The sequence below is a fragment of the Arachis hypogaea genome, chromosome 20, assembly GCF_003086295.3.
Source record: "Arachis hypogaea cultivar Tifrunner chromosome 20, arahy.Tifrunner.gnm2.J5K5, whole genome shotgun sequence".
Taxonomy (NCBI): Eukaryota; Viridiplantae; Streptophyta; class Magnoliopsida; order Fabales; family Fabaceae; genus Arachis; species Arachis hypogaea.
The window spans coordinates 118,216,550-118,288,638 of record NC_092055.1 but is presented as its reverse complement, the minus strand read 5'-3'; the positions used below and the strand labels follow the sequence as shown (position 1 = coordinate 118,288,638).

At 33.5% G+C, this 72,089-nt stretch overlaps 3 protein-coding genes and 1 long non-coding RNA gene across 5 annotated transcripts; 2 read left to right on the top strand and 2 right to left on the bottom strand.

The window, feature by feature from the left end:
* Positions 1 to 32,118: 32,118 nt before the first annotated feature.
* Positions 32,119 to 35,959, bottom strand: LOC112783377 (probable protein phosphatase 2C 59). 2 transcript variants are annotated; one of them, XM_025826309.3, is made up of 9 exons: positions 35,473 to 35,959; positions 35,049 to 35,213; positions 34,418 to 34,545; positions 34,177 to 34,275; positions 33,925 to 34,083; positions 33,728 to 33,814; positions 33,555 to 33,646; positions 33,039 to 33,113; positions 32,119 to 32,604 (listed from the first exon to the last, which is right to left on the bottom strand). In XM_025826309.3, the coding sequence occupies exons 2-9, from the start codon at positions 35,129 to 35,131 to the stop codon at positions 32,410 to 32,412; spliced, it is 918 nt and encodes a 305-aa protein (XP_025682094.1). In that variant the 5' UTR covers positions 35,132 to 35,213; positions 35,473 to 35,959; the 3' UTR covers positions 32,119 to 32,409. The 2 variants fall into 2 exon arrangements, with proteins under 2 accessions (XP_025682094.1, XP_072085411.1); XM_072229310.1 differs by having other exon boundaries at positions 35,626 to 35,950.
* Positions 35,960 to 40,092: 4,133 nt separating this feature from the next.
* On the bottom strand, positions 40,093 to 46,814 carry LOC112783508 (uncharacterized). The gene is made up of 14 exons (XM_025826480.3): positions 46,296 to 46,814; positions 45,991 to 46,117; positions 45,625 to 45,871; positions 44,728 to 44,769; positions 44,135 to 44,206; positions 43,859 to 43,994; positions 43,589 to 43,746; positions 42,902 to 42,986; positions 42,633 to 42,802; positions 42,242 to 42,403; positions 41,832 to 41,990; positions 41,384 to 41,644; positions 40,934 to 41,203; positions 40,093 to 40,594 (listed from the first exon to the last, which is right to left on the bottom strand). Exons 1-14 carry the CDS (start codon positions 46,366 to 46,368, stop codon positions 40,343 to 40,345), a joined length of 2,214 nt encoding a protein of 737 aa, XP_025682265.1. The 5' UTR covers positions 46,369 to 46,814; the 3' UTR covers positions 40,093 to 40,342.
* A 47-nt stretch (positions 46,815 to 46,861) lies between these two features.
* Positions 46,862 to 47,898, top strand: LOC112785272 (uncharacterized). The gene is made up of 2 exons (XR_003194209.3): positions 46,862 to 47,400; positions 47,502 to 47,898. It is a non-coding gene; the product is annotated as an uncharacterized lncRNA (long non-coding RNA).
* Positions 47,899 to 55,411: 7,513 nt separating this feature from the next.
* Positions 55,412 to 56,623, top strand: LOC112783774 (protein ENHANCED DISEASE RESISTANCE 2-like). The gene has a single exon (XM_025826841.2). It carries the CDS (start codon positions 55,607 to 55,609, stop codon positions 56,477 to 56,479), a length of 873 nt encoding a protein of 290 aa, XP_025682626.1. The 5' UTR covers positions 55,412 to 55,606; the 3' UTR covers positions 56,480 to 56,623.
* The last annotated feature ends 15,466 nt before the right edge of the window (positions 56,624 to 72,089 follow it).

Here is a 72,089-nt window from a genome sequence, read left to right as displayed (position 1 = left end):
TGAGGAGCTGCTCGGGGTATTGCCTCTTGCGAACTGTATCGACAAGTTCACAGTGAAGTGCACATGGTTTGAGGAGACATTTAGTGAGCTTCCACAGGAGGCAGATGAGGAGACGGTTAGGAGATATGCCCGTGCGTACATCATGATGCTCCTATCAAGCAGCTGTTTGCGGGCTCCACATCATCATCATCATCATCATCATCATCATCATCATGCAATGCATCCTCAACCCCATCAGGTGCTCCAACCTCTCTGAAAACCGGAACAAACGGAGGAGAACTGGGCGCCGTGAAAGCACCCTCTCCCAATGGTCCAGCCTCACCAACTAATGCATCACAACTGCAATTTAGATTAACGGCAAAGGATGGTGAAGCCACTAAATCTGGCTCGGGTGCAATCACCGGCACTATTGACGAGGATCCAACAGGCATGGCACTAGAGTTGGCTAGATGTCCTGTGGAGTGCAGATTCCTATTTGAACCTCCAGAACTAGATGCCACATCTACAAGCTTCGCCAACAACTCCGGAGTCCTCACCTCAGGAAACTGACGGCGACAATGAAACAGCACCTGCATATCTTCGTCACTGCTAATAACGAATGAATCATACTTTACATCATCGCGTAACACGGAAATCAAAATTCTATAGATAACTTCTCCACCTGTTTCACGCCATGTAGTCCTAGTCTCCGGAATATAGTATTCTTAAACTCAGCGAAACTGGTCGAAGGTTTGAGAAAAATACTCAGCGGGTCCTTGTCAGTGAACTTAATTCCTGATCGCGTTTTCTTCTTAATTGACCCTCTATAGTGCACAAGAGCTACAAAACTCTCATCACTAGCCATTGTGAATCTCACTCTTCTACGAAATTTCGTGTATGAGCTCGTTTTTATATACCTCATTGCTTTGTAAATCGAAACATTTAGTGTCGATTTACCCTAACGTTGGTGCATGTGTAAATCGAATTTAATTGATTTGATTTACGTTCATTTATAAATCGAATCTATTACATTCGATTTAAGTTCATCTGTAAATCGAGCCCATTTGTTTCGATTTAGTAGGTGAACGTCAAATCGAATTGATTTTATTCGATTTTAGTTAAACTACATTTTTTACCTAAATCGAATCAATTGGATTCGATTTACTACGTGTTATGCTAAATCGAATTCACTCAATTCGATTTATATAAAAATGTGGTTTGGAACTTTGACGTTGTATTTTTTGGTTTGAGACATCAGGACATATTGGAATTCATTGGGTTTAATCAAGTCATTTGCCCTTAGTATTATATAGACCATAAAATTTTATCATTATTGTCCACTTTATCAAAATTCTTTTTTCTATGCATATATAGTTACCTTATAAATGTCTTGGAAGTGAAATTTTAAACAATATTTTTTTTTAAATTCTAAAAATTATTATACACGACTTCTCTTGAATACTCAAAGAGGATGCAAATACTTCATGCTACTTATAAGGACGTATATTTCGTTCTTGAATTGTTATAAGTCTATAGCCATCAATATCACATGTCAGGAAGTTATTTTATTATTCTAATAACTTTCAATAATATCTCAATAACAAAATAGATCTAGGATAGTTGTTAGCATGATAGAAATTTTTTTAATAGTTGTACTCGGTAACAACTTGAGACATATTTTCTATTATTTCACAAGACTCAAAACAAGATATTATGCATTAAATTGTGTATTTCTATTATCTTTAGAAATTTTTAAGTGTTTAAACTAACCAAAAAAAAAAGAATAAAACTCTCTCTAAGTACAAATAGAACTGCTTTAACTAAAGAAAAAACACAATATAAGTTGGTAAGTTTCCAAAGATAACAACCTTAGTCATATTACTTTATTTTCAAGATTAAATATGATACTATATATGAAATAATTATATTTAAGTTAGATATCAGTAATGACATTTTTATATATAATATATTAATATATGTTGTCATAATTAGAGATGATAAAAAAAACCTGTAAAAACGGATACCTACAGCAATTATTCACGATGGGAGTATAGTTAAATAGGGACTCACAAAATTTCTGTGGAAACGAACGTCCCATAAATAAATGGAGAAGAAGACATGCAATGGGTGGATATACCCGCTCCATGAGATCCGTAATTTTTTTTAATCAAAATATCCTCACATATATATAAAAGTTATAAGTGGTCATGTTAGATATTTAATGTTTGTATTGGACAATATTAAACTGTGTTTGAAATTTTAGATTGTGTTACCTTATGTGTTATGTGTTTTATGTTAATTCTTTTAAAAAAAATAAGACAATGTCCATGAATATCCGCAGCAAGAACAATTAAACGAAGACCTGTAACAGAAAAGGGATGAGAGAGGGCATTTTTTAAATAGGGATGGGGTAGGAGAGGGGTACCTGCCCTACGAATACATATTTTTTCTTGCCATGATAACAAAAAAAGTTCAAGCAAACTTTATCTCATGTTAAATTGTACTTACTCCAATCAATTTTAACATAAGAATAAGAGAATGTGAAAATTTTACTCATGAATACAAATATTGTTTAAAGAAAAATCTTTGAAACAATAAGATCCTAATATAAATATTTCAATTTAACACAAAACTATGTATTATTATCGATGGGTAATTTTTTGTTAACATAAAACCTAAAAGACAAAGAAAGAATAAAAAAGAAAAGAATAAAAAAAAAAAATCTAAAAAAGCTCCATCTCCAGCAAACGCAACCAAAAAGGTATTAGAAGAATCCACTCGACCGACTCTATAACTTCCAAAACTCCATATTTAGCTAGTCAATTTGGTGGCTTATTTGCCTCTCTTTGAATCAAGCTAAATCTAACACCCTAATCTACTCTAATTTTAACTCACACTCTTTTGATTAAATCTAAATTCGCATAAGATCAGGTACTTTTTAATTATTCACCAGATAAAAAAATTTCAATCATTAGAATTTATCTTCCACACAACTTAAGTAGCTTGTTGATTACTTGCCAAAATCAAATCACACTATATAACTCATAATTTTGTTCGAAGAGGATTATTTTTAGGGGTTTTCCAAAACTCTCGCATAGCCAATTTTTAGGATGCATGGTCTCAGGTGAAACAAGTGAATGATTACTAATTATTTTTAATAATTTTAATATTAAAATTAAATTAACCATTGAATTTAATGAATTTCATAAATTTTTTACTGTAATAACTACTATATGTGTTTTTATTTAAAATATTTAAAATCTTTTTTATATATTTGGATATATTATCCTATGCAAGACACATGTATATATATATTAGTATATATTAAAAATAAGTAATAATATATGTAATAATATAAAAATATATGATGATTAATTTTTATTTACACGTAATATTTGTATAATATATAAGGAAAAAGTCAAATCAGTTCGCCCAATTAACTGATTTTTTAGTTTTTTTTAATTGATTTATTATCCACATATTTTTACTCTAAATTGAACCTACGTAATAATTAGCTCTCGATTAATTCAATTAGCCCAACTAGCCGTATGAATTTGGCGATCCAACTATGACATAAAAACCCCAATCATCAGCCTGCTACTTCATTCCAAGTCGTATAAATTTCCTTAAAATAATTTCAATCCCCTTTAAGAAACGGTATACAAAAAGATATGCATGGTAGGGGACTAGGGGTGGAAATTGTGCTTTCGAAGTTAGTTTAGAATATAACATGAAGCCGATTAATCTTTTATCAATTGACTTGAAGAAACATATATAAAATTATAAAATTATATTCTCTCACCACTACTATACGTTTAAATAATAATTGGAAGGCCTGACTTGGTAAGTCTTCACTTTCTTGGCCAATACATGACTTGATAGGCAAGGCATGAAAACTATATGATATACATTATATAATTATGCTATTTCTTCTTACAAGTAAAACCATAAATTATTGATATCAAGAAATAGAAAAAAGAATCGATGTTCTACTCTCTACATATAGAATCTCACTAGCTACAACTAACACATATATCTCTCAAAGCAACTACTTTCCACTTTAAAATCTTTATATATATATAGAAGTTTAATTTTCCTCTTGTTTTGTGATTTTCTCTTTACTTTGGTTTGCATCAATGTTGTGTTCATTATATTCTGTAATGAATAGCAGTAATCAACGTTGTTGTATTAGAGGACGATGAAGATAACACTTTGGTTCACTCTCGTGCATAAGGGCTTAAACTATATACTGCCTTGTCGACAAAATGTTTTCTGAGTCCATTTCTAAATTAGTAACTTCATTTTATGCATATCTCTGGACTGTCAAGGTTGAAAAACAGGCTTGTGTAGCAAGTGCAAATTTGGAAAGCAATAGCACAACTAATTTTTTAAAAATAGGAAACATCCTCATCTGCGTTTTCTTCTCCTTGAACAACATTTTCCCTCTTTCCCCGTTATGATATGCACTTTTCTTTTTCCTCCTTCTATTTTGTTGCTGCATTTTTTGTTTCCCTTCTTCTTCTTTACTTCTTTTGAAACCCATTTAATTTCTTTTTGTTAAGAAAATTTGTATGAATCGTAGAATTATTCCAAGAACCATATACTAGCAATTTCCAAGATGGATAAAAGAAGCAGTGATAAACTACTATTTTATAGTTTATTTTGTATTGAATTGAGTGAATTTTATCCATTATTCTCACATTTTTGTATATAATTCGCATGTTTTACATTTTTCTTTTTAATTTTGTGCTATGATTGAAAACATGCTTTTTTGGCCTTAAATTCGCTAATTTTAATCTTCTCTTATTACCATTCGATGCCGTGATATGTTTGTTAAGTGTTTTCAGGTTTTAGGGCAGAAATGGCTTAGAGGATGGAAATGAAGCATACAAAAATGGAAGGAACACAAGAAATTAAGGATTTCAGAATCTGGTAGCAACGCGCACGCATGGGCGACGCGTAGGCGTGACCGGTGCAACATACATACGACGCGCACACGTGGATGACGCGTATGCCTGACCAGGAATTTGTTCAGCGACGCGTACGCCTGGCTGATGGCTACGCATGACGAGCGTCACATGCTGCATTAAATAGAATTCGCTGGGACCGATTTCTGGGCTGCTTTTGACCCAATTTCAGGTCCGAAAATACATATTAGAGGCCGCAGAGTGAAGCTAGGGGAGGGGAATCATTCACTTCTCATTCATTCACAAATTTAGGTTTTAGATGTAGGTTTTCTAGAGAGAGAGGCTCTCTCCTCTCTCTATCCTCTCTCTAGGTTTTAGGGTTTTTAGTCTTATTCCTTCTCAAATTCAGATTTCTACTTTACTTTAATTTAGTTTCTCTTCTACTTTTATTTGTTCTAGTAATTTGGTTTATCTATTTCTCTCGTTGATTTCTTTATGTTGCCAGTTTAGTTTATGAATTCTTCTTGTTTCCTTTAATCTATATTAATGCAATTTATGTTTCCATGTTTATGATTGCTTTCTTTATTTTGTTGTATGTTATTGTTTTCTCTTGCAATTGTTAGTCCTAGATTTTGCTATGTCTTGTTAGTTTTCTATATTTTTATTTTATGCCTTCCAAGTGTTTGATAAAATGCTTGGTTAGATTTTAAATTATATTTTTATGTTATTGACTTGGATTGATTAATTAGAGACTCTTGAGTTATCAAAAGTCTTTTGTTGATTGGTGATTGAAGATTGCTGGTTAGCTTGAACTTCACCAAAGCTAGTCTCTCACTATGAGTTGACTAGGACTTGTGAACTCAAGTTAGTTGTATGCACTTAACCTTTCTCCATTGGTTAGAGGTTAACTAAGTGAAGGAAATTCACATTTACCATCACAATTGATGATGATAATAAGGATAGGACTTCTAATTCTCAATCCTTGCTAAGAGCTTTCTTAGTTATTAGTTTATTTTTCTCGCAATCTATATTTTCTTGTTCCTCATTTCAAAAACCAAAAAATATACAATCTCATAACCAATAATAAACATACTTTCCTGCAATTTCTTGAGAGACGACCCGAGGTTTAAATACTTTGGTTAATTTTATTGGATTTGCTTAAGTGACAAACAATTTAAATATTGACCGAGGATAATTTGTTGGTTTAGAACTATACTTGCAACGCGATATTTTTGTGAAAATCTATACCGACATTTTTTCTCCGTCAAGTTTTTGGCGCTGTTGCCGGAGAATTGCAAATGTGTGCCTTATTACTGGTTATTGTGAATATTGTGAATATGTTTGCCTTTTCGTTTCTTTGTTAGTTGTTTCTAGTTTTAGTTCTTTGTTTACTTATTTCTTATTAGTTTTTGTTTTTATTTTCTCTTTTTACTATGAATTCTCACCCCTTTGGCTATGAGTTTGGTTCAAATTATATTGTAGGAAATAGAAGCTACAATGAGAACATGCATCAAGGTTGGGACAATCAAAGGTGGGAGGAGCCTCAAGCTTATGGACAACCTCCATGGCAACAACCCTCTTCAATGTACTACGAGCAAGAGTCATTCCATGATGCACACCAAGAGAATGGATATGGTGGACCTCCTTGTGACTACCAACAACCACCACCATATGCTTATGAACCCCCTCTTTAACATAGCTTTGAACCACTATACTCACAAGCCCCCTACAATCAAACACTTCCATATGACCCTAACCCATATCCTCTGTACCAATCACCTTATGAGCCATATGAGCCATACTTAGAACCACCCAAATTCCAACATAATTACTCCCAAGAACTACCACCTCAATATACACCACCTCCAATGTATGCAAATTTTCAACAACAAGATGAATTTTCCTTTCCACCACAACCCTCCATAGGGAAATATCCATATCCATCAATCCAAGAGCAATATGATTCTAATTATGTTAGCCAAGTGGAACAAGAGCCACGGGATCATTTTAAGGAAGCAATGGATCGACTTCAAACAACCATCCATCAAATGGGGCGAGAGGAAAGGCGAAAAGCACACGAAACTCTCATAGCTAGCAAATCTCAACTTGAGAACAAGGGACTGGAGTGTGTTGTACAACAAGTGAAAAATATGGAGAGTGTTGAACCGCCACATCCTTATCATGATGAACCACCCTCCTATTATGAACCCCTTCTCCCAACCGATGAACCCTCATATCCACTCCAGTCTCCAATGGATGACACCCTCGGTGTTTTTCTTTAAGGGCAAGGAGAGATGCAGCGGACGGCACTAGAGTTCATAGCTACCTTGACCGAGGTAGTAGATAATTTAGTTTCATTGCTCTTCAACACTCAAAGTACCCCCCATGGCTACATGTGGAGAATCTAATGAAGAACGTAGTATGAGGGAGAGACTAGGAACTCTGGTGGAAAGTGAGAAATATAAATTTGTATTAGAACAATTGGAGGAAGCCGTAATTGTTGAAGAGGAAGAAATGGTCGAAGACTTAGAAGATATTGAACCTCCGTAGGAATCTAGAGTTGTAGAGTATTTCTCCAAGAAGCTTGAAATTAATGTTGAGAAGGATAGAGCACAACCTCCAAGGCATGTTCTCTATGAAGAGTTGGACGGGATAGATCAAGAGACAAGTTCCCTTGGTGGTGATGATCCTGAATCAAGCCATCCTAGTAATGAATTTGCATCTGCAAGTGAACCCCTTGAGTTTGAAGAACCTTCTCCCGATGAAATTGAAAGCAACATTGAGGTAGATTTCTCTCAACCTCATATTTATGATTTAAGTGACGGAGAAGAGTTGGATGAACTCGGTAAGGAAGAGTTTGAAAGTGAATAATCCTTTCAAAAGGTAGAAGTTCTTCGGCAAGGTTGGATGGGAGTTGAATATGCTTTGTCAAGATCATTGGAGACTTCTCTACCTAGGTTTCCATCTACTCCCTCATTTGACTGGGTAAAACTTATTTCTATTAGCTTTACTGTCCCACTTGAGTATGGTATTCTTGAAACAGATGGCTAACTTAGGAGGCTTTGTGGAATGAAGCGTAAGAGAAGGATGTTTAGTGGTTGGAGTTGCAAATCAAGACTCATTGATGAATCCATATTTGACGATGTATTTTGGTTTGATTTGAGTGGATTTCATCATATAAACCCACATTTATTCATCCAAATAGTATACTTTTGTGTTCTCTCTCTAATTTGAGCCTAATTGTGAAAATATGCTATTTTGTGCTTATTTTAATCACTTTTATCCCAATTTTATTCCATTTGATGTCTTGATGGTTTTGATGAGTGATTTCAGGTATAATAGGTTGGAATGGCTTGATAAGAGTGGAAGGAAGCATGTACAAAGGAAGAAAACATAAAGAAAACAAAAGAGAAGCACATATTGGAGAAGCACACATTAAGACAAATTATATACAAAGAGAAGGGTGAAACAATGTTACCATGGTGGGGTGTCTCCCACCTAGCACTTTAGTTTAATGTCCTTAAGTTGGACTTATGGAGAGCTCTAACCAAGGAGGCTTGCACTTATATTCATCTTGGAGCTTCCAAAAATACTTGAATCTCCAAAATTTCTAATTGATTGCACCAAACTTGGATGGAGTGTCCAACAATCTATGAGCTCCCAACAAGAAAAACAAAAAGCAAACAAGAGAAACATATTCACAATATCAACATATTCACATATTCACATATTAACATATTCACATAAACTAAAAGCAAGCAACATATGTACAATAAATAAAAAATAAGCTATTCACACTATTCACATATGCACAATAATCACTAACATAACACCATTGTAATTTTCTGGCAACGGCGCCAAAAATTTGATAATGAGAATTTATTGTTGATCTAGATTTTCACAAAATAGAATCTCTTCGTTGCAAGTATAGCCTAAATCAATAATTAATTCCCAATCAAATTTTAATTCAAAAGAGATGTCACAATTCAAAACACAATATATATTAACCGAGAGTATTTAACTCCCGAGTCGTCTTCTCTAGGAGTTGCAATGAAATGTAATATTATTGGCTATGAGAGAAAATGGGGATTGGATGACAAGATATGCAAGAAATGTAAATAGCAAGAAATTAAATGAACATGCAAGGAATTAAAAGTCAAAGCAATAAAGTGTAAGGGAAGGAAACTTAAAATGCAAGAAACCTCTTGACAAGTGATTGAGATCTAAGGTTACCTATTCTGGCCATTGACTACAAACACATGATGATTATGAAGAGTTAATCCTACTTAGTTAACCCTACATCGAGGATAAGTCAAATAGGCATAGTTGATTTCAATCCCTAAGTCCTAAGTTAACACTATTGGGTCACTTAGAGTCAAGGGAAACCAAATCAACTAACTACTCTAATATATCAAACAAGAATGGACATTAATAACTCAAGGATCGCCAAAGTTACTAATTCCAAGCCAAGAATAAAGAAAAACTAAGTAAAAACTAAGCCAAGCATTTTATCAAACACTTGGTGTACATGAAAATAAAATTAAATTAAATTGCATAAAAATAAAAGCTAACTACCAAAAGAAAGAAAATGATAATAACAACTAAAGGCAGCATTAAATGAACATGAAATATAAATTGTATTAATGGTAAATTAAAATAACAAAGTGTGTGCTTAAACATAAAAGTGACAAAAATGAGAAATTAATAAGATAAACTAAAGAAATTAAGATAAGAGAGCAAAGAAATGTAGAAAAAACTAGATAAAAACAAGAATTAAAAGTAGAAATTACAAGAAAATTAAACTAAGAAACCCTAATTCTAGAGAGAATGGAGAGCTTCTCTCTCTAGAAAACAACCTACATAATGCTAAACTAACCCTAATTTCTCCCCCCCCCCTTTCACATGGAGTGGGACCTTCTTTGATATAGGAAGAATCAGCTTCAGAAAGTCCAAAAATGGGCTCTGGAGGCCCAGAAATCGCCCCCGGCGATTTTCATTAACTGAGTCACGTGCTGGGACGTGTGCGTACGCACAGGTGTGTATGTATGTACACATGCTGATTTTCTTCTTGTGCGTACGCACAGGATGTCATGCGCACGCACACATGGCTATGTGGTTCTTGTGCGTACGCATAAAGGGTTGTGTGCATGCACACTCCAATGTGTGCTTCTCCTTTGTTTTCTTCATGTTTTCTCCCTTTGTACATGTTTTCTTCCACTCTTATCAAGCCATTCCAACCTATTATACCTGAACTCACTCATCAAAATCATAAAGACATCGAATGGGATAAAAGTGGGATAAAAGTGATTAAAATAAGCACAAAATAGCATGTTTTCACAATTAGGCTCAAATTAGGGAGAGAACACAAAAGTATACTATTTGGATGAATAAATGTGAGTTTATATGATGAAATCCACTCAAATCAAACCAAAATACATCGTCAAATATGGATTCATCACTCATCAAGGTTGAGATTTTAAGAGCTAGATGAAAGGGTTGGACTAGTGATCAATTGGTTGGATCTAAGAGAAGAGTTTAGTACTTCATTGAGAATTCGGATTGCTTGCCACCCGGTTGGAACAATGATGATCAATTTAAAGACGGGTGTAGAAACAAGATTTGGGATCCCGGCATACAAGAGGATCAACTTTGGAAGCTCAAAGCTTGTGAAGAACTTCATCAAGGCTTGGTGAAGTCACTTGAAAATGTTGGAGCTTATTGGAAGTCCAAGCATTGGTGGAAGTTTCAAGATGAGTTCAAGCACAAGCCACCATGACAAGGAGCTCACCAAATATCCAACTTAAGGACTCTAACTAAAAGTGCTAGGTGGGAGACACCCCACCATGGTAAATTCTTTCTATTTTCTCTTTTATTTATATCGGTAATAAATTTAATTTTCAATTTTAGTTAGATTTATTTAGTTTAGGTTGTGGTTTTATTTGTTTAATAATGTTTGGCATTACTGTGATAGCTTGTTAGTTTCTTTAAAAAAACAAAACAAAAAAACAAAAAGAAGCTCACGCATTCGCGTGGCCGACGCGCACATGTCATAATGAATTTTGCTCTCTGGTATAAAAATCCGAGAGTTGTGCTGGAACCATACGGATGCGGTGCTAGGTGCACAACCTAACCCACACGTGCGCGTTGCTGACGCATAGGCGTCACTTGATCCTTTGGCCATCACGCGTAGGCATGGACTACGCGTACGCGTCGACGCCAAAATTTTGATAGTCTAGTACTACAACCCGAGAGTTGAGCTGGAACTGTGCTGACATCGTGCGTTTGGCACGACGAGTAGTCACACGTACGCGTGACCGACGCTCACGCGTCATTTTTTATTTTGGGCTACCCACGCGTACACGTGGACGACGCATATGCGTGGACGACGTATACGCGTCAGCTGTATTTTTCTATTTTCATGCCCACGCGTGACTCATGCGCGCGCGTTGACTGCGTAACTTCTTTTTCTTCTCCTTTCTTCTTATTTCTCTCCTTTCTTATTATTTCCTCTTCCTTTCTTATTTTCTTCTTCTTCATTTCTTTAACTTGTCATCCTTATCCTCTTTCATTCTCTTTTACTTATTGCATTGGCATTTTTCATTCATTTCATTTTAACTTTATGCATGTTTTTATTTTTTTTCTAAGTTTTCTATTTTTCCATTGGTGTTACATTTTCTTACCCACCTGTTGAATATTTTTTCCCTTGTTTTGGTACTTAGTGCCTTGTTTTATATTGTTGGATGATATTATTTAGAGGTCAATGCTACTATTTTATGATACTTGTATTCCTTTTGCATTGATATGAACTTATATTGCCCTTCATGACCTACTCTCTCTCCCTCATTGTTGCAATTCTTGTACTATTTTCATTCGACTATATTGTTTTCTCACTTGCATGTTGTAGCTACCATGTAGTTGAGAACCTCTTTATTATTTGGCATTAGTCCACTCATATTTTATTTGTTTGCATATCTTTGTTTGTGGGTTATTTTTCTTCCTTTTCCTCTTCTTTCAAGATGGCCACCAAGAAGAAAAACGGAAAACTTCTAAATGGGGCAGACAAACAAGTTCCTGTGCACCATCTTTTGAGAAAAAGCATTAGTTGTAGCCACTCGTCTACTTGCATATCTTTGCATGCATTGAGGATGGTGCAATCTTTAAGTGTGGGGAGGTCGATACCAACTTCCACGGGTAACAATTCCTTTTCCCAACACCAATTCTTACTCTTCTTTGTTAGTTAGTTGTTGCATTGCATAATAGATTGCATGTGTAGTTAGTTGCTTGCATGTATGTACTACTTGGTTGAAGTCAGTGGCGGAACTTAAAACAAAATTTTGGGGGCCACATAGAAGATAATTGTCAAAATTTTTTTTGATATAGACCCCATTTAAGATAAGCTCGTCTAATCTCATCTCTCTAGTTTGGGTGATATTGCCAAATTTAAAGCCGTTTTTTAGGGTCTCGTTCCAAAAAATTAAGGTCAAACTCATCAGATATAATTTTTTAAACTTTTGAAGGTTGTATCTCACTTTTTTCGTGATTCATTAAAGTAGAAGAACTACAAGTGTTAATATTATAAAAATTATATGTTCTCCTTCTTAAATATTAGCATTCCTCTTAAAAAATACATCAATTCTTTGATTTTTTATTATTATTTTATATAAAATTTGAATATATATCCTGTAGAATATGTAAAGAAGAAGCTAGAAGGACAAATATTAAAATTTATAATATTTATTAAAAATTTTTTATCAATTTATACAAATACAATAATATTAATACTTATTGAATATTTTATTATTTTTTATCATATAAAAAATTAAATTAAATAAATAGTAAAATATAAAATAATATTAAATTAAATAAATAAAAAATATTTATTTTTTTATATTTGAACTTAAAAGTAAAAAGAGTGTTTCTTATTGAACTTATTGGGTACTTTAAGTCATAATAAAGTATTTAAACTAATTGAATTATTTTTTATCTTTTGAAAAAGTACTACTAATTTTTTTATAAAAACAAAAGAAAAACAATGAATGACCTTAATTTAAATCCTTGGTTAGCTTAGACTAGTGAAAGTGTTCATGATTTAAGTGTGGAGAAGTTGGGTTTGGCAATATTTGGTTTGGGAATTGAGTATGTTAGACTTTTCTTGTGAAAATGTGAAAAGAATGTTAAAGACATGTTCATGCATTCAATACCTTAATCGTATGCATTGAGAAAAACAAAAGAAAAAGAAAAACCAAAAATAAAAGAAAATAATAATAATAATAATAATAAAAAAAAAGAAAAAAAGGGACAAAATGCCCCAAAGTAAATGGTGGTAGCAATGCATGTGAGTTGTACTCAAAATTGGGATGCATGAATATGTGGTAAACATAGTTAATGGGTAGTTAGATTTTGTATGTTGATTACATGGATTGTCTTAAGTTAGGTGGGAAGTTTAGGTTAATCAAGGATTCATATTTTTGTCCACTTGACAAAATACAATCCTACCCTGACCCTAACCCCATTACAACCTTTAAAAGACCTCTTGATATGTGTATTCGCGCATTAAATTTTTGTTGATTGGTAGAAGAAGAGCAAGCCTTAGAAAGCAAGGTTAGTAGAGAATTGAGAGAATCAAACCTTAAACACTTGAGTTATTAGAGTGTATACACTTCCGGTGAGGGTTCGATGTTCGATTCTTTGTTCCTGGCTTTCACGAGCTTTCTTCTTGCACGTCTACTTGTACTTTATTTTGGAATTTGAATTAGTGGAATTCAGTTCATATTTGTTCTTGAAAGATTTACTTTTAACCAAGTAGGTAGAAGCATTTTGCATTAAGTTGCATTCATATAGATAGGTTGCATTTAACAAGTCCTACCATCCCTCTTCACACTTTTAGTTCTCTTGAGTTTAGCATGAGGACATGCTAATGTTTAAGTGTGGGGAGATTAATAAATCACTATTTTATGGTTTATTTTGTATTGAATTGAGTGGATTTTATCCGTTATTCTCACACTTATGCATATAATTCGCATGTTTTACATTTTCCTTCCTAATTTTGTGCTATGATTGAAAACATGCTTCTTTGGCCTTAAATTCGCTAATTTTAATCTTCTCTTATTACCATTCGATGTCGTGATATGTTTGTTAAGTGTTTTCAGGTTTTATAGGGCAGAAATGGCTTAGAGGATAGAAAGGAAGCATGCAAAAATGGAAGGGACACAAGAAATTAAGGATTTCAGAATCTGGTAGTGACGCACACGCATGGGCGACGCGTACACGTGACCGGTGCAACATACATATGACGGGCATGCGTGGATGACGCGTACGCGTGACCAGGAATTCGTTCAGTGACGCGTACGCATGGCTGACGCGACGCGTGACGAGCGTCACGTGCTGCATTAAATAGAATTCGCTGGCAATTTTTGGGCTGCTTTTGTCCCAGTTTCAGGCTCGAAAATATAGATTAGTGGCTGCAGAGTGAAGCTAGGGGAGGGAAATCATTCACTTCTCATTCATTCACAAATTTAGGTTTTAGATGTAAGTTTTCTAGAGAGAGAGAGAGAGGCTCTTTCTTCTCTCTAGGTTTTAGGATTTTTAGTCTTGTTCCTTCTCAAATTCAAATTTCTACTTTACTTTAATTTAATTTCTCTTCTACTTTTATTTGTTCTAGTAATTTGGTTTATCTATTTCTCTCGTTGATTTCTTTATGTTGCCAATTTAGTTTATGAATTCTTCTTGTTTCCTTTAATCCATATTAATGCAATTTATGTTTCCATGTTCATGATTGCTTTCTTTATTTTGTTGTTATTGTTTCCTCTTGCAATTGTTAGTCTTAGATTTTGCTATGTCTTATTAGTTTTCTATGTTTTTATTTTATACCTTCCAAGTGTTTGATAAAATGATTGGTTGGATTTTAAATTAGATTTTTATGTTCTTGACTTGGATTGATTAATTAGAGACTCTTGAGTTATCAAAAGTCTTTTGTTGATTGGTGATTGAAGATTTTCGGTTAGTTTGAACTTCACCAAAGCTAGTCTCTCACTATGAGTTGACTAGGACTTGTGAACTCAAGTTAATTGTATGCACTTGACCTTCCTCCATTGGTTAGAGGTTAACTAAGTGAAGGCAATTCACATTTACCATCACAATTGATGATGATAATAAGGATAGGACTTCTAGTTCTCAATCCTTGCTAAGAGCTTTCTTAATTATTAGTTTATTTTTTTCGCAATCTATATTTTCTTGTTCCTCATTTCAAAAACCAAAAAATATACAATCTCATAACCAATAATAAGCATACTTCCCTCAATTCTTTGAGAGACGACCCGAGGTTTAAATACTTTGGTTAATTTTATTGGATTTGCGTAAGTGACAAACAATTTAAACATTGACCGAGAATAATTTATTAGTTTAGAACTATACTTGCAACGCGATATTTTTGTAAAAATCTATACCGACATTTTTTCTCCGTCAACCAGCAAGTTAAGAGAGACACAGAAGTGTAGAAAAGATGTGGAATGAAATGCCACAAGTTATTAGAAAAGTGGTAGAAGAGACTTTTAGAGCGACTAGAGGTATTAAGGCAACCGAGCAAGAGATATAGAATCGTCGTGGTGGACGCAATTCGAGATGTAGACGGATTAGGCCGGGTTTAATTTGATTCGGACTCCACTCAAATATTTGACTACAACTATTTTAAAAATTTGAAGCCGGCTTAAAATTAACTCAAAAACAATAGGGTTAAACTAGACCAATCTAATTAATATATACAATTTTATAAATTTTATATAGTAAATTAATGGTATAATTATTCTATTAGTTTTTATAAGTTTATTAAATTTGTAATTAGATTTTTATACATTTTTCTTTTAATTGGGTCTCTATACTACTTTTAATTTTATAATTAGGCCCTTTCTATATCAAAAATGTTAAAATTAATGAAATATTTCTCTAAAAAAATATGTGGTCAAAGATCTAATTATGTTCTTAATTGTGGACACATTCAATTTTTAGAAAAATATTCCGTTGATTCTAACATTTTTTAAATTGACAGTGACTTAAGTACAAAATTAAAAATAATGTAAAGACCTAATTGAAATTAAAAAAAGTATAGAAATTTAACTATAAATTTAGTGAAATTATAGAGACCAATAAAGTATATTAAACCTAAATTAATAAAATCTTATATTCAAAGATTAAATTTAATAAATATTATACTAAAATAAATTATTTTAAAGTAAAAATAACATGATTTTTGGATAGGAATATTGGATCAGGCCTACCCAAAGCATGACTCAAAAATTCACACCGGGTAAAAATTACAAATCCAAGCACGACAAAATTTATTTTGGATCCTGCCATCCTGGTCAGACTTACTTGAACACTACGATGCAAGTGTACAATAAAAGATAAAAATAAAGGATAAATCTTTTAAATAGTAGTCTTTTATGTAGGGATGCACACGGATCATATCCAATATCTGTAATTTTTAAGTTTAGATTCGATCCGATCCGATCTGCATATTTGTGAATCGGATCGGATTTTAGATATATCTGCAAAACATATAAATAATTTAAAAGCTTATTTTAATTAAAAAAAGATCAATAAAATACTATCTTTCTACTCTTTTAAACATATTTACTCTTAAATATTATTAAACATATTTTTCTTAAATAATAAAAATAAAATAATACACATATATGATAATTATTAGTTGAAATAAAATATAAAAATAATATTTACTTATTTATTTATTTATTTTTGTGGATCCGCACAGATATGCGGATATTTACATAAAATCCGCAATCCGATGCTATTAGTGTGCGGATCAGATCCGATAGTCTTGCGGATCAGATCGATATCCACAATTTTCGGATCGGATTCGAATAAATACCGTGAATATGCAGATCGAATCCGATCCATGAACCACCCTATTTTTATGTCGTAAGATGAAGAACTGAAAGAAATATAAAACGACTAAGATGAGGCCAAAAGTAGGGGTAAGGGAAGTAAAAGCAAGAGTTGATAGGAATTTTTATTAGTCTTTTAGTATGAAAAAAGGAAAAAGATGCATTTACAAAAATAATAAAGTCGTGAAGAAAAAAGGCCAGAGGATTTTATAAAATTAAGTACATTAAAGACAAAAATGGTAAAATTTTGTATATGCAGTAATCTAATTATAAATTGTCTATATATATATTTTTGATGCACTTCTTTGGTCGGTACTCATAAAAGGAGTAGTTTTACTAAAAAAAAAAATCTTAAACAAATAATTTGGGTTTGGAATCGTCAAAAACTCACTTTGCAGAAAAACTAATAAGCTACATAAAAATATAAAATAATAAATATCTAATTTATTGATTTGGAAGAGGCGTTTGACAAAGAATTAAAATAGGTATTTTAAAAGATTTTAAAAAAGAAAAGAGTAAGTACAAATATTCATAAAATTAAAAACATATATTATAGATTACAATTAGTGTGAGAACCCAATGCGGAATATGAGAGAAAGAATTAAAGAATAAATTACTATTTGTACCTATGAAAGATGATAACGCTGACATATATACCTATGATAAATCGAAATTGATTTTGTACCCACAAAAAATACTCTCCGTGTGACAAAACCCTGTTTTGGTTATGTACTTGTTTCGTTACTATCCGGACCTATGTGGCACCCAAAGATCCTCATGCACTCCTGCCAAAGATCTGAAGGACTTACCGCACTCAATCCCCCCCCCCTTCTTCTCCTCTTCTTCTTCTTTCACCACTGCCTCTTCCACCAACTCAACCAAAGACTCCAACAACTCTATCGTCCATAAGAAGCTTTAGAAGCTCTCACAAAACGTTTCTAAAGCCATTGCGTCACTCAAAAACACTATCAACATTCAAGACTCCAATACTACAAGGAATCCACTTTTTTCTTCTTCTTCTTCTACAAATTCTTCAATGATTGAAGGGTCACGGAACGTTGTATGGGGCTGTGTTGTTTGAAACCTGACTCAGCTATATCCTGGAAGCCAGTTATCAGAGAAGCTCATGTCCAATATTTAGAAGCACTATGATTCACTGCCACTGAGGTTTGAATTGGAATTCAATGCTAAAGTTTCAATCTTTTTACGAATTCTGAAAATCCTATTTTTTTATCTGAATCATACCCCTTATGTCTGCATTTTTCACAACTTAAAAACTTTAAGTGAAGTAAAATAAGAAATGAGAGTTTTTCAATATTTTTCTTCCTTAATATTTTACACTTTCTTTTTCTAGATTTTGTTTATTTCAATGTTATAAACTCTCAACTTTTTTTTTATTTCCTTCTTCTAGAGTCTGAGAACTTCAAGTGACTAAAAATAAAAGGATGATTTTAATATTTAGTTTTTTTTAGGAGGAGGAAGGGGAGGTATTGCTCGATTTAATGTTACTATGTTAAAACCTTCAGAATTTCACTTTTTCAGAATGTGAGAATATAAAGTAATCAAAGATGAATTTTTCTGCCTTCATTACACTTTATCTTTTGTTGATGATTTATTTTGTTGTTTTCATAGCTATGCACAAGCTGATTTTGCTATAAAGGATGTGTTTCTTCACATCAAGCTGATGGAACAAACATCAGTCAGTGACTACCCTGCTATCCTGATTCAAGAGGAGAGTGATGATGATGGTGGTGGTGGTGGTAATGTTGTTAAAGAGTATGTGTTGAAGTTCACTTTTGCTTGCAATTTTTCGATCTAGGTAGATATGGTTTAGATAGGGTTTTGGAGGGGTTGGGGTACCACATAAGTTCGAATAATAACGAAGCAAGTGGATATTCGTGGGTATAAAATTAGTTTCGATTTATCATAGGTACATATGTCATCGTTTTCATCTTTCTTAAGTACAAATGGTAGTTTATTTTTTTTATTATTATATGATTACACCAAGGATCGGCTCAAATTCTATGTCCATACCTTTCCAAAAGTATTTCCTAAACATATTTGATAATAGATACTATAGTACATACTTTTTGTTGATGATATCGTTCTCCAAAAACTAGCAAAAAATCTAAATTAAAAGTTAAAATTTATAAAGGCAAATTTTAGAGGTATATAATTTGCACGTGAGTCACACTAAACATTTAAGGATAAAATTTATCACATTGTCATTAGACTAATTATACTGTATAAAAAGGAGTGTTGGACAACTTATGGTGAACATGAACTTACGTCTAGTGTGGCCAAAATGAGGGGTTCAGTGATGAGCAATCATGCAAGTATTGACTGAAAAAGCAATGAGGATACGAAAGGGAAACTTGCTTGAAGAAATGATAGAATATTATTGTTTGGAAAGGTTTGAATTTGTGATGAGAAAATTAGTGGAACATTCCGTGTGAATGGTGGATTTGATGAATGCTAAACGAGTGATTAATGAGACAAAAGAAAACCCAAACAGACTTGGAAACTCTCTTCTGTGCATGCTAGCGTTTCCATTGAGCCAACAATACCTTTATCATATATAATGCTAATAATAATATAAGAAAATTTTTAAATGTACTTATGGGTTATTCGTTTTTTGGTCGATTTTGATAAATAGTGTCAAAATAAATTTGTATTAAGATTTTAAGTATCAAGGAGTAAATACATTTTTTTTTAGTCACAAAAAAAAATATAATTTTTTTTATAAAAAGAGTGAGCTCGATTTAAAAATAACTTAATTATGATGTGAAAGCAATATATATCAAAATTACTAGTGGCAGACTTATAAAAAATAACATAAAAGAATAAATAATTAAATCAAGAAGACAATAAAAATATAAAATATTGATCAAAGCAAAATAATAACAAAATTCAAAGAAGATAAAAAAAATCAAATAAACAAAAAGAAAGCAAATTAAAAGTCGACTTTTAAGAATTACATGCATTTACACTCTATTTTTCTGTGGCGTTGCTGGACTGAAAATTTTTGAGTTTACATGATGATCTAGTATTGTTAGTTGAAGTCTCCAAATTCTTATGAGTATATTATCCCCAAACTTCCTCTTTTTTTCAACCAAAACCTTGCCTTAACCATGAAAAATCTTGTTTCTTAAGTTTAATTTTGACACCTACATTTATTTTGGTCTTCAAGTCTATGTTTTCTTCAGTTTGCTCCTTAAATTTAACACTTATATTCTTTATTCATCCTAAACATTGAATAGCAAGTCTTGATGTTTAAGAAAAAGAAATAACTATCTTTTGATATCAACTATGTTTGTACTATCTTTCTTTAACTTCATCTTACCTGTATTTTCTTCTGTAGTCGAAATTGTTGACAATCGATAAATTCTTATGTCAAAGAAAATTTATTTTCTGTGCCAACAACCTGAAACATTGATGTAGTCGAAATTGTTGACAATCGATAAATTCTTATGTCAAAGAAAATTTATTTTCTGTGCCAACAACCTGGAACATTGATATTTCAATAATTTTAATTGTTGATTTTAATTAATATATATTATATATTTTTTATAATTAAGATCATCAACGATTAAAATTACTAAAACACACACCAGTATTTTAGATATACTTAAAATTCTTCCAATAATATATATAGCATAAAAGTCTTGGTGTTGTAGCAATGTTTTGAATATATTAATTATTAAAGATTATCATCTTCTTGTTTTTGTTTTTCTTTTTTCAATATCCAAAAGTTATTAATAGCTAATAATTATATATATATATACAATAAAATTTATATATCATTTATTTAAATTTAAATGTCGTGAAATATTATGTTTATTTTTTAATAATATTATATTTATTTAATTTATGATTTAAATTTAATTTTATTATAATTCTACATATTTATTTAATTAATTATTTATTATTGAATTTAACGGTTCAATCAGACATCATTAATAATCTGTCGATTAGACTAATAACTCAATAATTTTACTGAATTGATTATCAATTAGGTTTTGATAATATAGTTTGATTCATGTAATTGACCTAACTTTTAGAATAATACTTTATTGTTGACTTATTGTTATTACTTTCATAAATTATTTTTGTTGATTTTAAAAAATCTATTATTTATTTCAAGAATGGATTTCTTTTAAAATTTTGGTTGAAAATTAGGTAATGTTTGCAAGAGATGAGACACAAACAAAGACTAAGATATTGAGACTAAAATAAATTCCAGTATTAAAGTATACAAAACTGAGTTATGTCTCAATATCTTGTTTGATTTGAGATAAAAATAGAGACTAAAATATTTAAAATTACTAAAATGTCCTTGTTAATTAAAAAATAAAAAACCTTAAACCCACTCACCCAGCCCTTCCCCCCTCCCTCCCCCCTCCCCCTCTCTCTCTCTCCGGACGTTCGCTTTTTCTCACTCGTTCTGCCGTCACCGCCAAGTTTTGCGGTCACTCTCGCTCGCTCTGCTGTCACTGTCGAGCTCTTCCGTCACTCTCACTCGTTCTTCCGTCACCGTCGAACTCTTTTGTCACTGTCGCCTTGACTGTCTGCGAGGTAGAATTGAGAGGGAAGAAGTTGTGCAATGAGTGAGATGGCTCTGACGGCATAGCTGAGTGAATTAGCGCACTGCCTTTTTTTGCTGAATTGGTTCTCCAAATGGTCGTCGCCATTTTCAAGCTTCGAATTTCTCTCTGGAACAGCAATCCCTTCTTGTAGTGTTTATCAATGGCTGGATGGACTTATACAGCCCTAGTTAAACCCCTTCATTCTTTCTTTTTTTTTTTTTTTAGCTTCCTTCCGTTATTGTTGAATCTAATTGATGAGATTGTTGTTATTGCTGTCGGCATTGTTGTTGTTGATGGCGGAGTTGTGGTGGCAGAGTGAAAAGTGGGGTTGTGTTAGATGGTGAAGTGAGGGGTGAGGTGAATGATAAATTTGGAATATAAAATTTTGAACGAGGGTATCTAAACAAAAAAAAGTTATTAAAGTTTCATCTCTATTTCTAAAAATTGTTGTCTCCTGTATTTTTATTTTTTTGAGGTACTAAAATGTTGAAATTTTAAAGACGAAAACTGAAATTTTAGTATCAATTTCTGAAACAACAAACATGATATTGAGTTTAAATCTCCAATCTTCATTTTAGTACCTCAAATCATACGCTATCTTAACTATGTGTATATTTTTTTCGCCTACTATATCAAATGCATCATGTGGCCAAGTTATATATATATTTGCCTTTGTAAACCACGCTAAAATGGCAGATTAGTCAATGAAACTTTGTTTCGAACTAGAATTACATGTAATTCGAATCAATGTGATTCGAATTACTAACACACGCAGACACACTATAATTCGAATCAACATGATTCGAATTATACCAACAGTAATTCGAATCACACTCACACACGCTGCACATAGTAATTCGAATTGGCCAAATTCAAATTATTCATTATTTAATTCTGCCCATTCTTTTATTAAAAAATTAATAATTGATTAAAAAATTAATAATTTAAAAATTAAAAAAATATATATATTATTTCATGCATTAAAAAAAAGCTAACAAAATATTTAATTATGAGACTTCTTTAAAATATTAATGAGTTATCAATTCGAATTTCATACAATACTCTTTTGCCCATTTTTAATAGCTCATGAATATTTTTTTAATAAAATTTTTTAATAAATTTATTTAAATTATACCACAAAAAAATATTTTATTTTATACAAAATAATTTTAAAAAATGGCTTAAAAGATGTTAGGAGTACTATAAAAATTTATAATGTCCTAATGACTTAGGACATTAAAGAAATACTCTACATAATCAATAATAATTTAAAAGTTAAAATAAATATAGTTATAACCAGTATTTACCTAAATTACTAGAATATTACAAACTTTTATAGTACTCCTAACATTTTTGAAGCCATTTTTTTAAAAAATTATTTTGCATAGAATAAAGGGCATTTTAAACCATTTTAAGCCATTTTAAGCTATTTTCTATGCAAAATAATTTTAAAAAATGGCTTCAAAAATGTTAGGAGTACTATAAAAGTTTGTAATATTCTAGTAATTTAGGTAAATACTGGTTATAACTATATTTTTTCATTTCTAAATTATTATTGACTATGTAGAGTATTTCTTTAATGTCTTAAGTCATTAGGACATTACAAAGTTTTATAGTACTCTTAACATCTTTTAAGCCATTTTTTTAAATTATTTCATATAGAATAAAATATTTTTTTGTGGTATAATTTAAATAAATTTATTAAAAAAAATTTCATAAGCTATTAAAAATGGGCAAAAGAGTATTGTATGAAATTCGAATTGATAGCTCATTAATATTTTAAAATAATTTCGTAATTAAATATTTTGTTAACTTTTTTTTAATGCATAAAATAAAATATATATTTTTTAATTTTTAAAATATTAATTTTTTTAATAAAAGAAGGGACAGAATTAAATAATGAGTAATTCAAATCTGCCCAATTCGAATTATTATGTGCAACGTGTGTGAGTGTAAAATCACCTTGATTCGAATTACTATCAGGTTGATTCGAATAATAGTGTGTCTGCGTGTATACATTGGTGGATTCATGAATCAATTTTTCATTTGACTTATTTGTATAAAATTCTGTTCTTCTTAACTTATTATAGTGTTTTACCCACACTTTTATCTTCCTTCATATTAACTCGAGAATTAGTGACTTGGGTTAATTAATACCTCTTTAGCTCTCCTCTTCACTTGATGTTTTTCTTTTTTTTTTTTTTTGGTCAAGCCTCTTCACTTGATGTTATGTCTTGGTAGGGATATCCTAACTGACAAAAAAACAAAGAGGTGATAGAAGCTAAGGTCTAAAGAGAAAAAAAAAAGAGTCAAGAGTAGTTTAATGAAACTTTTCAAAAGAAATGTCTTCTACGGGTGTCAAACGCCCTGATCTAGCCTGTTTAGGTTGGCTCGTTTACACTCATGGGTTAAATGGTTCTATTTTTTTTTGGGTTTATATTGGGACTCTATGGCCCAAAAGGCAAAACAAAAAACTAATAATTTACAATGACTCGGGCACGATGGCCCCTCTGGTATCATCATCAATGATCAATCTCTCCATAGCAGGGGGATTGTCGATGAAATGGAACCTGAGTGGCATTTCGTACCCTTCCTTGCCAGTCCGCAGCGCAATTTCCCTCCACTGAATAAATAAAAATATGGATTAATAGTGAAATTAGTTTTTAAAAAAATATAATATTATTTTTTAAATTTATTTTTAAAAAATTTTATTAATTAAATTAATTATTTAAAAATTACAAATTAATTATATTTATCTTTTAATAATTTTATTAATAATATACATAATACCTAACATATTTAATTAAAGATTCATCAAATATATTTATGAAAAAAATCTATTAATTTAGTTGTTAAGTTATATTAGAAATATAATTTATGTAATTAAAAAAAAGTGACTAAATTAATAAATTTTTATAAATATATCTAATTAGTAATTAGACATGTCAAATATTATGTATGTTGTCAGTTAACGTTTTATATCATCAATTGTTGATAAAAATTGTTACTGGGTCACTTAAAGATAAATATGATTAATTTATAATATTTGAACAACTAATTTGATTGAAAAAATCTTTTAGTAACGAATTTAAAAAATACTCAATCTTTTAAAGATTAATTTGACTATTAACCTCTAGATAATTAGATATATATAGGACTTCCAAAATAGAGGTTCAACCCATTTAAACAACTATTTGACAATTAAGTCCAACTAAGTTGGCCCAAAGCTAACAAAAATCACACTCAGCATGTACACATGCGTGCTTCATTAATGCAAACATATCATTCTTCTTCTTTTTCACGTTCGTTTTTCTTTTTCGCGTTCTTCCTCCTTTTTCTTTGCGTGTTTTTTCTTCATCGTCGTTCTTTTATTGCTGTTGTTGTTACTGCATTTTTTCTTTTCCTCTTTTTCTTTCTAGTAATTTTGCAGCATTGATTTTTCTTTTTTTTTTTTTTTATTTTGTTCCTCCTAAGAGAATGAAACAACAAGAATTATGAGAAAATAAAATAAGAAGAAAAAGAAGATGAAGAAAAAGAAGGAGAAGAAGAAGAAGCAGTAGAAGATGAAGAGGAGGAAGAGAAAGAGTTTTGAATTATGCAAAACTTATCAGAATAAAAATTTATCGAATTTCTTTAACAATAACACATAAATTCCTTAGTTTTTACACATAAATTTTGCTACAAAAGCACAAAAATGTCTTCTTTAATGCTGCATTTGTTTTTCTTTTTTTTTTCTTATTTTTTTTTAGTTGAATGAATGTAAGTTCATCTTCTTAGTAATTTTGTAACATTATGTATTTTTTTTTCTTTATTTGATTTTTTTTGTTTTTATTTTTGTTAATAGAGTAAAATAAGAAGAAACTTGAGAAGGTAAAACAAGAAGGAAAAGATAAATAAGAAAAAAAAGATGATGATGAGGAAAAAGAAGAAGAAGAAGCAGCAGAAGATGAAGATGAGGAAGAGGAAGAGTTTTGAATTATGCAAAACTTATCAGAATAAAATACACCGAAATTTCTTAACAATAACACATAAATTTCTTAGTTTTTATGCCGAAATTTTGTTACAAATGTACAAAAATATTTTCTTTAATGCTGTATTTTTTCTTTTTTTTTCTTATTTCTTTTTTTTTTTTTAGTTGAATAAATGTAGGTTCATCTTCTTCCTAATAATTTTGCAACATTATGTATTTCTTCTTCTTTTTTGTTTATTTTTTATTTCTATTCTATTTAAGAGAGTAAAATAAGAAGAAACTTGAGATGGTAAAACAAAAAAGAAAAGATGAATAAGAAAAAAAAAGAAGAGGATGATGACGATGAAAAAGAAGAAGAAGAAGAAGCAGTAGAAGATGGAAAGTAGGAAGATGAAGGGTTCTAAATTATGTAGAATTTATCAGAATAAAAATACACCAAAATTTCTTATTAATAACACATAACTTTTTTAGTTTTTACACCGAAATTTTGTTACAAATGCACAAAAATATTTTCTTTAATGCTGTATTTTTTCTTCTTTTTTTCTTCTTTTTTTAGTTGAATGAATGTAGGTTCATCCTATTCCTAATAATTTTTCAGCATTATGTGTTTCTTCGTCTTCTTTATTTGATTTTTTTTATTCTTGTTAAGAGAGTAAAACAAAATGAATATTGAAAAGGTAAAACAAGAAGAAAAAGATGAATAAAAAAAAAGATGATGATGATGATGATAAAAAAGAAGAAGAAGAAGAAGAGGGAGAAGATGAAAAGTCAGGAGATGAAGAGGGAGAAGATGAAGAGTTTTGAATTATACAAAACTTATCAAAATACAAATATACTGAAATTTTTTAACAATAATACATAAATGTTTTAGTTTGTACACCAAAATTTTGTTACAAAAGTATAAAAATTTCTTTTTTTAATACATGATGATGATGATGATGATGAGAAAAAAGAAAAAGAAGGAGATCGAAAAAATTCAAATGAGAAAAGAAAAAGGAGAAGAAAATACAAGTGGTGGCAGTAACGATGATGATAATAAAAGAGAAATATGAGAAAAAGAGAGGAAATAAAGAAGACGATGACGAAGAGAATAACACAGAGAAGAAAGAGAAGGCAACATATATATATATATATATATATATATATATATATATATATATATATATATATATATATTCGTGTGATAAGTCAAAAATTTGTTAAAAGTAGTGGCGCATGAAAATAAATTAAATTATAATAACTTAGTTGGACTTGATTGATTAAATGGCTTAGATGTTAAGTTTTATTGTTAAACAAAATTTTTCGGACTAAATGGACGAACTTGTTCACTCTTTTGTAATTAAAAAAAAAATCAATTTTTAGATGAAAATATCAACTTTGGAAGAATTTTGTTCGTTTTAATAGATCATTAAATTAAAACTTCAAATGGAGCTTTGGTGGATATGGCGAGTAAGGAATAATGACATCTTTAATCCCCATGAAACTTGGCCTCCGAAAAAAGTGATTTGTCTGGCATTAACTTTAGAAAAGGAGCTTAGAAATATTTTTGAATTACAAGGTATATCCCTTCCCTCTACTCTAAATGGTTTTTGGAATCCCCCATCTATTGGTACTTTTAAAATTAATTGTGATGCTAGTTATTTTGGTTCGGGTGATAGTGTTGGTTTTGCTTGTGTTATTAGAGATTGTAATGGGAGCTGGCAAAGGGGGTGTTTGGGAATGATTGAGAGTAATAGTATTCTTCAAGAAGAATTGTTTGCTATTTGGAGATGATATCTCTTAGCTTGGGATGTGGGTCAACGAGATGTTATTTGTGAAACGGATTGTGTGGAAACATTTAATCATGTTACTCAAGATGATTTTGGGTTTATTGATCCAATGGTGCTCAAAATAAGAGATATCATGCATTAGAATTGGCGGGTTGACTTTCGTTTGATTATGAGAGATGCAAATACGGTGGCAGATACTATGGCAAAGATGGCGATGAAGTTACAACTTTTGCATGTGGAGCTTATTTCACCTTGGGAGGAGTTTAAGAATAATCTTGAACGGGACTGTCCCTCTATTTAGGCAGTTCCTTGTTTTGTTTGTTTTGTTTTTCTTTATTTAATTTATTTCGGTCACCAAAGAAAAAATTAAAACTTCAAATATTTTGATTGAATTAAAATATTTTTAAAATCATTTAAAAAATATCATGGGGAAAAGTGTAAACTAACCAATCATATCAACTGGACCCATTTATTTTGCAAGTCAGTCTATTTTGATGAATATACTTTTACAGGAAAAAGCCCAGTTATTTAAAATAAACAAATCAATCCACAAACAACTCATTTTAAGATCCCTATTATTTTCTGAGTGGCGTTCAGAATACCGAGGAACAAATTCAAGTCTCCCAAATAGTGTTGAAGAACTCACTTATACCAGTTGATGACCTCATTTTTGTAAAATCAAGAGGCCTATACAGGATTTGTTAAGCTTGTCTCACTAGTTAGTTTTCTATGTAGTTCTTTGTATGAATTCTGCAATTTGAAGTTGCAAACTCGTGCTACAGTTCAGTAGTATCGTGTATTATGTAGAAGTTACATTAAGCAGCCACCAACGCGTGACCAAATTTCATTCTTTTTTTTCATTTTGTTTTGATAAATCAATTAATAGAATAAAATTAAAAAATACTAAAAAATCATCAGAATTTATTATTTTTAAACATCAACCTAATTTTTTTTAATTTAATAATTCAACAATATATTTTAACTTTATTTTTAAACAATAACTTATTAATAATTAAATACAATCAGAATACTTTTAAACATTCATAACTTATTAATAACTAAATACATAAATTCTAATGATCCTCCTAAAATTTTTTATGAAAATAATAAGCAAGTAAGCAACCTCTGATCCCCAGTTTCATGTTCGCTCTTCCGGTTCTGCCCTTCTCCAGGGTTCAGTTGACGTGGCTTCGTTTAGACCACAAGCAGTATTTCAATCAACTTATGAATGGCTACTATTTTTTTTTTTTGAATTAAAAAATACTCAACACAACAAATTGGAACAAAGAGATTCATGAGTACAAGTAAATCTGAAAAACAAACATTACTAACTGCAAGAGTGATATCAATTCCTCGTCATCTTCGTCATTGCCATCAACAACCAAAGGGAGCATCACCAAGCCTTCATCAGAGAGCGTAAATGACTTGTTGATGATTTCCACCACTCCTAAGCCATGATTATCAAAAATTCGATCATTCCTTTCTAGCCAAATTGTCCAAATTATAGCAAAAAAATTCAACCAACCACCTCTTTCTCTCTTTCTTTCTCTGTGCAGCATGCGTCCAACTCTCAAAGTGTTGTTTCAGTGTACCCGGCATGGTCCATGACCTTTCAAGGGCGAAAAGTCATGCGCTCCACACCTGTCAAGTGAGCTCACATCCAATAAACAAATGAAAAACAGACTCAACAGACTTACAGCATAACACACACATATTATCAAGCTGACCAATAACACCTATTCTGAATAGTCTTTCTTTAGTATTCACCCTCTTAATCAACACAAACCAAGTAAACAGTTCGACCCTTTGCGGGACGAAACCCTTCCAAACAGCACTAGTAAAGCTATAGCTAGTTATTTCTTCCAGGATGACCACTTGCTGCATCACCTTTACAAAGGAGTTAGTGAAAAAAGTACCAGTTCTATTAAATTTCCAAATGATCCTATCCTCTCTCTCAGTTGTTAGCTTCACTGACAGTAAGATCTCATGGAGTTGGTTCAAGAGTTTCAGTTCCCATTGAAATAGCTGCCTCCTCCACTGGAAGCTCCATATCCACTCTAGCCCATCCCAAAATCCGCAATCCCCTATAACAGATCCTTTCAGGGTTGAGACCGAGAACAGTCTTGGAAACATATCCTTCAAAACCCCACCAGGTAGCCAGACATCTTCCCAAAAGCGGGTTGTTCTGCCATTCTCTATGTCCATTGAGAGTCCTCTGATAATCTTTTCCCTTATTTGTGGTTCCCTTATTTGAAGCTGGCAAATATCCCTCCAAGGACCCCCTCTTGAAGGCACAGACTAACCCCGCAGCATCTCAGATGGATTCATGCTATGACAAGAACACACTACTTTCTTTCATAAGGGGCAGTCCTCTTTCGAAAACCGCCACCACTATTTAAACAGAAGGGCTGTATTCCGAAGCACTGTATCTCCCACTTCCAATCCACCCGCCTTTTTAGGAGCCATCACCACCTCCCATCTTACTAGTGGCAAACCGGTTCTCCCGTCCTTTGTACTCCACAAGAACCGTCGTTGTAAGGCGATCAACTTCTCCGCTACTGCCTTTGACAACTTGTACAAGCTTAGATAGTATATAGGCAGGCTGTTCAGAACAGATTTAATGAGAACTAGCGAGTAAACTACCATTTGTACCCACGAAAGTTGAAAACGCTGACATATCTACCCATAGAAAAAAGAAATTACCATTTGTACCCATAAAAAATTGTTTTTACAGGCAAAATTATCCAAACCCTAAAAAATTATCTAAAATCTCTAAATTACCCTTCTCTCCACACTATCATCTCCTTCCTCCCTCCTCTCTCTCTCAATGTTCACAGCCACCCAATCCCACCATCAACCACAAACCACCGTCTCACCCTCGTCATCCTCCCTCCTCTCTCTCTCAATGTTCACAGCCACCCAATCCCAGCATCAACCACAAACCACCGTCTCACCCTCCTCATCATCGTTCACCCTTCTCCGCTAGCAACGTCGCGGACCTCCGCCAGCCCAGGAGCACCGCGCCAACTTCTCCTCACCACCATCACCATCGGCCTCAAACCAAAGCCTACCGCGTCAGAGACCCTTGTCAGTGACCACCCCTCCTTCTCTCCTTCCCTGTCTTGGTCTTGCCGACTAGAGGACCTTCGCACCCACCCCGCCCCTGCTTCGCCGCCGCTAGCAACTCTAGAGCCGCAGTGCCCCCTTCTTCTTTTTTCACCGCCGATCACCCTCACCTACCGAGGCTACCTTCTCCTCATCACCGAACCAGTGCCCCTGACGGGCCACCGCGCTAGCCGCCGCCACCGCGGTCCCCTTTGCGAACCAAAATCGCGGTGAGCTCTTTCTCTCTCTTTCTGTCTCTTTCACCATTTTTCTTTTCTCCCATAAAAAGTGAATCCAAATACATGAGATTTCTGTGTTTGATTGTTCAGATTTGATCCTCTCTCCTCACTCTCTTCTCACCTTGGATCTGTGTTCTTTTTTGCCCTATTTCTATTAGCTTTCTCCATGACACCCTTTTCAATGTTTTGTTCCCTCAAACAGCTTCAGATTCAGCTGAAACCAAGATCCAATTTTGACTCTCACCCATCGTCATCCATTTCAAATTCCTCTCTGGGTTGATTTTGATTCCTCCAAAGGTAAAGATTATGGTGATGAAGAAGTGGCAATGAGGTGGTTTGTGGCAGAGAAATGGAGGTTAAATCGGAGAGTGTTCATGTGATGCGAAGAGAGAGATGGGGGATGATGGTAGCAGTGGTAATGATAAGGGTATTTTGGAATTTTCAGATAATTTTTTAGTGTTTGGGTATTTTTGTTGTGCGAAACTCATGTTTTATGGGTACAAATGGTAATTTCTTTTTTCTATGGGTAGATATGTCAGCGTTTTCAACTTTCGTAGGTACAAATGGTAGTTTACTCAGAACTAGCTTACCCGCTTTATTAAGGGTCTTGACTTTCCATAGACTCGGCTTTTCTTCCACCTTATCAATCACTGGTTTCCATGTCTTCACTAACCTCGGATTCGCTTCTAAGGATATGCCAAGATATCGAACAGGGAGGGAGACCTCCTTAACCCCGCAAACGACACATCTTCCGCGCCCAATGTTGTTTACAATTAACCGGAATGAAATTGAACTTCTCAAAATTAATGCTCAACCTAGACATCAGCTCGAAACAGCATAAAAGACGCTTGTAATTCCGTACGGTCTCTTCCTCCAGAGGGTAGAATAGTATAATGTCGTCCGCAAACTGTAAGTTCAATAATTCAATGTGATCTCGTCCAACTAAAAGCGGAGATATGCACCCATTCCTCACCGCCTCCCCAATCATCCTATAAAGAACATCAACAACGAGTACAAATAGAAAGGAACAAAGGATCTCCTTATCGCAAACCCCTTTCCATTTTGAAAGGCTTAGTTAGGGCTCCATTAATAAGAACTAACATAGACCCAAAACAAACACACTCCATTTTGAAAGGCTTAGTTGGATGACTACTATCATCGTGGTAATTACTAATTCAATCCCGCTACATTACCAACAATATTTTTGCCAACTCTTATTTATAATTGTATTTAATGAAAGTGTTTTTATGAATGTGTCTAATAAAAACATCTTTTTTATTACCGTGTCTAATAAAAATATTTTTATAAATGTATTTTCTACATATATCTCTTTGTACATGTGTTTAAAATATAATAATTAATTATTATTGATAATAAGTTAGTAAATAATCTATTAATACCCTATACTTTTTCTTACTAATTACAGTGACACTATAATTTTAATATTTAAAAATATTACAAAAATCAAAATTATATTTTTTTTGGCTGCATTTTTACCATATTTCTCACTTCTATTCTTCACATAAAAATATCGTCAGATATTACAAAATCGTTCAGAGTTATATACAGCCACCAACCACAGCATGCAACTCTTAATTTTTCAAAAAAAAAAAAACACTTGTACAGTTAATTAAGTAGTCAGAAGGAGAGGTAACAAAAAAAAAAAAAAAATGAAAAGATCTGTTTTTCCCATATAATATAATATTACATTTTTGTAACAAGCCATCGCTAACACTAAGAAAATAAATGGACTAAAAGAACCATGGTTACATTACATGCATAAATTGCAATTAGCACTACATTCCATGGTCACTCTTTTCTTTTAACTAGCTACATATAGTAAGAGAGACTGAGACAGAGAGAAGCATAAGGAATTTGAAGCTGTTTCCTATTCTTGCATGGTACACTGATACAGGGTGACATATATTTCATATATGCATGATAGAGAGGGAGCTTACAGAGACGGGGTAACAGAATTGGCAGAGGTGGTGGTATCATTAGAAGAGGCAGAAGCACCACCTTGGTCCATCAAGAAACGAACAACAACACAAGTGATATTGTCAGCACTTCCTCTCTGAATTGCTTCTTTCAACAATTTCTTTGCTGCCTCCTCTGCATCCTCTATTGGTTTCACCATAGCCACAGCTTCCTGAACAAACAAAACAAGAATGTAATAAGACTTTTGATGCATTTGAGTTCACTTATTTTTGCAACCAATGTTCCTTGTTTCTTTATATTTGTCACTATGAAAACTTGGTATTCCAGTTTTATCTAAATACACTGGTCTAGTTACACGAAGGGGAGCCTTGGAGCAACGATTGAGTTTTTCTCCGTGTCACCTCAAGGTTACGTGTTTAAGCATTAGAATCGATCACTGATGTAATTATTATTACACCCTTTGCATATGGCTCTTTCCTAGATCCTGCATTAATGCGGGATGTTTCACATTGGTGTAGTTATGTATTAAAGTTTCAGTGACATTAACATGAACAGAAAAAGCATTTCGTTAGTTGTTAACTTGCTATGAGAGAAATGAGCTATTCTTATCAAAGAGAAGCGAAAGAGATAGTGATCATTGCAAACCTCATTTGAGACAACATCCCATAGGCCATCACTTGCCAATATAAGAAACTCGAGCGAGCTGTCGACCTTTTCTTCCTGCAAGATCATTAAGTCCATTTCAACCAAAATAAAGATTATTATTCAGAATTCACAATATCTCTTTTCCCTTAGATACATTACCAACGTACCCATGATTGATTATTTGTTAGTAGCATACTAATCTCAGAGAAAACCCTAAATCTTAAACACTAAAGAAAACAAAGTTGTGTCACCCCACACACAATGTGCAAACAATAAAAACTTTATGCATACTTATAGTCATGGAAGTCTGACACGTTGCTTTCGACAAATAAATTCACACACTCAGTAATGGTGAAAAGTATATAGATGCTACACATGCTAGTAATATCTATCTTCAACTCACTTTTAAAAGAAATTGAAACGCGAATGAGACTAACAGAACTATAAAGGAAATTAAAGATAGATTGGCCAAATGAACTATCCAATAATGGATCACTGAGTACATCGGACCCAAACCTTGATTTCTGGATCAGCAACAACATACTGCTTCAGGAGCCTATCTCCAAATGCACGAGAAACGGCGAGAACACCACCAACTCTCCAAGTTCCTGTAAATATGACATTAAGTAACATTAGTGAGAAATGATATGAAATATTTTAAAGTAAATTAAGAAAAGTAACTATAATACCAGCCCACATAACAAAGCCCCCTGCATCTTCAATCCTTTGTCTCTCATCAGTTTGGTCTGGCTTGTGATCTCGAGAAACAGCAATGGCTAGTGGAAACCACAATTATAATGGAATTATTAAGTATCACGCATCAATTTTATAAGTTTGATTATTAAGTAATCCAGTGCATGTAAGAAATACAATATAGAAGCCTTACCATTACCACCCCTGCATATAACAGCTCTGGAGTCCCCAACATTTGCAACAAGCAAACGGTCACCAACTAGAATTGCAGTAGAAGCAGTTGAACCAGCATCTCTGTTATGAGTATTTTCGGATTTCAGAAATTCTGAGTCGGTATGGTTGTACGCATCAGCTGCGAAAAAGAGAAGTTTGGGGCGAAGAAATCATGGTTAATCTCAGGATTTTAGCAAACACAGAACATCAGACATCATGATGGATAGGATACCTATCGCAGATTTAGTGTCGGATATGAATTTTGGATGACTGATCAAATTACTAAACAGGTTTTTCTTGACATACTCAGCAGCACGAACACCACCATGACCTGAAGAAAAGAGTTATAAACAATAAACTTGCTGCTACTTACTTTCATGTGTTTGAGTTTATAAAGTATAGAACCAATCATTGATTATATAAAGCCAATGTTAGGTTCTGAGGTACAACCAGAAGAAGGATGAAAAATATACCATCAAAAACTCCGAAAAGGCCAACGATTTCACCATCCACACCATCAACTCTTGTTTCATAAAAGTCTTCCATTGAAGACCTCTTTCCGGCGCAGCTAGCATATCCATAACTGAATTTGCCATTATGACTGTAGACACCAACCATACCAAATCATGTCACAAATCACAATCATCTCATGCATCCTTGTTATTCACCATCTTTTTAAAGGCAATTACAAACTCTAACATTTCCTTTCATGTCAATGAAATTGAAGCTTTACTAATGAATGAATACACATGGATCATATATAATATTAATAATAATAAGAATAGTATTAAACACAAAATCTGATTAATTTGTTAAGCAAGAATACACATCCTCAGGCCCAGCTGAGAACAGACATGACAAAATATTCAAGTTAACAGAAAGGCAATCTTTATAATTTAGCCAATAAAGATCAATAACAAAGAATACAAATCAATATTTTGGGGAAGAACATATAAGATGGATATTTTGTGGCAAATGAACACATTATAATCCCAATAAACATGCTTCATGAGTATTAAAAAAAAAAAAACAAAAAAGAGAGATATATTTGACCATATGATAAATCTGTAGAAAGATAGATATGCAAATGAGAAAGAAGTTAACCTGAGACCACCTCCACTGGCAGGTGCATCATCTGCAGCATGAACTTGGCTTGAAGAGGACACACCTGAATTGAGATACCCCATATTGCAACTTGAATATTCAGGGAACCCAAATAGGAGGAGTAGGAGAATATGAAGAAATAATAACCCTATTGAGTATTCTTTCCTGCAAATTGTTCCAAGTGATCATAATTCATAAAAACATTAGTGAGGTCATTTTGAGAACCAGCACAAAGGGAACACACACTTCATTCAATTACTTTAAATTTTAAAGAGAGTTGACAAAATTTTGCAACAACATAAAAAGCTAAAAGCTTTGTACATAGATCTTGTTGATGGTTGCAAAGCACAAAGATAATGTGATCCAAGGTTGGAAAAGATTAGAATTCGGAAGAAATTGCTGAAGAAAGAGAATGAATGAATACCTTAGGAAGGGAAGAGAAGAGAAGGAAGAGAAATGTCATGACAAAGAGAGAGAAAGTGGTTTTCTGTTTGATTTTAGCTCAAACAAACCCATTGTCTTGTTGTTCAACAATTGAGACATTCAAACATAGTATATCATAATCATATAAATCAACCTTATTATTGATCTTCTTCAAAGTTGGTTGCACATTTTTTTCCAAAGATTAGAAAATAAAAATCTTGGGGTTAACGGGTATCAAACCAAGAATGAAAAGTCTGTTGGAAATAGAAAATGAATTGACTATATATGTTAATTAAGGATTGATTAATTAAAATAATAATAATATGGTTTTGGTGATGGATTGATTTGGAGGTGAAAGGGCGTTTAGGTGAATAATGAAAAGATAGTGATGAGAAATAATATGATAAAAATAGTTGGGGGCGTTGCGTTGCATACGCGTCAGCGGAAGAAGGGCGAAGGCTTTCGGTGGGGACCGAGTCAATGACAAAATACCACTATTTCCGATAAATAAGTTTCCTAATCATACGCCACTGATGACACGTGTCATCTATGTGCTTTGCATGCACAATACCTCTTACCCTCATCTTTATCGCAATGCCCATCTTACGAAAATAAATTCTTTCAATTTCCTTTCTAATTAAAGGAGTAAAATATAATTTTTTATTTTTTAATATTTTTGTTTTCATATTTTTCCTTAATTTTAATTATGAAATTAATAATAAAAATCACATTTTATATTTTTAAGTGAAAGAAATTTAAGAGAATCGATTTCTCAATTTTACTTACACTAATATTGCTTTACACGAATTAAGTTGAGTTGATTTAATAGTTAATTTAATAGTTTATTTAAATAAATATTGAGAGTTCGAATTTCATCTTATGCATTCAGTTATTCATTACCCAATGATAAACTCTTAAAATAAACATGAAAATATAATGAGAAATCAAATATTGCCTTACACCGTAAAATTGACTTTTTATACTCTATAAATTTATTAATTTAACTGTTAAATTATATCTTATTATTTTAATAGTCAAGTCTATTAAATGCTCAACAAATTCACTTTTTATATCCTATAAATATTATTAATTCAACTATTATCATATGAATAATTCTCGATGTACAAGCGTTTTACCTATATAAGTAATATAAGTCTATATATTTTATTTTATGTCAGATCACTCAGATGTGCCTCTTCTAGTACCTCGATTTCATGCACCTCTTAGTTTAATAGATTTTTTAATCAATACACGTATGTTCTCTTCGTGCCGTTATTTTTCTCTTTAATTTTTTCGTTAGTAGTTTATAATTTTATAGATGAATAATGTTTCATCGTTGATGGTTTGAATTGAATGTAATGTAAAAATTCTGCATTGAAGAAAATATTTTTCTGTATTTACAGTAAATTTGGGTATAACACGAAGATATTTGGGTGTATTATTTAAAATTTTTTTATGTATATGTGCTGATAAATTCTGCATAATTCAAACCTCTTCTTATCCCTCCTCTTCATCTTCTGCTGTTTCTTTTTCCCTTTTTCATCATCATCATCATCATTTTTTTTCTTATTTTATCTTCTCAAGTTTCTTCTTGTTTTACTCTTTTAACAAGAATAAAAACAAAAAAATCAAACAAAGAAGAAAAAGAAACACATAATAGTACAAAATTACTTGGAAGAGAATGGACTTACATTTGCTCAACTAAAAGAAAGAAAGAAATAAGAAAAAAAAGAAGAAAAAATGCAACATTATATTTTTCTGTATTTGCAGTAAATGTGAGTATAACACAAAGATATTTGAGTGTAGCACGAAAATATTTGCGTGTATTTTTTTTTCCATCATTATCACCATCTTCTTCTTCTTTTTTTCTTATTCCTCTTTTTCTGTTTGTTTTACCTTCTCAAAATTCTTCTTGTTTTATTCTCTCACCAACACTACCTCCTCCTCCTCCTCCTCCTTTTCTTTCTCATTATTTTTTCATTGGAATTTATTCTCCTCCTTCCTTTTCCTCCTTCTCCTCCATCATTAGTTATCTCGTTGTTGAAGATAATGAATAATTCAAGTTCAGATTGTCAATTGAATCAAAACGAAATTGATTATTTTGAATCTAATCAAATGGCTAAGGTGTGGTTCGATTCTAGTTAATATTTTCGACTTTTCGTTAGTAGTTTATGATTCTGTATGTGAATATTGTTGTTTTTGTTTGTGAAAATTGTTGTTCGTCGTTGATGGTTTGAATTGAATGTAATGTAAAAGTTCTACATTAAAGAAAATATTTTTCTGGGTGTAACACGAAGATATTTGGGTGTATTGTTTAAGAATTTTTGGTGTATGCGTACTGATAAATTCGGTATAATTCAAAACTGTTCTTCTCCCTCCTCTTCATTTTCTGCTGCTGCTTCTTCTTTTTCATCATCATCTTTTTTTTTTTCTTATTCATCTTTTTTTTTTCTTTTTTTTTTTCTCAAGTTTCTTCTTGTTTTACTCTTTTAACAAGAATAAAAGCAAAAAAAATCAAACGAAGAATAAGAAGAAGAAACACATAATGGTAAAAAATTACTTGGAAGAGGATGAACTTACATTTGTTCAACTAAAAAAAAAAAAAAATAAGGAAAAAAAAAGAATACAAAATACAGCATTAGAGAAAACACTTTTCTGTATTTGTAGCAAATTTTGGTGTAACACGAAGATATTTGGATGTATTGTTTAAGAATTTTCGGTGTATCTGTGCCGATAAGTACTGCATAATTCAAAACTCTTCCTCTTCTTCCTTCTCATCTTCTGCTCCTTCTTCTTCTTCATCTTCTTATTTCATATTCTCACAATTTTTTTTGGGAGAAAAAAATCAAACAAAAAAAATATACATAATGTTGCAAAATCAATAGAAAGAGAAAGAGGGAAAAAAAATGCAGCAACAACAGTAATAAAAAAAACGACGATGAAGATGAAACACGTGAAGAAAAAGGAGGAAAAACACAAAGAAAAAGGAAAAGAAGAAGAGGAGGAGGAGGAATGCCAAGCGTGCCGTTGAGTAGCACACGTGTTGACACGCTGATATGGGTGAGCGTCCTTTTTGTTGGGTTTAGTCCAACTTGTATAACTTGTAAACTAAAATAAGTTGTATGTGTAACACTTCTTATTATTATATATCATAGAGTTATGCTAGAGAACCAACTAGGGTCCTACCAACTTTTGCCAATTCTCTAATAAACTGGATATCGAAACCCGTCTTAACAAAGGTAAGTTGATATATATAGATGTTTCTTTTGCTAAGCATTATGATGTTTTTTTTTTATACTAAATAAATATTTTTTAATGTATTTTTTAAATTTTTTGTATTACAAATATAGAAAGAGAAAGTTTTTATAATTTTTAATTAGGTTTACTTAATCAGTTTCTAATTATTTAAATTTTGAATTTAAAAAATTTAAAATTAATTATTAATAATTATAATTAATTAAATTATTTAATTCTTGGCTGATTACACATTTTTTTTTACCAAAGATATGAAGCCTCGAACCCACAACCTCTTAGATGAGTATAGGGAGATTATGCCATTGGATGACTGATTACACACTTGGTTACCTATACTTTTTCCTATATCATATTAAAATTAATAATCAAATATATTAAATGCTCAATAAATTCATATTTCAGGTCAAGAAAGAATAAAAAGGAAAAACTGTATACTCCCTTTTCCCATATCAACTTCAGCACAAAACTTTATAATATATAAATCAATTTTGTATAATATATTAAAAGTATATATAATAATACATATATAATAACTAATTAATGATTAATTTTTAATGTACTATAATATTTTTTATTTCCAAAACACCCCGAAAGCAGCACATATTTTACCTTCTATTTACTTATGTATTCAGATACCATTAACTTGTAAATAAAAAAAAAATCAATTTCAATTTTTTTTAGTGAGTTTGATAAATTTGTTTTAATAAAAATAAAAATTCTAGAAAAAAACACATTTTTTACCTTCTAAGATATTTTTTTACTTAAAAGAATATTTTAACATAATGGATAAATAAAAAATATAATACCACATTTAATTAATAATAAAAAATAATTTTAAATGAAGTATTAAAATATCAAATTACTTTTATGTTAAAAAATTCATAAATTTACCCTCCTTCTTTTTTTCGATGTTCAGGTTGACCAAGTTCTTCTCCCTGTTTACATTAGTGTTTATCAAATCGATTAATCGAGTATCTTCCGGGGTGTGGACAATTAGTTCCAGAGTACGACAGTCTTAATATACTTTTGTAGTAAGAAGACTAAAAAGGTCAACGAATTTGGTTTAGATTATCCACAGAATCACGCAGCCACCATACGCTGGAATCTGAGAGTTGAACGGATACCGTATCAATTGGGGTTTGCGCTATACAAGCCTACAACATCAGCTCATAAAGTCCACATTTTCCATCCTATTGCACCAACTCATTTAATAATTAATAAGTAGAAAATACTAAATAACTAACATTTTTGGTGAATAAGTAAATATAAAAATTAACTGATGTTGAATTAGATACAAAATAAATAAAAAATATGGGTCATCCGTCATCTTAATAAAAAGTACTCTCCACAAGAAGGGGGGAAAAACTCAGAAAGTTGCATGCAATCTATTTCACATGTATTTTTTCCACTAATAAACTAAAAAATGTATGTACATTGATTAAAAAATTGTAAAATATATCAAATAAATATCAAATTATCCTCTTTTATGGGCTGACAAAAAGTAGAAGAGAAAACCGTAAAATTTGGGAGGTATGTGCTATAGTCAGAAAGAAATCATCTTCATACCAAAGAAAAAGAATGCCTAGAAGACACGTGGAATTTCTAGCGCAGGAAAGTCAAGGGTGTGTAGTATATCTACCTGAATTTGACCATCTGTGAACAAGCCTTGATAAATATAGCCAAGAAGCTACTTGCAATTTCTGGCTGGAATGTGTAGCCAACGCTGAAATAATGTCTATAACAAATTTATGGACCTCAGGTTTCAGTGCCATCCTCATTAGCATCGCTGTCCACTCCTCAGGTGCCAGCTTCACCACCTCACGAAAGTATTGAAATCCCTTTCCGATCCTTCCTAGCATAGCCCGCTCCTGCAAATATACACAACAATAAGGAGGGGTTGATGGCTTGTTTCGTATCTTGATGTATTTCTTTATTTTATGTTTGTTTGGTTTGTAATTTGCTTAAATTTATGTTTTGTTTTGTTTGTATCATGGTGAACCTTGTAGTTCAACTCTGACTCTCATGATGTTTGAGAGTTTTCTGAAATGATAAAAACAAAAAGAACGAAAAACTTCAACATGTACCAGTGTTGGACAGCCAACATGATCCAGTGGTGAAATGGAAGTTTCAATCGAGAAGACCAGGACAAGGATATTAAAAGAATGATTTTGCCACAAATAAACGGGCTGATGAACGTTAGAGAATACCTCGAATAAGAAGATATTCTGTTCTTGAGGGTTCTCATTTAACACACAATCAATCACTTCATCTTGCAGAAATGCATCAGCTGCTTCAACTATATCCCGAAGAAGGAAAAGACGCACTCTCAGACCCTTGTCTGATAATATGAATAATAAAAGATCTTCAGTGGAATCAACCACAGCATGCATATCAAATAATTTCCAAACGGGACTAAAATGCTTCTCAGAACTTGGATCTCCATTTAAATCAGAAGCCTGTTCAGATATTGCTGCTATCTGAAACAATAATCCATATTAATATAGTCCACAATTTAAAACCGAGCAGTGTTCAAACTTCAGTGCCGAAATAAGCCTTATCCAGAAATTAATTACATGATACAAAATTATTGAATGAGACCATCAAGATAATAACAATTACTTTAAGAAGCAAAGTGGAAGAGTAGAGAGAGAATATACCAGGCGCTCTAGCCGGCTCCACCTTATGGATCCATTATTACGAATAAGCAGCTGCCTCAAAATTTTTCTCATATCAGGACTTGGGTCAGCTATAAGTCTCCCAATGACAAAAGGATATGCACTCTCAATGACTTTAAAATCAGGATCTAGAACTTTAGCCGTGCCTTCTAGTGATCCTAATGCTCTTATGACAAGAGCATAGTCTGGCGGGAGGGAGAAATTAAATTCATACATTACATCATATAGTTGGTTCATAATTCCCTGAAATCCAAAGCAAGATGGGACTTAGAAATAGTAAGTGCTATGAAATGATACACTGTGATGGATATGCATGAAGATGTCCAAAGATATTGAGGCCAATGATTAACGCAAAATAATATCAGCAAAAAGCTAAAGCCATAATCCAGCAAACAATTGATCCAAGAAAGGATTAAGGAAAATGACAAACCTGAAAATCTTGAGATTCACCTGTCCGACTGGTCCGACGGGCAAATGATGCTTGCAGTGCATCAGAAACCCCATGTATGTCAACCCCTTCAGGAAGAAATCCTAAAGAAAGAAAGTCATTTGCCAAACCCAGAGAGTCACGATTAACAAAGTGCACAATCTGAAAGGAATTAAGACTTGGCATTAGTACAGGAAACTGAGAAAAATGATGAATCTGCAAGGTGCTATATCAGAGAGAAAAATTGGAATACATCATCTATGCACAGTGCATGCACAGGAGACATTTCACCTCATAAAGGAAGTTACCATAAAAGGTAGCAGAAACTATATAGGAATAATACTCAATCAGTTGCATACTTGCATCTATTAAACATATTTCTGTCAGCAAATAAATATTTAAATAATTCTCACAATTTGAATAAGACCTATCCGGTAATGCCTAGGAATATCCCCCATCATTCCAAAGTCAAAGTATGCAAGTGATCCATCACCAACTGCTACAAGATTTCCTGGATGAGGATCAGCATGGAAATAACCAACCTCAAGTAGTTGCCTCAAAGAGCAGTATAATCCCTACAATGACATAGGAAGGAGGCAAGGAACATCAATTGGCAATGCCTAGCGTCTTAAGTAATATGGAGCCAAAAGTTAATGTACCTGTTTATTTAAAACAATTCATAAATACATGTAACCATATCAATTTAAGATATGCACATGAGCGCACACAAGCAGTGGAATAAGAGTCATAAAACAAACTGAAACAGTCAAAGCATGTGGCAAATAATGCTTTTTGCTTTAATACCTGATCAATGAGTTCCCTTCTGTTCAAAGAAGCTTCCTTCAACCCCTTTTCATCTGTAAGCTTAATTCCATCTATCCACTCCATAGTCAGTACAGTGGTACATGTATAGTCCCAATATATTTTTGGAGCTTTGATGGACTTCCTTCGTTTGTGTTCGACATTGGTACCACCTGTAATTTTGCAGCCATGTTATTACCTCCCTATGTAAGTGGGTCACCAAGCTAAATTGTGTATGAAAGAACCATTCATCAAAGAAGCATTGAACTTACTTGAAGACCAACAATATAGAGAAGCAAAGCGCTCAGCATTTTTCCCCTCTAGGACATAATCAATTTCATCAAACATGTGCCTGACCTGTTAAATTAAAATAATAACCAATAGATAAATCAATTTGAAAGCAAACTGAAATTTGACACAGGCAGTCTCAATGGCAATTATCTTTGAGACATAATGACAAGAAAAATATTCACTCTGAAGCCATGTCTTGGATAAAATTCAAAAAAGAAGTCCTTTAATCAGTAGGGCTATACTCACATATTTATACCATACATAGGATACAGTGATCCTATTGTAGGATCCATTAAAAAAAAAAGAAAAAAAAAAGAAAGAGGGACCCACAAACACGTGATTCTTACTCTTCTCTGTATCTCTGTACTCTCTCACGCTGTATGAGAGTATCTCCTAATCAGAATTGAGATTTTTATTTTCTATTTTCTCTTAAGAATCAATATTATACTCCTGCCTGCCTCTAAAAATATTAATTTAGAGAGGGAGGTCATTTACTTTCTGACTATAGCACACAAATTTTTATCTAAACAGTCCACAACAATGTATGTAATATTTCTAAAGAAAATATTGCACTTCACAAAAATGCTTAAATATACCCACCCATAGGATGGAAAATATGATACAATGTAACCAACAGAAATTCACAATCTTTATAAAAAGAAACTCACCACTTCATTTACAGCCACTAAAAGATCTTTGCGGGCCTTGGCAAATCGTTTAAATTGCCCTCCAATCATATGGAATAACAAGGCGTCAAGGGTCAATGAAAGTGACATACCAGGCCTCTGAACTTTAACGGCTACCAACTCTCCAGAATGCAGGTGAGCTGCAACACTTGAAGCAACAAAGTAAACATTTCAATCCTCCTCAACCCAAATTTATGAACAAGAAGAAATATCTTATTGATAAAGTTTTAGTTATCTTCCCTGGCAACTAACCTTTGTAAACTTGCCCCAAGGATGCTGCTGCAATAGGTGCAGGGCTAATGTCACTAAAAATATCAGAAATAGGAAGACCAAGCTGGGTTTCAATAGATCTGATTGCAACATATGTTGGAAATGGGGGTATTTGATCCTGGCATGAATAACAAATTATATCGCAAGTTGATAGCAGATATGGACAGGTAATAATCAATTGATGCATGCATCTACAACATTTGATTACATGCTCTGAAAAGTACAATGTGACTGGAACTACGGAAGAGACCTCTGTACCTGTAACTTAGCTAGTTCTTGGCAGTATACTTTTGGTAATACATCAGGTCTAGTGCTCAATGCCTGCCCAAGCTGTAATAATGAATAATGAGTAGATTAGTCAAACAGAAGAACTTTCATAAACAATTATTTGTTTACATTTTCTCTATTACGTATAATGTCATTATGATGAGGGGAAAATGGACCACAAAATAAAAGCTTCGTATATAAAGTACAGAGCTTCAAAATATGGAACTTCAAAAGATCCTATAAAAGCAAAAAGAATTGCAAGCATGAATATTGCAATTCCATGGTAATGGTAAAAGTGATTGGAGGTGAATGATTCTCTAAGCAAACAAATAATGTGGAGAAAATAACTACTATCAGCTAAGAATTGTATCAGATATCATTGAAACAGTTGCAGATTTATTTAACATGAGAAACCAAACACTATTACCGTAGACCAGGAAAATTTTGTACAAGATAGAAAGTATATTTAATAGCAATCTATGCTTGAAACGTTAAAGTAGAAAACAAGTAATAGAAAGGAAGAAGAGTGAGTGATGGAGATGAAAGCAGAAAATATTAGGAGGTAACCTGTGAAAGAAACTTGCCTTAATGTAGAAAGGACCCAAGCGTATGAGTGTTTCACGAAACTGCAAAAAATAGTTTTGAAATCACTGCTCATTCCAGTCAGTTCTCTTACCCTAGTAAGTATGATAATAAAATAGTATGGACCCACACTCTAGTCTCGAAGAAATATGAAGTGTCAGTTAATCCTTGTAAAGAAGAAATAAAATATACAGCCATACTTGAAAGCACATTTAGACATAAAATCAAGGGGTTCTTTTACATAGCCAACCAATTTATCAGTGATAAATGTGATACAAGACCGCAATTTTCAAAGGAAAAAATTGCAAAATGGTCTAATTTGCATAAAAAAACATCCAATAGATATCAAAGGAATAAAAGGTCCAACAGTACATAAAAATACAAGCAATGTCAAACTCAGAAAGTATCAACCTTGAGTGACCAAATAAAGGACATGGTACAAAACAAGTTCACACACATTCTTTTCTGCAATTGAAGGAGGATGGACACAATAAATGAAATCGTAAAAATGTGCACATCAACATTTAGTTGAATGACAAACTCTTAAGGCTCCAGTCCTTCTCACTCGTACTCTTTCCCCTGCAAGGGTTCTAATACAAGAAGCTGTCTTGCAATTACTTGTTTGATAGTTTAACTGGTCTCAATGCTCTATAACCTCAAGGCCTTTTTCATATCCAGAATCTTAAATATTTTCATCAAATTATGTCCAGTGATAATCCTTGATCAAATACATGCTGGGAAATAAAAATCGAAAACCTCATTCATCAGTATTTTAAGGCAAAGGCGTTACCAAACTCGATGATGATATGTCCTCCTAAATCACCATCCTAACCATCCTCCAAGGATAATGTTTTTCATTAGGAAGTGTATGAAAAGCATCGGCAAGAAACAATCCTTACCTTAACTGCACGTTTTTCAACATCTTGAAGGAAGAACTGCCATATTGCTAGCCTTAACACATGAAATGAAATAATTGCTGCCCTGTACAGAGCCAAAAAGGGGCCAAAGCGGTAGATAGCATTGAAGCTCTTGGAGCTGTAAGTTCCAAGGGCACGCCCAAATTGATTTTCCAGTGTTTCCCTCCTCCTCCTCGCATATTCAGCAGATGGCGTTTCACCGTGCACACTGGTGAAGCCAGTTGAATATCTGCAACAACAGCATCTCAATGAACCAAAAGAAACCAGGCACACGCAAAGATATAATATGAAACAAAAATGGCTTCCTGATTCATGAAATCAAATTCAAGGGAGGCAAATGAAACTCACGAATTCCGGTGCAACAAGCAAGACGGCGACCAGCAATGCAGCCTCTCACCAACCTCAACAAGTTCTAGATATTCCAGCGGCATGCATTTGCGTAAGACACTTCCAGTGGCACTCTCATGCCGTAAATCTGAAAGAAAGAAAGGAAAATAATTCGCGCTCTAACAAAGACACTAGACACCATAACAACAAGAAGAGTAACACCGTAAATCAGGTATATAATCATAAATCCAAATTCTAATACTAACACTAAATTTTAGGAAGTAAAGCGAAATGGAATGGAAATCGCATAAGCATGGAAAGAGTACTTGGAGAGATAGGCAGGGATGGGCGGCGGCGGTAGAGAGCGGAGGCGGCAGCGGCAAAGGCATTCCTCTTCATCGATATAGAGGGAGCTGAGGAGTGGTATCAGTGAAAGAGAATTGAGGAAAGAAAAGCAAGAGCCTGGGAACACCAAGTGTTTGAAAAAATGCGTACGAGAACCCAGTGAGCCATGACAAGTGATGAGGGAGGGGGAGCCGAGTGAGTATGAGCCATTTCAGAATTCGGAGTGAGTACGGTGGCTCTCTTATTGGGAGCAAGAGGAAAGCGACACGTGTGGTGCTACGTGGTAGCGTAGACACTGAGTTGGGTAGTTGGCTCTTGTCAACAGTTTCGGCCACCGTGCCGTTAACCGCCCCTCAGCTCTGCTTCTCGATTTGGATTCAATGCGTTTGGAGAATTGGGGTCTTCTCTATTTTCTCTTTTTTTTTTTTTTTTTTTTAAAGAACAGTCTTGTTTTCAGGGCCTGATAGAGACCCTCTCTGCCTCTGGACTGCGAAAGCTGCAATGCCCAATCACTCCTTTAGCGTTAAAAGAATAACAAAAACAAAAAGAAGCGAGTCTTCCAGTCCAAAAAGGAAAAAAAAAAAAAAAAAGAAGTGAGTCTTACCAAATTTTAATAATTTTTATCTCATGACACAAAGAAAATAATTTGTATTTAACATTTTACGTAAAAAAAAATATTATTCCCTTTGTTCATCTTTATCTATCAGTTATTTGTTTCGTAAAATATTTATTTCTTTCATTATTTTATGTAAATAATTTTTTTATAATTAAACCAAATTCTCAATTGTACCTATCACTAATTCGATATTGCTATTTATTGATATAAGTTTGATTTGATAAAATTTTTATATTCTTTATTATTTGAATTTGGCCCACCTTTCGAGATTTTTCCTAGGGGGTTCAGCTGGGGTTTTATTTGTTGGCCGTGAAAGCTGAAAAGGAAGCCCTAATTTCAGCTCTGATAAGTATTTTGGGTAATTTCTGCGTAGAATGGCGAAGGATCTACACACATCGACGCAACCATGGATCCTCGATACGGTTCCTTTAATAGTGGTTATTCTAATCGGAGCTCACGTCGTCGCCCTGGTAGTTTCATTTTCTTCTTCTCCTTCTTGATTCATTCTTTCATTGACTTCACACTGCAAATCTCTGAATCTGCCATGCATTTATGCTCTTAATGTCAATAGGTATATTGGATTTATAGATTAGCCACTCAGAAGCAGCCTCAGCAGAGGAGAAAGACTCACTGAACAACAAGGTCCCTGAACCCTAATTATTTAGATAGCTAGATTAGTATTGTTGCCTTGCTCCATAGACACTGTAGATTACACAGAAATTTAATGTTGCTTAGGAATTTATGCTGATGCCATGTATTGGACGCCAAGTTCGAAATTAAGCAAATTTAGTATTGGTCTCTTATATGATGCATACTTCTGTCACTAATTTGCTATATCATTTTATGAGTATGAAATAGGTTTCTGTTTGTTTTGGCTGTAATAATAGTATTAACATGACAGCTCAGTTTGAGTTAATTATATTTTTTTGTGCTGCGTTTGGAATTTTGGAATCGTATTCTATTTCTAAGTTTGTGTTGGAGATGGTGACATGGTATGCTAACCCGAAGAATGTTTTGCGTGCACATTGAATTTTTAATTCTTTGACATTGAGTAACACTAGAGAATAGAGATTGTTTGCTTCCACGCAATTCCAAAGGTGGTGGGTTCGGTTGTGCCGAAAGGTAATAGTTCAGTTATGCTTTAACCATTGAAGTTTCAGTATTAGTAGGAATAGTATTTTCTGACTTAACCATCACCGTGATTTTTAAAGCAGCATCTTGATATCAAATTTGGATGTGTGTGAGAGAGAAACGATTCCAAAGATTTTCTAGAATTATAAAGATTCTAGAGAAGATGTAATAATAGCAGTTGACATTATTAGTTAATGAAAACCAAGCAGCACAGTACATGTAGTTTGCTCTGTTCTAGTTTGAGGCACAAGGTGATCCCTGTCTATTGTATAAATATCCATTGCTCCATTGATTTGTTTTTTGTGTATGTATCTCGGGGGCAGTCATAAAATTAGTATTTTTCTTAATTAGTGCCCAAAGCTTTATCGTTATGACAATCGAAGTCTCAAGATATTGTGGTTTATGGGAAAGAATCAAACGAAATGAAATGGGGAGACTTAACAAGGTAACAGTAACATTAGGTAATGACTTGTGTGGGGCCAGTTGGTGTAATGGAACCCGTGCTCTTGGGTTTTTGTAGTCTTTCTTTCATAGTATGAGCTTGCCGTCCGTGGCTTGTATGTACGTGTCGCTCTCTAAATTCTAATCATGATTCATTGAATCATCAATATCCGTATCGTACCGTCCAATACCAATATTGTGTCAACGCTGGCATTTTCCTACACATCGCTTCTATACTTGAATTTACGGTGCCATCCATTAGGGGTATGCATGGGCCGGGTAAAATCGGGTTTGGTATGACCCAGATCCGATCCGAAATATATACCGGGCCTATTTTTAAGACCCAAATTCGACCTTAGACCCGATGAAATTTATACACTTTCGGGTCATGATTATACTGGGTAAAAACCGGGTGAAAATCGGGCCGTTAATATTATATTACCTTGATACCTTTTTGTAAGTTAGCATATAAAAATATCCAAATTTCCAAGACTCCAATCATTATTTGACATGGTAAAATTCACTTAGAAATATATACTAAGAACTAACTCTTCTCTAAAATTAAAGCATAACCATAATCAATACTAATATTGCCTAACAACACCAAATATTTAAATCAATACAAATAACACAAGATTATGCATTAGTCTAAAGTCTTATGCATTTTAAACATAAAATATTAACTTATAGTCTTATATATAATGACTAATAACACAAAATATTAAGGTTTACAACACTTAAATTTCACATAATAATAGCCATCATCCATCACTAATAACACAAAATATTAATTATATATGATGACCAGGCCACCGGGCCGATTTCGGGTGACTCGAGTTATGACCCGGACCCGACCCGAAATTATGACGGGGTCTATTTTTGAGATCCATACCCGACCCTAGACCCGATGAAATCACACCAAATTAGCCTCTAAAGTGTTCGAGACCGGACCGAACCGGACCATGCACACCCCTACCATCCATGGCTTTTCTCGTGAAACTCGCAATCGAAAACTGGTGGAAGTAGCAAAAATTGCCTGTCAATCTTTAAAAAATAAAAAGTAAGTGTTAAACAAATAACGAAAAGACAGAAATGAAAAAGATTTATTTCAAAGTTTACTAGGAAAACAATATTAAGTATATATAAAAGGTAATCATCAAATTAATTATTTATATAAAATATATATTAAAATATGAGTTAAATTATATATATATATATATATATATATATATATATATATATATATATATATATATATATATGTAGTGATTATTTTTAGTATATATATAGTATTTTATATTAAATAAATTATCTACAATTTAGCAAAATATATTGAGATATAATTATATATATTTACATTAAAAATAATAAATTATTGGTATAAAAAACATATTAAAATACAAAATATATAATCAAGTATTTACCCATTTTGATCTTCAAAGATTTTGAACCAGATATTTTAGTCTCCAACTAAAATTAATTATTCGATTGGTCCCTAACAATTAACTCCGTCAGTCACTTAGGTCCTTTGTTCCGTTAACTCTAACGGAGGACAAAATAGTCCCTGACAACTCTAACAACGGACAAAATGGTCCCTGACCTCATCTGTTTGGAAACGACACTGTTCTCTCCTAATTTCCATCATATTTCGCATAACACTAACAGTTTAATACTGTAACTTCAAGCTACACAATGCACACTCTGCAACCTCAATATTTGTAAGAAGAAAAATCCTCAACTTGTTATCAACCAATTCATACTCAGGAAACTAATGACTATGCCTCTCAAGTACTTGTCGTCTTAGATGGATCCCATGAATCTAGACAACAAGTCCGATTTGTTAAGACCTGTTGTCATTGTCGCCATCTCCCTCCTCCTCTATCATATCATCTCCATCACCACATTGTCCACCACTCCGATCGCTTCCTTCAGCTTCTTCTCCGAACCAATGTTCAGTAATTGCTTCAGTTTCCATATGAGCGGTAATGACGACATTGCTCGTTGTACTGATAGCTTGTGAGATCGAAACTGTCTACCAACTTGGACTCCAGAAAAGATGTAATAACGCAACCGGGGTCCATTTCAAATGAGAATTTGCATATGATGTAGAAGGAGAATCTTTCCATGATGTTCTAATGTCCAACAATCTATATTCTTGCTGGAGGATGAAGAAAAGCGTGCCCTTGGAATAGTTGTGGAACTTGTTCTTGCGGATGTGGTAGATGTTGTCGGGGTTGAAAGTGATGTTGTTATCGAAGACGTGGAAGTGGATGCTTCTGGTGGGTGAAGTGCGGAGGAGGTGGGTGTACCAGTCACAGAGATTTAGGAAGTGTGTGGTCCATAAAATGTTGAAGTAAGTGCGATACGTGTGGCAGTTACACCATAGCTTGATCTTGGAATTGAAGAGGAGGAAGAAAAAGATGGAAAAGAAGACTGTGAAGATGAAGAAGGAGAGTATGAATGTTAAAGTTATGTGAGATATAATGAAAATTAGGGAAGAACAATATCGTTTTCGAACAAAGGGGTCAGGGATTATTTTGTCTCCTATTAGAGTTGTCAGGGATCATTTTGTCTCTTGTTAGAGTTGTCAAGGACTATTTTGTCTTCCGTTAGAGTTGACGGAGTCGAGGACCTAAGTGACTGAAGGAATTAATTGTTAGGACCAATCGAATAATTAATTTTAGTTGGAGACTAAAGTGTCTAATTCAAAATTCTTTGAGAACCAAAATATGTAAATACTCTATATAATAAACGATTTAAACATTTATATACTAATCTGCAATAGTAATTTGATAGTTTTTTTTTTTGTGTACATAATAATTTTTAGTATTAAGTACGATTTTAGTTTTTAAGGTATAGATCGAAAATTTTTTTCATCTCAAATTTTTTTTGCATACAAAATCGTCTTTAAGGTTCAAAGTAGTTTTAAAATCGTCATTTTGACCTAAATCTTAAAATTTTGGACTCAATTATTCCTAATAAAAAATTATAAAATTAAAAAGAAAAAAGAAAAAGAACAGAGAAGCCATTAATGGAGTAAAAAGGAACCACAAAGAAGCCACTAATGAAGTATCAACAACAACAACACACAATATTCAACAATAACACAATATTCAAATTTAAGAACAACAACATCATTCATTGCAATCTAATATTTCAAATTTAACAACAACATAGAAAAAAAGAAGAGGAGATTTGAAATTGTTTGTGAAGGAGAAGCACGTCCATGAGTAGGCGTGGTGGAGACAATGTCGTGGAGAAGACAGAGTCGATGTTGTCGCTGCTCTTCGCCATCGCTGCTGCTCCTCGCGTGCTCGCCGCTCTTCGCCATTGTTTGTTTCTTCTTCTATTTCTGCTTCTGTTTTTTCTGTTTTTGCTTTTAATGAAGAAGAAGAAGAGATGATGTGATGAAGAAGAAGAAAAAGAAGAAGAGAAGGGTATTTTGGTTCGAAGGACGATTTTAAAACTACTTTAAACCTTAAGGACGATTTTGTATGCAAAAAAAATTTAGAGACGAAAAAATTTTCGGCTTATATCTTAGGGATTAAAATCATACTTAACCCTAATTTTTATTAAAATCTGCTTGCAAAAAGAACTTGGGAAGAGGTGAGCTATCCAAATGGATCATTCCGGAGAAAATTTTAAAGAGAAATTGGTGAGGTCCAAATCAAGGATACTGTGGCCTTTATGTCTTACCTCGTACTCAAGTGTGACTTTGGATAGTTATGGTTAGGGTTAGGAATATAACCCGTATTTGTGGATACTCATTTTATCCCTATCTAAATAGAGATGGTGTGGAGTGAATTTTTATTGGAAGAGAGATGGGTTGAATTTGGGTATATTTGTCTTTATTTATGTTTAATTTGTTTAAATTTTGTCTTTAATGTTTTAATAATTTTAATTTTAATTTTGTAGTTAACTTTTTTGATAGTCAATGTTTAGTAAATTTTTTGTTTAATTCTATCTTTAATATTTATCATCTTCTTCTTTATTTTCACTTCTCTCTCTATCATTACCATCACCACCACTTTTAAAGTGCAAACACTATTCATTATAGCTGCCACTCCTTTCACCATCATCTATTATCGCTACCACTTATGGCTAAGTAAAAAATATTATTATCTAGAAGAAAAATTTATTTAAAGAAATTATTATAAGTTAATTTATGCTATGTTATTTATTTTAATTAAGTTTAGTTTAAGTAATTTGACGGTCTAATTGTTATTGAAATTTTCAATTGATAGTAAACAAATGACGGTGTAACAATTACCGAAAATGGAGTATCAAGTAGTAATTGTCAATTGGCATAAGATGATATATAAATAATATTTTAGGCAAACATTATAAAGAATTCAGTTCTTGTGAAAAATATTTAGAAACCCAAAATACTCTCACTCTTTTGATATTACAGTAAAAATTAAGAATCTTAAGTAATTTCTTTTAACTCAAACACTTGTAATATAATTATTTAATTTTTCTTAATAAAATTTCTTTGCTTTTGTATGTTCTTTTTCTTTACGCTTGTTTTTCTCTTCTTCATCCTTTCCTGTGTTTTTCTTTAATCATCTTGCTCCCAGTCGATGAACTCCTAAGTCTCAATTTCTTCCTCGCGATCTTCATCAGTCTTGTATCGCTTCGGAATCTTCTTCAGATTGAGATGCTCTTCTAGTCAATTTGATTTGATGAATGCCAGTGCTTAATGCTTTCAAAGCACGAAGTTATCATCATCGAGCTTAAAGGAGACTGTCTTTATTGTTGCTCGCGCAATAGAGTTTGCAAAAGTTTGAAATTTGTTTGGAGTTGCCATGAATCAGAACCCGAGAGCTCTGATGATACCATGTGAAGGTACCAGAGACCCTTTAGAAAAGAGAACAAGAAGGTGAGTTAAGAGAAAACAGAGAAAGAAGAAGAATCTAGAGAACTATCATGATGTATTATTGAGAAAATGAGGAGTACATTATGGTCGAGAACACACTTTGTTATTACATTGATACATGTCTTATATAGTGCCACTAATCAGTCACGACTTTAGCACTACTATCCTCATTTAACTACCTTTCTCTAACTTACTAACAAGCCTGTTACACTTAGCACAAACTATACTTAATCTCTAATAATAACAAATCTCATACTATATATGAGGAAATAGACTAACAAATATAAGAGTTTTATTCCTTTACCTCTACACACATAAATGTATGTGAGTCTAATTTTTAGAAAATAATTTTATGGTATACAAAGAGTTATAAAGAGGTTTTCTCAATTTAGATCACATATTCATTGGTCAAAGAGTTGACAAGTAAAGGTTGGTCTCGACATGGATACGCATAGCGCCTTCTTACTATTGAAGGAGACAGTTATTTTTACTAGCATGCTCAAGTATTTGAATCTGATCTATATTATAAGAATAAAATTTAAGCATAAAATAGATCTTTAGGATTACTTTCTTTTCTTCTGCTGCGTGTTATGAACACATAATAATCCTACAAAAATGACAGAAATTTTTGGTAAATGACATGAGAAATCTTTAAAAAATCACAAGTGCAAAACCTCAACTCAACCGACAAAATACATTCAAATATGTTTTAGAACCAAAAGATACATCAATTTGTTGTTAATGATACAAAAATGGCTAAATATCTTATATATATGAATTCAATACTACCCAACTAGTTCATTCATAAGGAAAGTACATCATTTAGTCGAAAATGACACGGTTAAAAAATTTTAGGTGCCAAAATTAAGAAATTTTTTTGTCCCGATTAAAAAATTTCAGTGCTATTTTTCTGATAAAATCTGCACAATTTAAAACTCTCATTCCTCTTCCAATTTTTTATTATCATCATTATCATCATCATATTATTATTATTATTATTTCACATTCTAATAATTCTTGCTTCACCCTCTTAACTAGAACTTGCGTTACGGTTAAGAAATTTTGGTGTTAAAATTGAGAAATTTTTGTGTCACGGTTAAAAATTTCGATGTTATTTTCTGATAAATTTTACATACCTCAAAACTTCTCCTCTGTTTTTTCTTCTTCATCATTATTATCTTCTTCTTCTTTTCTTATTCATCTCTTCTTCTTATTTCACTTTTTCATAATTCTTCTTGTTTTGATAATTTTAACAAGAATAAAAAGAAGAAAAAAATAAGCAAAAAATAATAAAAAATACAATGCTGCAAAATTACTAGAAAAAAAAGAAAAAAAAACACAACAACAACAGCAATAATAAAAAAACGACAATAAAAAAAAAATATGCAAAGAAAGAACATATTCATATTAAAGAGCGCGAGACGTTTGCATTAGTGGAGAGTTGGACACATTCTCACTAATAAAATTAATTTTTATTAAGTTTTGGCCAACTTAATTGAATTTAGTTGAAAAAAAATTTATATATGTAATGAAATTGATAAAAAAGTAATATGGATATAAAAATAAGTATTTGACATAGGCATAATATAAAAAAATTATTATATTATTATAAATAAATTTAATTAAATTAATATATAAATATATAATAATTAATTTTAAAATTAATTTTTAGTATGTATATAATATTTAAAAAATATATAATTTTCTTAAAATTTTTCCTTTTTGAACATCGATCAATTAATAAAATAATCGATGAACAATTTAAAAAAAAAATAAGAAGTCAATATTTTCACCCACGTGTATTATGTAATTAAAAGGTTACCAAAAAAAATTAATTAAATGATCTAAATAATTAATTAATCTTCGACCTTAGTCACAGTGGTGTGCGTGCTAGAATTTATTTATGGAATCGAATCAATCTAAAAGATAAAAGATGAGTAGATGACATCGCGTCTCAACCGTGTTACCCTCTTTAAAATGCTCATTAATTAGCGTCATAATCTATACTACAGCAATAGTGGCACTCTCGTAGTTTTCACAACAATCAAGCCCGTTTCAGTACTTATAGAGTTATAGTCTCCCACTTCCATAATCCTAAAAACCAACACTGCGACAATAAAGAGAGAGTTCTTCTCTTTTCTGCTGCGTTGTGTTGTGCGCAGCCCAGACAGACATTACACCAAACGCTGCGTTTCAATCTTAATAGTTCCTCCTTTTTCCTCGATTTCATGTGCCCTACCAACCCCACTCGCCGGAGCTCCACCTCCGACGACAGCGCCTCCGATTCCTCCCACTGGATCTCCGACTCCATAAACGGTGGATCACTCCGCCACGTGGACCTCGACACCGGCACTAACGGCTGGTCCTCTCCTCCCGGCGACCTCTTCCACCTCCGCTCCGAAAGCTATTTCACGAGACGCCAGAAATCCCCCGCTGGTGACTACCTCCTCTCGCCGGCGGGCATGGACTGGCTCAGATCCCCAACCAAGCTAGACGACGTCCTCTCACGCGCCGACAATCGCGTATCCAACGCGCTCCGAAGGGCTCAGTCGCAAGGCAAATCCCTAAAGAGCTTCATCTTCGCGGTGAACTTACAAATTCCAGGAAAAGAGTACCACAGCGCGGTTTTCTACTTCGCGACGGAGGATCCGGTCCAATCCGGTTCTCTTCTGAACCGGTTCATAGACGGAGACGACGGATTCAGGAACCAGCGGTTCAAGCTGGTGAACCGGATCGTGAAGGGACCGTGGATTGTGAAGAAGGCGGTGGGGAGCCACAGCGCGTGCTTGTTGGGGAAGGCACTGACGTGTAACTACCACAGAGGACCTAACTACTTCGAGATTGACGTTGACATTGGGAGCAGCGCCATCGCGAACGCGATTCTGCACCTTGCCTTGGGATACGTGACGAGCGTGACAATCGATATGGGATTCGTTGTGGAGGCGCAGGCGGAGGAGGAGTTGCCGGAGAGGCTTATTGGAGCCGTTAGGGTCTGTCAGATGGAAATGTCGTCCGCCACTTTTGTTGACGCGCCACACGCGCCGCTTCCGTCTCGAGGACTGGGATTAGCCAAGGTCAATCACCATAGCAATAAATCTTAGTGGTAAAAAGCTAACTAACCACAATTTTCTTTTGTTTATCAAAAAAAAAAAAAAAAAAAAACAGTTGTAGATTCATTTGCCCTATTTTTAGGGGTTTTTTTTAGGGATTTGCTTAATATTGAGTAATAATATTATTCTCACGAATTTGGCCCTGTTTATATTTTTCTTTGCCGCACTCAGTTATGCTTAATGTCCGGAGTTAGTTTAAACTTTAAATTTAATTAACGGGCAAGGAAAAGCGTGAAAAAGATGGTAGGCAATGAGAAATTATTATATCGGAATTAATCTACTTAATTATTTAGTGAACATGCAATAATTTCTGGTTTTTAATTTCTCATAGATTATATTAGATTTAAGTCCAAGAGAATCACATTATTTGTGGGCATCAATGCATCATCACTTTACAGCATCCGCATTATGAAATAGTTATTAGAGTGGGCGGCGCAGTGGACTATTTTAAGGTGAATGGAATCGCACTGTGGAAAGAGTAGGTAGCATATGAACCATAAAGTGATGTGTTAGCATTAGATAATTGACTGGACTTTAGGATTCTTTGTTCCCTAAATCTTTATGATGACTATGCCGAAAAAAGAGAGAAATAAATGTCAAGCCTTACAATTGCCAATTTGAATCGGGACAAATATTATGCATAGGTTCGGTTCTTCCAGAGTGGGATAAGATAAGCATTTATATTTATAGGAAAGAAACATGCCACTCTGCGTCGCGTGTAGAATCTTCTATTTTAGCCATGGAGCGATCATATTGAGAATTTGAGATTATACTACCATTATTGGATACGATTAGTAAGTAGTATTTTATTCCTGCTCGTTGTCGTTCTTGTTCAGAATGTTATTAATTTTGTAATAATCTGTGAAGAACGGAGAGCTATGATGGCATGATCCTGATATTTTAGTTATAAAATCATAATGTACGGAGGAGGGTCTACCTCATTATATGTTGATGATACCGCCCGCCGACAGGAAAAAACGAAGTAAAAAAACGTCTTCCTATATGTAAACAAAATAGTCTTTATTAACAAATCAACCAGTATATATTAATATATACAATTTATATTAATAATAAATTAAATAATATATATTTGTATAATACTATAATCACTAATTTTAGCATATTGTTGGTCGAATTTTTTTTTTTTTTGACTGAATCGATTAAAGGATAGATTCGAGGAGAGATGCATCAATAATAAGGGCTTTGATTTGGTCGAAGTTGTCGAAGGACAAAAAAATAAATTGAAGGATCGAAATCGAGGACAAACTATAAAAGTGGTAGTTACTTGGGTTTGTATTTGGCGGGAACAGTCACTTTGTGATTGTTTAAAATTTGTCAAGAGCTTTTTTTTTCATAAAATTCTTTTTATATCTTTATATATTTTTTTAAAAATTTCTTATAATTTTCTTTTCTTACAAATTTACTTTCTTTTTGCAAAGTCTCTTTTCTTTTCCTCTTTTAAGATTTGCTAAAAAATCGATATAATGAATTGGCATGTTTGGTGGGACGATTTTAAATAAAGTGTGTCAAAAGATTTTTTTGTAATGATTTAGTTTATGCAACTTCGAAGTGGAAGGATTATAAACATGGTTGATGAGATTTCGAATACTAATGTTGGATCTTCTACAAATGATAATGTTCCTATAGTAGTTGCACAAACTTCTACAGAATTGACGTTGCATACAGAGGGCAATATTCAGAATCTAGGCAATGTTCTGAAAATCGGTTCGAACCGGCCAGTCGAACCGGTCGAACCGTGAACCGTTGTTAAATACGGTTCGGACAGATAGTAAAACCGCCAGTTTTAAAAACCGGAGTTGAACCGCCAAACCGGCCAGAAATTGGTCGGTCGAACCGAACCGTGACCCGGCCGGTTTTTTAAATTTGGGCAAAACGTTGCGTTTTGCATGCTGAGAGTGAAAGGGCCAAAAGAGAACCCTAGTCACCCAAAGGCACAGACCCACTCCTCTCCTCTCCTCTCGAGCTTCAGCCTCCACTCTCACCTCTCACGTCTCCAGTCTGACTCACCTCAAGCTTCCGGCGCAACTTCCGTCGAGCCACCGCCGCTGTCACAACTTCCGTTGTGCTAACGTCAGCTAGCTCTATTCGCGCGCAGCCACGAACCGTCACGAAGTCAGCCTTCGAAAATCGCAGCCACCGCAGGGGAGGAGGGAGCCTCTGCTGCGTCGCCGTCGTGCCTCCATCGCTGCCAATCCATCATCGCCGCTGCTAGGGTTTGTTGGAGCTGCGCAAAGCCATCGTCGTCGCTGTCACGTGAGGAAGGAAGCATGAGAGACCAAAGTTGCGAGAGAGGAGAAGTCACCCCCGCCGAAAGCCGCTGCTGAAGACTCCATGATAAAAGCGTACTTGATTTTCTGGATTTAGAGTTATTTTTTATTGAATTTCTGGATTTGAATTTTGAATTCGTGCTTGATCTGCAATTTCTGTCTAATTCTTCATATTGTTGTTGTGGTTGAAATTCAAAATTGAAATCTGATTCTTCTTCTTCGTCAATTTCATATTCTGGATTTGTTGATTTGTGAACTGATCTTGTGAAATTGAATTTGTGATCTGTTGTTGGATTTGTTGCTAAATTGCTTGTTGAATCTGAATTTGCATTGATTTCGGCCTTTCTTTTTTCTTGAATTTCTGTTGATGCTGCTGCGAGTTTTGTTCTGTTGATAGCTGAGATTTGGTTGCCGTTGTTGCCTTAGTCTAGCTTTAATCTCTTTCCACTCAATTTTCCAGCAGCAATTTTGAATGTTTTCAAATTGGCAAATGGATTGAGCGCCTTCCATAACTGAAACCATCTTAGAGCTTTTCCTTTCAAACCTCTTTCCACCTCTATGAATCTCTGCTCCTCAGGTGTCCATCCATAACCATCTTTCCCATTGAATATTGGAAATGTATTTTCAGATTGTTGAGTTATTTGTTTTTCCATGAAAAATGGAAGAAACCTCTCAGCGGGAGCACCAATGTTAGAACTCCTTCCATGAATTAGGGAGAGAAACTCCAAATTGAACCAAGTTCAATATCAATTCATTAATTCCTTTAATACATTGATAAAAGTCCCTTATCTATATTCTTTAAAGACTAAGTAATTCTATTGGGCATAACTAGTACCCTTCCTAATATTATTAAATACTAACATGTAGTGGCCACATGAATATCTGAAGTATGCAAAATCAGCAGAGGATGCTGTTGCTGATGTTCTCAGAGCAGGTGTTTTATGAATAAGAGATTGATGGTTAACTGAATTCAATTTTTGTGCTGTTGAATAAGGCAAGGGATTATGAATATGAATGAATGTGATAAAATTGTGAATATGAATAAATATGATTGATGACAAACTTGGATGTTGGCATTTTATGTTTAGTTGGTTCTTTTTGTTATTTGACTTGAGTTTGTATTTGAATGAGATCATAACATTCTGGTTTTATTTTGGATGATATTTTAAAGTTTATATTAAACTATAATTATGTTTTAATGTATTTATTTATATTTTATTTATTATTTTATTATAAAACAGTTTTTTCGGTTCAACCACGATCGAACCGGTTGAACCTATGAACCAGTGAACCAGTAACGAGAACGGTTCGATGACCGGTTCGGTTTTCAGAACCTTGAATCCAGGTAATGGGTCTAGGGATAATGTGGTTGGGAATAATAGGCGTAACCCACGCCCACGAATTTTTCCAACGCAATTGCAACCGCCAGTAACTGCAGGTTGGCCTCCTTTTAGCATTCCTCCTGGTTATACCCCACCGATGAGTGGTTATGTGCCTCCAAATAGGTTTGGTAGTGCGCCAGGAGCGGTTAATAATCAACCACCTCTATACCATTCTGAGTTTTCTCGAGATTATCAGGTGGATCGACATTGAATAATCTTGGTTTGATGGCTGCATTTTGACAACAAATTGATGAGAGTCATCATGATCTGGTCAATTTGTTGACTCAGCAGATGGCCACTATTTTAAATCCCATGATGGCTGATCATGAAACAAAATTCGAGCATTTTGGCTTAGGCAAGTTGAACGAAATTCTCGGATCGTTGATTTTGATGAATGTGATCGTCAAAATGCAAAGGTAAACCCTGAAGATTGAGGGGATTATTCTAGAGCAATGAATGATAAAGTGAATCTCGATGGGAATATCCCTCACATAATTCGATACGATCAGAACGTTGACAATGTGTTGGCTAGGATGCGTGTTAATCAACGAGGTGAACATTATCAAGTAACTAGGATTGTCGAAGATGTTTTTAATAGGATTGGTATCAATGTAGGTTTTATGAATCAACCATATTTTATTTCTGTATTTCCTGCTGTTGTGCATATGGCAGAGGGGTCAAGGGATGTGAAAAATTCCAAAATAATAATAAAATTCGCAGGAGAAGTTGGAGAATTCACTACTGATCATATTGCCCGATATATGATCGAGTTAGACAACTTAGCAAATGATGAGAATTTAAAGATGAAAATTTTTTTCTTCTTCTCTAACGAAGAATACTTTTACTTGGTTTTCAAACTTAATGCTTAATTCGATTATTACTTAGTTGGAAAGTATTTTTTATGCTCAGTTTTATAGGGATGAATTGAACGTAACTATTTCTAATCTTATGGATTTGAAGCATGACAATGGTGAGTTAATTAATGACTTCGTGATCCGATTTAAGAATGCTCGCAGTCGATGTTATGTTTCTCTTCCTGAAAGTAAGGTAGTAAAGATAGCAACTATGAGTTTAGGATTTTACATGGCCGAAAGTTGCTAATGTGCACATACCTGATCTGTCTCATCTAACTGAGAGAGTTTGACAAGTAGAACTTCTTCAGAGAGAAAAAAAGTGTTTAAGAGTGAGAAAAAGTATAAAAATAAATATTTTGCTCAAAAAAAAAAGGTTTTATATATCAAAATGGGGTCTTCAAGTGAAGAATCTGACTTCAAGTTCCCTGAAGTCGACTTGGGTAAATTAAAGAAAGGAGCACCTTATGTTTGTTCTTTGCTTAAGAAAATTGCAAACATTGATAAATCAAATCATCTGAAATATAAGAGTGGAAAAAAGTATAGTTTCAATATCTCAAAATCGGAACAAATATTTGATGTGTTGCTTAAAGATAAACAATTGATTTTACCATAGGGCAAAACATTACTTTCAATTAAAGATTTGAAAAGAAAACCTTATTGTAAATTTCATCAAGCAACTAGTCATTCGACTAATAATTGTGTCCGTTTAAGAGATTTGATTTAAGAGGCAATTTCGGAGGGGAGGCTGAAATTCGATCATGGCAAGAAAGAGATGAAGGTCGACACTGATTCCTTTGATGCTGGAGAAAATTTTGCTGAACCTCATTTTATGGGGGGTCAATATGGCTGGATTTACCTCCTATGAGTTTGACTCTGCTTTCGAAGCTAATGTTCAATCAGTTTACCCCGGTGTGGGTAAGGGATTGTTAGAATTTCTGATGCATTAGAAGTTGAAGAATCTAGATGTTTTCCTATGTCCTCGATGTAATGCTTTATTCGATCCTGAAGCTGTAGCTATCTTTGAGAAAGAAAGGATGACAAAAGAGTTAGCTCATAAGGAAGAACAAGTTTGTCAAAAACATCCCTCTCGACGTCAATAAGGGCAAAGTTCTTGAAATCCTCAAGTAGGTCTTTCACCTACACTAAGTCGCTCACAAGCATTGGGAGCTCAATGAATTAAGAATTGCCATGAGTTTCGTGATCGAGAAGTGTAGCAGTATCAACAACGCCAATCTTAAAGGAGTTACTGAGGATTCAATTGGGGCCGTTATCTATATCCTTGAGGAAGAACAAGAGGAAATCGAGGTGGATGGTATTTCCACCGGGTTGTGTCTGAGGAGCCATCGACTTGCCATCAACTTTTCTGAGTAAGGGGGCAACACCCTCTGTTCACACCAGAATGGTTTCCCATCTGACTAAGAGACTTATCCCAAGGAAATACCTTCCCCCATGAAGGTTGGTAAAGGAAAAGCTGTTGAAATCGCTCTTAACAAATCTACCGAAAAAGAGGCTGATCTCGATGAAGAGTATTTTGATGAGGATAATGAGAAAAAGGTAAGCACAATCTCTATTATTCCTACAGAATATTTGGGAGAATATGAAAGAAATCCAAGTGAGGATTATGATTTTGAAGATGAGGAAGCTTTTGCTTTAATTTGTGAAGATGAAGAGTTGGGTTGCTTTAAAAGGCCCATAGAAAAGTAAAGGCCACACCTTCGACCATTACATATTAGTGCCTTCTTGAGTGGCATATGTGTCAGTAAGGTGTTGGTCGATGGGGGACCGCAATTAGTTTCTTACCAGAAAGGATGCTAACCAAGGTGGGGAAGCATTATGATAATTTGATTCCTACTAATATTTTGGTAACGGACAATAGTGGTGTGCCTACAAAGGGTTTGGTGACTCTCCAAGTTCAGGTTGGTTCTTCATCTCAAACCACTGTTTTTGTGGTGGTTTCTTCAAAGGCTAGTTATAATTCGTTACTTGGCCGTGATTGGATCCATGGTGTTGGGGCTATACCTTCTACTGTGCACCAAAGTATTCTTCTTTGGATTGATGAAGGAAAATATGAAGTGATAAGACAAATGCAAGTCTTTATGTTGATCAGATGCATGTCGATTTCAAAGTTTATAATGATAAACTGAAACCTCTTAATGTCGGTAGGATGCTTGATTACTACAATTGCGAAGGCTATTTTTTAACTTCGAAGGGACTTGATGTGAAGTTTCGACACCCAAAGCTCGACTATACTCCTACAGGGTGGGAGTAATTGTTTTTTTAAATATGCTAGGTAGTTCAATCATGTTTTGATATGGTTAATGATCAGGATATGTCGAATTATTTAGTTTTTTTTAAAGAATTATCTAAGTAGTTTTGATTCTGCAACATGTTTTTCTTTTTCTAGTGATGATTCTTATGATGAAGTGGAGTCAAGTAGGGATTTTAATTGAGCAATTTCAATTTCTAGCACAGTTTCGATTCCTAAAATCAAACCTGGTAGTAATTTAGGTTCTGCATCATGTATTTCCATTCCTAGGACAAGTATTGTTAGTCAGCCTTGTGTCGATGTATCCCAAGATTCTTGCTTTCTAAATGACTCGATAGCCAATTTGGTTGATGATATCAATAAAGTTTGTTTTTCTTCATAATCAGTTGATCTTTCTTTCAATTGGTTTATGATCACAAACAGTTAGGTTTTGAAAAAACTTCGGTTAATGATGATCATATTGAAAAGGGATTCGAATCCCAAGATCCACTTGAAGAAATTAATTTAGGACTCAATGGTGATTTTAGACCCACTTATATTTGCAAAAATATTGATGAGAAATTTCTAACGAGTCTGATTACTCTTTTGACTGAGTTCAGATATTATTTTGCCTGGGGTTATGATGAAATAATTGGTCTCGATCGTTCTCTAATGGAACATCGATTATCTTTAAAACCGTTTTCTCGACCAGTAAAACAGGCACCTCGATGTTTTGCTCTTAAAATCAATCTCAAAATTAAGGAAGAGATTGAACGTTTAATCAAAGCAAAGTTTATTCAAACAGCCCGTTATGTAGATTGGGTGTCGAATATTGTGCCAATAATGAAAAAGAAAAGAAAACTGTTGTTTGCATTGACTTTCGAGTTTTGAATAATGCTACTCCTAAAGATGAATATTTCATGCTTGTGGTAGACATGTTGATCGATTACGTAGCTAACAATGAGTTTCTAAGTTTCATGAATGACTATATTGGTTACAATCATATCTTTATAGCTAAAGATGATGTATCGAAGACAGCTTTTTTATGTCCAAGAGCTTTTTGAACTTATGAGTGGGTAATGATGTCTTTTGGTTTAAAGAATGTTGGGGCAACATATCAATGTGATATGAATTCTATTTTTTCATGAGTATATTAGGAAATTTATGGAATTATATACGCGATGATGTGATAGTGAAACCGAGTTCGATGGGTCAACATCTCGATTATTTATGCCAGGCTTTTAAGACAATGCGCCAAAAGGGTATAAAGATGAATCCTTTAAAATGTGCATTCGGAGTTTCTATAGGAAATTTTTTGGAATTTGTTGTTCAAAAGAAAGGAATTGCTATCGATCAAAACAAAGCTAAAGCAATTTTAGAATTACCACCTCCGACGTTGAAGAAAGAAGTTCAATCTTTTTTAGGAAAAGATAATTTCTTACTACGTTTTATTTCGAATTTGTCTGGTCAAACTCACGTCTTTTCTCCTTTGGTCAAACTCAAAGATGGGTCCCAATATGTGTGGACAAGTGAACATCAAGTAGCATTTGATTTTATCAAAGAATATTTGTCAAAGGTGCCCATAATGGCTACGGTTCGTCCTTTCAAACCTTTGAAGTTATATGTTGCAGCTTCAATAAACACAATTGGGTGTATGTTGGCTCAAGATGATAAAGATGGACATGAAAGAGTATTTTAGTATCTAAGTCAGGTATTATCTGATATCGAATCAAGATATTCTCTGATCGAAAAATTGTGCCTTTCTCTTTATTATGCTTGTACAAAATTAAAATGTTATATGATTGCAAAAACTATAAAAGTAATTGCACAAACTGACTTAGTAAAATATATTTTGTCTTATCTGATATTAAGAGATCGATTAGGAAAATGGATGCTCGCTTTGACAGAGTTTGATTTACAGTACATCCCAGCCAAGGCCGTGAAAGGTCAGGTCATTGCAGATTTTTTGGTTGATCGACCAAATAATCTTAATGACCAGGGGGTAAATATTGTTTACATCGATATAGAACCCTGGAAATTATATTTTAATGGGTCAAAACATAAAGATGGTGCTAGTGTTGACATTTTAATCATATCCCCAAAAGGAGTTCCATCAAAATTTTTATTTGAATTAAAATATTCATCTTCGAATAATGTAGCTGAGTATGAGGCTTTAATATTGGAATTGGAAATCTTAATTAATAAGGGGGCATTATATGTCCAAATCTTAGGAGATTCTCAATTGGTTTTAAAACAGTTGTCGAGAGAGTTCAAGTGTACAAACAAAAGATTGCAAAAATATTTATCGATAGTATGAGAACTATTGGTATCATTTCGAAATGTGTCATTGGTTCATATTCCGAGAATTCAAAATGAGGTTGCTAATGAATTAGCTCAAGTTGCTTCGAAATATAAGGTTTCTCCTGAGACTTTAGAGAAATTGGTAGAGGTTTAACAAATTCTTGTGCCCATTGAAGAAAGAGAAATTTGTGTAGTTGATGAATGGGATGATGATTGAAGAAAACTAAAGTAGAGAATTTAAAAACTGCTAATGTTCAAGTTGATCGAAAGGTCAAATTAAAATCAATGAATTTTGTGGTAATAGGTGATGAGTTGTATAAAAAAGGTGTCAAAGGTAGTCTCATGAGATGTTTAAGTAAATCTGAACAGGTAATTGCTCTTGGTGATGTTCATGAAGGCATTTTGGTGCTTATCAAGCAGGTGAAAGAATGAAATGGGTATTTCGACGTGATCAGGTGTTTTGGCTGACAATGATTAAAGATTGTATTGAGTATGCCAAAACATGCCAAGAATGCTAAAAACATGGTGTAATACAACAAATCCCTGCTTCTGAATTAGATTCGATTATAAAGCTTTGACCGTTTAGAGGTTGGGCTTTAGATTTGATTGGAATAATTTGTAACACCCTACCAACAAAGCCTTACGCTTAAGTCATAAAGCAGAGGTGACGAGGTATTACGACCTCTAAAAGAAAAAAACGTATACGTATATAAATATAGTTGAAAGAAATTATAACTAGGAGCCTTGAAGAAGAAGTTAAGCAAAAGCGTAAGAGAAAAAAAGTCGCATCACACTCGTCTGGATAAACGTATAAGAAAAAACAAGATCGAACGGAATGGATAAAATATATATACAGATCAGAGTTTCAAAAGATACAAATATCAAGCTTCAGACTCGACCTGTGAAGCTAAGGCCAGCTAGAGTATATATATAGATATATACAACCCAAAAGCAACAACCCAAAAGACAAGATAATACACCCGTTTTTCCAAGTCAACTTCTAATAGGGACAAAAATACAATATATACAGGGCAGAGAATCTATATATATATATACAACTAGAAACAAAATACTAAGCCCCAAAGGTATAGTTTTTCGCTTCCCGAAGGTCTCCAGTATGCTCAGCGAGGTACCTCACGTCCTGCATCTGAAAAACAACAGAATTTTGCATGGGATAAGAACTAGGGGTTCTCAGTATGGTTAAGGTGCCCACATAGATAATATATAAGGTCTCGTAAAAGCCAGAGGCATTCCTAGAATTCTGACACTTAAATCAAGCTTAAAATTTATTTCTAAACCAAAATTATCGATAATCTATCTAAGGGATTCTGGCTTTAACCTAACTCTTCACCTTCTGTATCTTTCAAACCTCCTAATCACTGGGTGGAACAACCCTCATCACGCCTTCACCATATGAGGGGTCTCCCAGATGCATACACACACAATTCAAATAAAGAAAACACGGATAGAGGTAGAAATACAACAAGTAGCAGATAAGTATAGTTAACAGTTAGGCAAACCAAAACAATGCACACTCAAGTAAAACATACAAATGCATATGATGTATGCTTGTCCTATGGCTAATGAGTCTCATCTGTCGGTTATACAGCCCAACCCGACATGTCCGGCAGCTAACCTTGGACAGTCCCTCTGTGAGCGTATCCCCAAACACAAAAATATCCATGGGGAGGATCCCAAGCTCAAATATATCCATGGAGAGAATCTCAAGTTCAAATTCATATATATAAATGGATGCCCACAGAGGAATCTGAGGAGTTAAAGTGCCCGTTCAGATCTTGCAACAAAGGATCAATAAAGCATCGAGTCTCAACTTGGAGTAAGTGGTGGCAAGCTACTGCATCCACCCAGAGAAACTTGTGTCTCAGATAATTTCAAATGCTCATGCTAAATAAATTTTAATTCATCATTTATCAATGTCATCATCACCATCAATTCGCATCTCATTCAATTGCCATTTATCATTATTATTATCATCCTTTTCAATCATTTCTCATTCAGCGTTACCAACACCTGATTAACTTAATTATCCTCTTTGCAAATCCTTCTCAATATCTACTTAACTTACTCAACATGTTCACCTTTGTTTCAAAGCTTAAAAACTCGCTATCAGACCCTAAACAGGATTTACAGAGGTTTGGAAAGCTTGAGGAAAGGTTGAAAACTAAAAAAAATACAACTTTGGCAAAACAGGATGGTCATGTGTATACATGCCTCATGCGTACGCATGAGAGTGAAAATTTGCAAAGTCGCATACGCGAACTACCCTCGCCTACGCAAGTATTTGGAGCAGAAGTGTTGGCTCGCGCACGCATAAACATCTCCGTGTATGCATGCGTTTCAAATTTCCCATTCTCGCGTACGTATGCCCTCTGCGTACGCAAGAATATGGACAGAGCCAAGGTCTCGCGTACGCATAGCAATCCCCGCGTATGCATGAATGTCATTTTCTTCAAAAAGCTGTTAACTTGCAGAAAACCAATTTTTCATATCAAACTTCTGACGCGCATAACTTTTTCGTTAAAAATAATTTTCATTTCGTTATTCAAACGTTATAAACTTCACAAACCTAATTTTTATTCAAGAGAACTTTTACAAAATTTGGGGGTTGGCAGCCAAGTTGTGACCCGCCAAAGTTGGTCAAAAATCAATTTTTACTAATGTTTACAAAACCTCTAGTTTTCCAAAATTCTCATTTTAAAACCAATCAAATCATACCCTCAACAATACCAAAAATATTCCTCTATACTATTAAACACTTCTCAAGCAACCTTCCATCATCCAACACCTAAAACATTCAATTTATTCAATACTTTCCACTCCAAAATCCACCATTCAAAATCAAACAACACCTCTCATCAATCATCATTAAAAATCAATAATTACCATCATTCCATAGCATAATATCATAGTTCCATTATACCAACTCATTTCACTCTCAATCAACATACAATTTCAATTTACAACAACAATCCACAAGTCCACACAGTTCAACCTATATTACGAATATCTAGCCTAAGTTTTCACATAACATTATACATTAACTATGAAAAACCAAAACCATACCTTGGCTGATTTTTCTCAAACTCAAAGCACTACAATTCAAGCTTTCAAGACTCCAAATCAATTCTAACAAGCTCCAGCCACCAAAACCTGAACCTAAGCACTCCAATTCGCCAATTCAACATGAAACTCAATCTAATTCATACAATATCACTATAATCAATGTAGGGTTCACAAATTTTAATAATTTACAAGGGTTCAAAGGTTTCTTACTATTTTCAAGGATGATTAGGGCAAAACCCAATAATTCTTCACCACTAGAACACACCTATCATCATCAAAACACAAAATTTCAATACCCATGAATCCAAAATTTCAAAATTAAAGAGAGGAAAGCTGGGTGAAAAAATGAAAATTTCTTACCATTTTATTCACATGGTTTTAAAGAGCTCGACACGCTGGTCGCATGGCCGCAAACGATGCGGCGATCGGAACTCTAGATTGAAAGATATGTGGAATTGAAATTGAATAAAATTAGGGTTCTTGTTTGCTCCCCCTCATCCAAGTTCAGCGTGATTTTCCAATTATGAAGGGAAGGAACTTGAAGTTATATATGTTGGGCCTTGGGCCTGCTTTAACCAGTTCGGCCTGTTGGCCCAATTTTGGGTCAAAATCTTTAAAATTAGTGTTAAAATTCGTATTTTAAAAATTTTTACTTCTCTATATTATAAAAATTTAATTTCTTAATTTCTTTGAATAATAATTAATTTGTTAGCTAATTATTTATTTATTACTCGGGGTTTACATGATTCATCCTCCATCATAAAAAAATCATAAGTTTATTTTGGTAGCAATTGATTATTTTTCAAAATGGGCCAAAACTGTTCCTTTAATAGAAGCTAGTCAAAATAAAATTATTGATTTCATCGAGAAACATATAATCCATCATTTTGGAATTCCCCAAACTTTAAGTACTGATCAAGGTACCATGTTTACTAGTCAACGTATTAAAAATTTTGCAACATCTAAAAATATAACTATGGCAACTTCGACCCCATATTATATGCAAGCAAACGGTCAAGTTGAGGCTACAAATAGAACTCTAATTAATTTGATTAAGAAGCAGATTGGTCAGAAACCTCATACTTGGCATGAAACATTAAGCCAAGTTTTATGAGCTTATCAAAATTTACCAAGAGGTTCGACAAATACATCTCCTTATAAATTGGTTTATAGTCATGATGTGATGTTACCTTTAGAAATCAATCTTAATACCATGAGAGTGATGAGACAAGGTGAATTGCGAATCGAGGATTATTGGGATTCAATGTTTGAAGAACTAAATGATTTAGATAATGAGTGTATCTTAGCACTAGATAATCTAATTTGTCAGAAAGAGAATATACCTCGCATTTACAATCGACGAGTGAAAGAAAAAGTTTTTGGCATTGGCGAGTTAGTCTTAAAAGTTATTTTACCATTAGATAAGAAGTTGAGAGTTTATGGAAAATGGCCCCTAATTGGGAGGGACTCTTTCAAGTGATTAATTTGTATTTGGGAAATGCATATCGAATTAAACATACAGATACTGGTATCAAGATTAAATCGATTAATGAAAAGTATTTGAAACAATATCAATGTTTGGAGAATAACATCTAACAAAAAAGATAATGATGAAACCAAGGTTTTAGAACATTGACGTTATATGAAGTAAAATTATTACAAAGAAACTTGGCATACCAAGCCTTCAAAGATAAGGTGCCATAAGTTCTTCTAAATCAAACTTAAAAAGTACTCTTCTTTGTCAATCGAGATGAAAACTTGAATTTCTTCAAATTCATCGAGTTGTAACTTCTCGTATTTTCTTTTAAGTTCAGCTTGAGAACTTTCTATTTCACACATTTCTTGACCATGGTCTTTCTTTCACTTGTCAACTCTGAGAAAAGGATCTCATAGTGAAACTATGTCTGCACAAACTTGGGCAAGCTCTTTTTCGAGTTGTTCCTCCAGATTGACTAGCTGGTCGAGAGCTTGAGCTGCATGGGCAACGTTAGTTCCATATTTTTTATAAGTTTTTTGTGAAGATGCATATGAAACATTAAGTTGCACAGACTATATTTTGATCTCAGACATTCCCTTTTTAAAGTCTGTAAGTTTGCTATGAGAGATGAGCACGTTATTGATGATTTTTTCAAATCTTTGTACTTGCTTTGAGACGTCAATAGGTATGAGATACTCGAGATTTGAACTCAAAATGTCAGAGAGTTGATTGTTTAGATCATCTTGATTAAGCCACTCATTGACAATGTGTTTTGAGAACCCAAGGAGCCTTTTCAGACCTTCAAGAGTACGAGGACATAGCTCTTTTAGTAGTCGATAATCTGGTAATATTTTTACGATTGGTGCTTGGGATGTTACACCAATCTTGTGGGACAAATTAGAAACAACTGAAAGAGGTTCTCGTAGATCAATTTCTTGAGGACTAAGAGCTTGGTCTAACATAGGTGGATTGCCTTCTTGATGTGTGTCACGATCGAGGGTAACCTCGTCAGTAAGTGATAAACCATTATTTTATGATTTATATTGTATTTAATTGAGTGGTTTTATCAAGTCTTTACCCATTTATTCATATGATTAGCATGATATTACAATTCCTTCCCAAAATTGTTCCATGGTTGAAAACTTGCTTCCTAGAGATCTTACATTTTAACTCTCCTTCATCCCATTCGATGCCGTGATCCGTGTGTTGAGTGTTTCAGGCTTCATAGAGCAGGAATGGCTTAGAGAACGGAGAGGAAGCTTGCAAAAATGGAAGGAACACAAGAAACCAAGGAGATGACCAGCGAACAATGACGTCAGCACGCGAAAAGAAGAAATCGCAGCGACGTGAACGCGTGCCTGACGCAAACGCGTGGATTGGAGTCTGCATGAATGACGCAAACGCGTGGACAACGCGAACGCATGATAAGGAAAATCGCTGAATGACGCGAACGCGTGAATAACGCGTACGCGTGACCTACGCGATCTGCAAAAATAACAGAATACGCTGGGGGCGATTTCGGACCGCATTTTGACCCAGTTTTCGGCCCAGAAACACCGACTAAAGCCAGGGAACATGCAGAAATTCAACACGCATCCACACACATTCAGATACATCGATATTAGGATTACTTTTAGTTTTAGATCTGAATCTAGATTAGCTTTACATTGATAGTTTATGCTTTTGCTTTGGATTTTTGGATGCTGAAGAGTCATTACCTCCGTGATGACATTACTTTAGTTTGTTTCCTTATTCCTTTATTTTTATTAGTTGCTCATTGACCCTATTCAATTAAGTATGTTGCATTTTGAATTTATTAATATATAGAGTTACTTTTATTTTTAATTAATTTTAATTTTATATTTTACTCTATTTCATTTATTATGTCTTCTTATAATTTTATGAATATTAATTCCATGTCAATGGAGTAGATTTTCTACTTGACATGGGGGTTGATTAAGAGGAGACAC

What these genes read in the sequence shown, in the direction of transcription:
- LOC112783377 (XM_025826309.3), bottom strand. Translation starts at nt 35,131, where the DNA reads ATGGGGTATCTCAATTCAGGTGTGTCCTCTTCAAGCCAAGTTCATGCT. An exon ending in CGACACTAAATCTGCGATAG is followed by an intron (nt 34,084 to 34,176) that starts GTATCCTATCCA and finishes TCTTTTTCGCAG; the next exon opens with CTGATGCGTACAACCATACC. An exon ending in TTGCTGATCCAGAAATCAAG is followed by an intron (nt 33,114 to 33,554) that starts GTTTGGGTCCGA and finishes ATGATCTTGCAG; the next exon opens with GAAGAAAAGGTCGACAGCTC.
- LOC112783508 (XM_025826480.3), bottom strand. Translation starts at nt 46,368, where the DNA reads ATGAAGAGGAATGCCTTTGCCGCTGCCGCCTCCGCTCTCTACCGCCGC. An exon ending in TGCTTGTTGCACCGGAATTC is followed by an intron (nt 45,872 to 45,990) that starts GTGAGTTTCATT and finishes CTGTTGTTGCAG; the next exon opens with ATATTCAACTGGCTTCACCA. An exon ending in TGGGTCCTTTCTACATTAAG is followed by an intron (nt 44,207 to 44,727) that starts GCAAGTTTCTTT and finishes TCATTATTACAG; the next exon opens with CTTGGGCAGGCATTGAGCAC.
- LOC112783774 (XM_025826841.2), top strand. Translation starts at nt 55,607, where the DNA reads ATGTGCCCTACCAACCCCACTCGCCGGAGCTCCACCTCCGACGACAGC.